Raw genomic sequence first — 72,089 nt, 5'->3', positions numbered from 1 at the left:
GTTCAGGCTGGCCTTGAACTCATAAATTTGCCTGCCCCTGCCTCTGCCTACCAAGAGCAGGGATAAAAGGTATGCACCACTACACTGTCTTCTTTTATTTATCATTCTGCTATTAACTTATTGTGTCTAGGTGGTTGTTTTCAATCTATTTTGTTTTATTTTATTTTATTTTATGAGGCATTTTCTTTATTTTCATTTCAAATCTTATCCCCTTCCCTGGTTTCCCCTCTGAAAACCCACTATGCCATCCCTCCTCTCAGTAATCAACAAAATACCCACTCCTACTTCCTAGTCCTGACATTCCCTTACACTGGGGTATAGAGCCTTCTCCTGAACAGGAGCTTCACCTCTCACTGGTGTCCAAATAGGCCATTCTCTGCTACATATGAAGCCGCAGCCATGGGCCCCGCCCTATGTGCTCTTTGGTTGGTCTTTTTTTAATTGTATATTTTCTTTATATACATTTCAAATGATGTCCGTTTTCAGTTTCCCACCCTTCCAGAAACCCTCTATCCCATCCCCTCCCCACTGCTTTAATGAGGGTCTTCCTCCATCTGGATACCCATTCCCACATCGCATTGTGGTGGCTAGCAAGGTTACCTCTCTGTCTCCTCATCATTCTACAGCATATTGGTGATCCTGTGGATGATGGGGAAAAGAACACTGGATTCTGACCATTGCAGAGTACCATCCAGTACATCAATCTCAAGCCACACGTGGGTACATCTTCCTCAAAAGTATCTTGTCCTGTTCATAGCAGCTAGTTGGCTATTTTGTGTACCTGGGCCAAGATTGAGGTGTCTGCTACCTGCACAAGCACTTCCCAATACACTTTGGGGATCATCTGTGCCAGGAAGTCAGGGTTGAACTCCACAGGGTTTTTGAGGATTTAAGTGGCCTGTAGGCTCAGACAGAACACTTGCATGCCCACACCCCACACATGTGAGTTTAGCAGGTTGTAGATTAGCAGTTTCACACTGTCACATTGGAGTTCTTGACAGGACTTATTTTTTTCATCATTAATTTAGTTATCTATTTACAATTTAAATGATAACTTCCTTCACAGTTTCCCATCAACAAGTCCCCATTCCAATCCCCCTCTCCTCCCTTCTTTTTTGAAAAAGATTAGTTTGTGTTATTCTTCCACATCACACTCCATCACTCAGTGAAATCAGGGCAGGAACCCATGTAGGATTATAGTAGGGTACATGGAGCAAGGTTGCTTATTGTCTTGTTTCTCAACACAGTTTTCTCAGCTTTTCTACTTACAAAATTTAAAAATGCCTTTTAAATTTTATTTTAATAACATATATGTATATATAAAAATGTTTTGTTTGCGTGAATGTCTGTGGGCCTTTTTTGTCCAGGGTTCACAGAGTCCATAAGAGCGAGCTTGGTCCCTTGATATTGGAGCTTAATGTGGCTGTGAGCTGCCACCTGAGTTCTGTGATTCAAATCCTGACCTTCTAAGAGAGCAGCCAGTTCTCTTAAACACTGAGCCATTTTTCAAACACTACCCTCAGGTTGCTTTCTTATATATTTTATCACCATCTTTGCAGAGATAGCACCTCTCAATGAGTACTGGATCCTCTCCCATCAACTGTTAATCAGCTGTCTCATGTGAGACTATGCCAGGGCCTAGCAAACACAGACATGGATACTCACAGTCAGCTATTATATGGATCACAGGGTTCCCAATGGAGGGGATAGAGAAAGTACACAAGAAGCTAAAGGAATCTGCAACCCTACAGATGGAACCACATTATTAACTTATCAGTACCCCGGAGCTCTGGACTCTAGCTACATTTGTATCAAAAGATGACCTAGTCAGCCATCACTGGAAAGAGAGGCCCATTGGACAACCAAACTTTATATGCCCCAGTACAGGGCAATGCTAGAGCCAAAAAATATATGGGAATTGGTGGGTAGGGAAGTGGGGAGGAGGGTATGGGGAACCTTTGGTGTAGCATTGGAAATGTAATTGAGGAAAACACGTAATAAAAATATTTTTTAAAAAAGAAGGACTGAAGTATCTAAAAAAAAAAGGGGGGGGGGAAATATCCAACAGTAAAATCAGACCCAGAACGACACAAATTGCATGTTTTCACCTATGTATGGAGTTAGCTTGTAAGGTTTATATATGTTTGTTTTTCATTTAGGGTAACAGAGATGAGCTATCTAGTAAGGAACCATAAAGAAGGAGGAGTTCTTCCAAGGAAGGGGAAGTAGAATATAGTGGTATAAAGGAATGAAGAAGACACTAAAATAGGAGGGTTAAATGTGGAGGGAAATATCAGGCCAAGCATCTGAGACTAGAAAGGTCATAAAACACTAAGTGAAAATCTGCCATCATAAATTTTGTTAAATAACCACAGCAGTAAAATGACTTCTCATGAATCCTAATGGCTCCACCCATATGTTAGTATATATGCCTCAGCCTTCATCAGAGGTGAGTTTCCTACAAAACTGGTAATAATCACAGAAGGACACAACTGGACAATGCACAGAGAGTGAGAGACTCAGAGAATTAAAGATTAAAGAGGATGCCTTTATCGAGCTCTCTCCTTCAAGAATCAGGAATCTATGCAAAGAAAAGTCAGAAAAATAATCCTGACCATAGGTAGAGATAATGGATAGTATCAATGAATTGTATCATGGGTATTCCATGTTTTTTTTTTTTTTTGCCTAATATACACTTAAGAATGAGTGCATATTATGTGTGTTCTTGTTTTTGGGTGATGTTCTATAAGTATCTGTTAAATTCATTTGGCCCATAACTTCTGTTAGTTTCACTGTGTCTCTGAGTTCGATGGTAGGAGGATAAACAGGGAGATGGATACTTTCAGGTCACATAAGATGGAAAATTTAAAGAAAATTTTCTAAGAAAACAAATAAACATGGCTATAGCCTCATCTAATGTAGACAGATCCAATTTGAGGTTCCCTCTTCCCAGGTGACTTTAGCTTCATGTCAAGAAGGCAAACACTAGCACACACAGGTTAACATAAAAGCATTTACAGCCATGTATAAAAACATCACACCAATGAACTAAGATATTATGTGGACGTTCCATGGCATAAACTTCAGAAAGACATAATTTTTTTACAGTTTATCTCAGCTTTAAAGTGTAAATCCTCAAAGGAGGGCCATGGTCCAGTGCTGTTCTCAATAGACAGCTCCTGATTTTCTAGACTCACCTCTTATATTAATCTGTGAAGTCACCTCACAATCTCACATTTCTTCTGCACAGCATTAGAGATGCCAATTAAAACTAGACTTTGGAAGTATATTAATAAGTTGGCCTTATCTTCATATTCCCTGCCCTTAATCATGGGAAACTCGCCCAGACTAGATGTCTCAGCCATTCTCACCGACAGTTTTCCTGGTAAATAGGTGGTTGAGAGAAAGAAATTATTTTAAGACCCAACCAGTTTAGTTTATCAGGATATTTGAAATGAAGCTGACATCATTTGGCACAAAAAATAAAGAGAGTCTCCTGTTTTGTGGAGAACTGAGAGAGAATTAGGGACTGGGGCCATGAGGGTAAGTGACTATCCTTAAGGAGAGTCAGTCCAGACCTAGAGGCTGGGTCTGACAGCATGCAGAGGAGTGCAGTTCAATTCCCTGCAGCTTCCTGGAAGGAGCACTGTTTCTCTTCAAATTGTGACAGGGATGGCACCCACAAGGGGGCAGAATGCAGTGGTGTTCTAGACTTCTTTTGAGCCATCATGGTACTGATTACCACTCTTTCACTTGCTATTACAGATGAGCAAACTCAATAGGGTGACAAGTATGATTTGCTGACTTCAGAATCTCTAATTGCAAAACCCTTACAGGGCATGCCATTTTCCCTCCATGCTTGGAATAAAAAGAAAGGATTGGGCTCACAGGACTAAGCATCCTCTGACTAGCTTTTAGAGAAGAGGCTGCACTGAAGTCCAAAATTGAGACTTTGGTGTTTACTGAGAGTTTAAAAGCTAAGAACCTGTAACATTTGCTCTGTGGTACTGAAAAATATTGTTCTGAAAAGTGTATGAGAACATAAAGATGAACATGTAGCTTAAGGAGCACCATTACTCTGATAGAACATCAGGCACCTGACATTCATTTAATACATTGAAATAACCACCAAATCCCAAAAAAAACCCTCCTCAAGTGTACATTACAAGTTTCTGCTCCGGCTTAAGATACAAGTCTTCAAGAAAACACAATATGGCACTAGTCAGAAAAAGAAGTCATTTATTGATCAAGTTGCCTTATTAACAAAAAATATCAGCAATGGGTTGACGTTGCTTAGCACCTACATAAATTTGGAATAAATGGAAATAAAATTTCAGTAACAGATCAGGAGTACAATAAAAACATTATAAAGTTACAGTAATATGGAGAGAAATAACTAGTGTTAAAGAATTCAAATCCCTGTCTAAGCTAGAGATGTGACTCGATGGTAGTGTTTGATTTGCATACATGTTAAACCCACCACCAGAAAAGAAAAACAAAACAGACACCAAAAAAAGAAGATACTCACAATTCAGTTTATCTGTTTGTTGTGAGTAAATCCACAGCAAATATGAATGGTTAACAACACAGGAAGGTATTATGCAAAGGAAGTCACACACACTCACCCTCATGCACACACACACACACACACACAAGGAAAAAGAACACAGAAGAAAAAAGAACAGTCCAGTCAGGAAGCTATTGAAGAGAGTCCTTTAAAACTTATGATAAAGAAGATAAAGTGTATTTCTTCACAATTGGTGGTTTCTGGTGGACAGTAATTAAGGATTCATTTTTATAGTTGGTGTTTGATATTTTCTAGGATCTTCTTTTTATAACCCCTAACGCTAGATAGGACAAAAATAAGGGTATATTAGAGAGAGGAATTAGAAAATCTCTGAATTTAATTTCTTTCCTTGTTCTTCTCCTTTAATTATGGCTACTAACAAACCACAACCAACTTGTGTAACCAACCACCAACCACCAGACTAAAAGTACAAGTTTTGACAATAAATCTTGTGCAAAGTTAATGCAGCAGGAGTTCTTCACTAATGGATGTTGTGAGTATGTAAATATAGTATTCCACCAAAGACTTACTATCTCTGATTTCTATACTTCTTGCAGTCAGCTGTTTACTATTTTAATATTAGTCATACCTGTTCTATGCAGTGCCATGTGTGTTGATGAAAATAATTTTCATCTCGGGAACACAAATGAAATGCAAATATTGTGTGTAAATCTCTGTTAGTGTTGCTTCATGAACATGATTTATCCATGGAGTTACAGTACTAATGGTCTGTGCATGCAGTATACTGTGTCTGTGATGATAAAGAGTCTCACCGGCGAGAACACACACACACAGGACACACTCAGATCCTTCTGCAGCATAGCTTTAATCCATCTCAAGAGAAAGATGATTAGCTTTTGGGCGAGAAGGCTTAGAACACAGGAAACTAGGTCCTTAAATAGACCACAAGAAGTGTTAGAGACATATTTCACCCTAAGGGCTGCTCACTATCAGCCCATATGACGCCACAGAACAGGAAGGGCACAAAGAATGGAAAAATACCCCAGCACATACACAGACTATTTCTTTACCAGTTAGAACAACGGATGTCAGCGCCATCTTGTAATGGAGATTGAAAGGGCAGCTCCTCACAGTATACATTCAGTGTACATAGCTAGATATTCCTATTTAGTATTTTATGATATACTATATATAACATACAGTGTATACTTAGAAGATGAATCCAGTACAGGATTAGGATTTTTAAAAAGTTGTGTGAGAGCTTTGTGATAATATATATATATATATATATATATATATTAATAGACTTGGCTGAGTTTCTGGAGCCATTTATGTGTTATTTTCCAATGAATCATAATTTCCTTTTATTCTGTGACTGGGAGAGACAGACTTATTATAAGAAAGAAAACCATTAGCCTGGGATCTCTCCTATTATAAGTATTCCTTGGGTCTGGGTGGTCAATTAGACAGAAACCATGTCTTGGTATACTGGTTGTAATCTGAGAAATTTGTTGCAACCAATCACCCCATCTCTGAGGACACTTGAGTAAATGTAACTTCCTAAAAGGTCTAAAAATTAGAAAGACACACACTAGGTACATGCACACCACACATTCTGACTCTGTCTCTGATTCTGAATCTCCCTTTGACTGTCCCTGTGACTCTGCCTGTCCTTCCTTTTCTCCTTCTTCATTCTCTATCTCAGCCTGTTTCTCAACCTCTGCATCTGTGTCTGCCTGTGTTTCTTCCTTTTCCTCTTCTTTTGCTTGTGCAGCTGCCTATTCATTAGTGCTGAGATATCATGCAGAATAATGTAGTTTTAGAACTGATCTACTGTGGAATTTGTTTTACATCAACACTAGGTGCCTGTCTACCTACTACTAAAACCATTTAATTGATTTTCAATCTTCAATATAATCAGAGATGTATCCAAATTCATAGGGCAACAATTGCTATGTAAATGTCTGATGCTCATCGGTCACTCCACTGTTTTGAACAAAGAGTTTTTTAGTCAGAAGTTTAAGCACAGGCAGATAACATTATTGCAAGCATACAGTCCTGTCTTGATTTCAATGAGATAAAAATTGGGACCCAAAACTACCAAATGATGTAATGGATTCTATCTGTTTTCAACTTTCAGGTTTTAAACTGTGTTATTTATAGAAGTCTGGACAACACCTTAATCAGAGCTGGTAAGTGGAGACAGGAACTGAAGCAAAGACTATGGAAGAACTCTGGCTTATTCTCCTCCAGGTCATTGGGATGTGGGGTCCTAGGTGGTGTAAAACAGAAAAGAATGAAAAAATAAGTATCAAATATATCAAAATTTTTGACCTACATCCACATTTTGAGGTCCTCTCCTAATAGTATGTGTGATCATTTGGAAATCAAGTTTTATATGGCAATTGGTAAACTGTAGAATTTTCATTATTTCTATTTTATGAATGTTTTACCTGAAGGGGTGTGTCTGCTGCCTGTGCACTAAACTGGACCGTGTAGAGATCAGAAGTTAGATAGTATCAGATCCACTGAAACAGCACTTACCTGTGGCTGTGACAAACAAGATGGGCCCTGGTAATTGAATCCTGTAACCTGTGCACAGGGGCCAATGATCTTATACTCTAAGCCATGTACCACCTCCCCATTTTCTCATGAGCGAAAAATGGTGTAGGAACACAATCTTTCTCAAAAGGTCCAAATTCATCTAAGAGTAAATTAATTCTTATAAGTCTTTCTTAAAAAATCACCACCACTACAACAAGAAAAAAATAGATAAAGAGAGAGAAATCTGAATAGGATGTTTGTGATCTGTGGTGAATTCTAACCAAGAGTAAGCTAATACACAATATAAAGCTGTACTGAGAAGCCTTAAGAAGGCAGGTATCTCACTCTGACCAGGGCTAAGGTTGTTTCGACTGTATTGGCTTTATTCTTCTGGAGATTCTTGTCAGGAATGGCGTCCTTTTACCAGACCACAACAGGAAACCTTCCATATGTCTCCTTTGGTGTCTGGGCATAGGATATGTGAGATGCATCAAGACTGATTAAAGGTCATGTTCCCTAGATGTGAAACTGTTTCCAGGAATACGATGGTATACACAAGGTCAACTCCAGAATACATAGCATCAGGTCTTTCTTGGCCAATTCAAAATTGGAGCCAAAATCTCAAGAGACAATGTATGTGTTGACAGACTTGCTGCTATCACACAGGTCGTGGCTTCAATTTCCAGCAATTACATTGTGACTGTTTCTCTGTCTCTCTATCTGTCTCTCTATCTGTCTCTCTGTCTCTCTGTCTCTCTGTCTCTCTGCCTCTCTCTCTTTCCTTCTAACTTCCCCACTCTCTGTATTGCTATCTCTCTGTATCTCAGTCTCAGTCTGTGTTTCTCTCTTTCCCTCTCACTCCCTGCCCCCCCTTTCTTTCTCATCCTCCCTGTAATTCCAGCAGCATATGCTGCTGTATCCTCTTCTGTCCTCTGATGTATTACATATAAGAAGTGTCCATGCAAACTGTAATGTTCACAAACAACCATATCTGCCTTCGCAGATTGAAAAAATAAATAAAAAAATAATGTCTAGATTAGGAGTCTCAATCATCTGTGAAAGGTAGGAGAGAGTGATCACTGTGTGTCACCTCATTTAGAAACAGAGTACCCAAGGAATAGAGCCTACTCCCCACACCCATGGAATGAACACCACATGCAAGAGGAGGGATTTTGGAAGAGGAACTCATTCCTGGTCTTTCCAAGAGGAGTGTTTTGGTGGGTGAGCACATCAACAGAACAGAGTTCTCACAGCATGTAATTGCCCCCTCCCACCAGAAACCAAAGTCACCTTGGTGGGACCAGGAGCAGTTCACCTGCCTCTTCAGGTTGCTTTTGTTTAACTGCCTTTGGAGACAGCAGTTGGAGCTGCTGCTACCTGCTGGAAAGTTGGCTTCTAATGGGACAATTCATTGGTCTGTAGAATTCAAACAATTTTGGACCCTATGAAAGTAATGGATTGTCCAAATGCTCCGGGACTGAGAATCTTGGGGAAGCTCTAGGTTTTTTCTTAATCTGCAATGTCATTTAGACATTAGAGCAAGCAGAGATGATTTGCTCCTTCTCTTAGGCAATCAGATTTTATCCTGGAAGACAACCGTTGTGAGCCTTGAGAGGGTTTGCTGGAGGAGAAGGGATATTGACAGTGCTCTACCCAACCTGCAAGGCACACAGCTAGACCTTGTTCCCTCTGATGCATAGAAGTGTCTGATGGTATTAGATGGGATTCTTGATGAGGACAGAATCTGAGGAAAGGTTCCTGGTAGAGAAATGAAGTGCAGTTATACAACCTAGAAAGTATATACCATTGATCATTGTGAGCCTGAAACAGAAAGCACCCAAGCATTGGACCTAATGTATGATTGGTGAGACAGATTGAAGAGATTTTGTTTGTTTTGAATTCTCTGTATAGGTATGGATACATTGTCTCATGGGAAGGGGGAGTGTGGATTCCCTGTGGTTACTAAAATAGAAGAAGTTGTAAACAGCCTATGGAAATGTGGCAAGTCCAAGTGTATGCTGTGCATGAGCTGCCAGTGTTCAGAAATGCTGAGCCATCACTTCAGATTCAATAAGATATTTAAAGAAGAAAACCAGAAGAAAAAACTTAAGGGGACTGTTGTGAATTTTAATGAGACATTTTTAATTATTTTTACTGATTTATATAACATATGCCAAATGGTGTGTCCAGTCTTTTAAACATGGCTTGATTGTTCCTTTCAAAGTATCTTGATTATTATTCCCAGAGACAGGATTTACAATCTGTACATTCAAATTCTTATTTGTACTTCCCAATTTCCCCTGTTTCTTTTGTTTTTCTTCTCTGGAACTGGATATTTCTGTATAGTCCTAGATTTCTGTGCTTTCCTGTGCAGATCAGCAGAGAATTCATCTCTACCTGGTTTTGATTCCCATATCCTGAGATTAAAGTCCTTTCTAAGCAGATCTCAACACCTTTTTTTTAAATTTTCTGTCTCACAGTTCTTGAAGAATAGATGGGGGAGCAGAGAAAATTTCACCCCAAAAAATTGGCAATTAGTGGCTGCAGGTGTGAGGGCCAGTTTTCTTCATAGATTTGGCTCCTCAGAGGCTGCCCATGTTCCAGTGGATGTGTTTCCCTAACCCCACATATGTAGTCAGCACTAAATTCACTCAGTGGTCTTTATTAAAATGTGCATGGAATTAAGGCTAAAAGTGATACAGGAGAAATGGAGAGCAATTCAAGGAGGAGATGGTGATGGATTTACTCAAACTCATTATGTTTATGTACAAAGTTCTTCAGCAAAACATTTAAAACTAAGTAAGTAAGTAAATAAGTAAATAAGTAAGCAATAAGCAAGCAAGCAAGTAAGTAAAAAATAAATATATGTGTAAATAGACAAATATATTTTTATGCAATCTCACGTGCAATAGGCATGAAAGTGTGTGTGTGTGTGTGTGTGTGTGTGTGTGTGTGTGTGTGTGTGTGTGTCTTTGTGTGTGTGTGCATACATGCATACAGGAGTGTTTGCAGGTATGTAGCAGTTTGATGATTAGAATATCCTTGGCCCATGGGAAGTGGCACTATTAGCAGATGTGGCCTTGATCATTGTGTAGGCTGGCTTTTATCTAGTGCTCAAACTCTGCCCAGTGATGAAGAGAGATGCTTTTCCTTGCTGCTTTGGCCACAAGCTTCCTCCTGTTTCCTTTCAGATTAAGATATAGAAAACTTCTTTCCTTCTACATCGCCCCTTCTACCTGGATGTTGCCATGCTTCCCACCATGATAATAATGTACTGACCTGACCCTCTAAAACTGTAAGACAACCTCTATTAAATTTTCCTTTATAAGAGTTGCCTGAGTCATGGTGTCTCTTCACAGCAATGAAACCCTATCAAACATAGGCAGAATCTTAGCCTGATTTTTAATGTTTTCAAGATGATTACAGCCAACATGCAAGCACAAAGTAAAGATGATGAAGGAGTCTTATTTTCAATTGTTTCTGATGATTGTTTCTTGAATGAAAGCTGGGGATTGGAAGAATTGGAGAGTGATGGAAAGGAGAAAGTAAGAATGCAAAGACCTGTTGGGCTCCTGCCACTTGCTTTTGCATTCAATATTTCAAATTTTAAAACAACAACCAACAACAATAACAAACAATGACAGGACGCCCATATAACAGACTCAGAGAGAAGAAACCAAAGGACATTACCTACTTGTACCTCACTTTCCAGCTAATGTCTGGTGTATTGAGCCGATGGATTTTGCTGTCAAACCCTGATGATTAATTCCTAGATTGGATCCACTAACACAATGATGAATGAAACTGTGGCCAATAGGGACAGACTATTGTTTTTTATCCTGTACAATCAAACCATTAGGGAAATAACAAGCACAACTCACATATATGTATATTTGTTTTTTCACACTTATAATTGGAATTGTTACTATATATCCCGGTTCTTTGCATTTTATCTCCATTAGTGTGTTGTTTTCACTCCTTACTTGCTACATAGAAAACTGCTTCTTTTACACTATGTTTCATTTAGGGTGCACAATGGAAGCTATAGACTAACTCCATCCATTACAAAGCAGGGCTCTCTGTCCTTTTTCCTGAATTGAAATGAAACTATTTTCAAAAAGTATTTTACACATGCCTGGTTCAGTTTCATTAAGATTGGGTGTGAAATTTTCCCACAGTCTCAGGTGTCTCAAACTAGTGGAACAGTCTAGCAAGTTTGTGGAACATTTGGGACTGTTCCCTAGCAGAAATAGGTTACTTTGGCATAATTGAGGGAGCTGGCTATTTCTGACCTAACTCTTGGCTGCTTATTCCACAAAAGTGTAAGAAGGCCCCATGCTGGCCCTCAATGAAACAGATCAACATTTTGTTTCCTGCCATGCTGTCCCAGTCATGACAGTTTGTCCCCGGTGAGTGTGTGCTCTAAATATCTCTTCTTGGACATTGATTGTATCAGGAGTTTTGACCCCTTGATATAAAAATAATTATTGTAATTGTAATCTCTGCTTGTGTGTTTTGTGACACATAGAAGGCTGTCAATTTTGCCTACATGAATTTTTACTGTGTGTTTTTTTTCTTTCATATTTAAAATTGTTCTCAATTTTCATAAGAGTTTCAGCACAACCTTCACATTTAGGGACACAATCTTCCAAATGGCTACTCCTCTGGATCTCAGTAAATGGGAATGTTCCATAGCTTCATGGCCTAAGTGAGAATTGTCAATTGTTTCTATTTCCATTTTTAGATCATGGATGGTTTTGTTCTGCTCCTTCACCTGTTTGATTGTGTTTTCCTGAATCTATTTAACAGATTTTTGTGTTTCCTCTTTAAGGACTTCTACATGTTTATCTGTGTTCTCCTGCATTTTGTTAAGAGAGTTACTAATGTCCTTCATAAAGTCCTTCATCATCACTATGAGAAGTGACTTTAGATCCATGTCTTACTTTTAGGGTGTGTTGGGTTATCCACTTGATATGGTGCAAGTGTTGGGTTCTGATTATTCCAAATAACTTTGGTTTCTCCTGCTTATTAACTTATCGTTGCCTCTCACCATCTGGATATCTCAAGTGCTACATGCCCTGGCTACATCAGACTGTCCTTCCTGTGATATTGGTTGTGTCATAACTCTTCAAAGTCTAGCTGTCTCTATGATCCTGTTATTACAGTATACTGTGATTATGAGATGCTGGGTGGGTCTGACATCCTGGGAGTCAAGCTGCCCTTGGAACCTTGAGATCCTGGTGTGACTAAGCTCCTAGGTTCCTGGGATCCTCTGACCCTGGCCATGTTAGATCTTCAGGTAGTGGAGCTTCCTCTGGGTGTTATGGGGCTGGCTGCTGAGTTTGCATCCAAGGACTGCTCAGGGCCCTGTCCCAGACAGAATGGATGCAATCCATACCACTGGTCTGGTGGAGTTCCTGCATGCCTGTGTCTTTCTGTTACCCTCTACTCAAGGTGTTGGGGAAAGATGTTGTGTCTTCCTCTTGTCTGATCATCGGATCCTATGAATGTTAGATGCCTGGCAGTGGAGTTGCCTCCGGGTGTTATAAGGCTAGCTACAGAGTTTGCATGCAAGGTCTACTCAAGGTTTTGGCTCCAGAAATAAAATATTTTTTAAATGATGTTTCTTGTAAACTTACCTGTCTCCAAAAGTACCTGAAATATTTTTACAGGGATTGATTTAATCTCATAAATTGATTAAGGAAATATGACATCTTGATGATTTTGATATATCCTAACAGGAAAAAAATAATGGACATCTCCCACTAAGTAAAAAATATTTCGGAAGCCAGGTGGTGGTGGCACACACCTTTTATCTCAGTTTTTGGAAGGCAGAGGTAGGCAAATCTCAGTTTGAGGACATTCTAGTCTACAAAGGAAGTTTCAGAATTGCCATATATATTAATAATAATAAAATAAATGAAAAACAGAGTATTGAAAAGGAATGATAATTTTAAATTATGTACATATGTGCCACATGTCCCTGTGTACATATGTGAATACACTTAAGTTTTTTTTTCAATTAGATGTTTTCTTCATTTAGATTTCAAATGCTATCCCAAAATTCCCCTGTATGTTCCCCCAACCCTTCCCCTTACCCACTCACTCTCCTGTCGTAGGCCTGGCATTCCCCTGTTCGAGAGCATCAATAATAATGGGAACAGAGAGAAGCGGCAGAGCCTGGAAACCAGAGAGGGGGCTAATCATGGCACTCAGTTTGCAGTTTAGTTTGTTTCAAGAAACAAATATACTTTCTATCAATGAGGTTTGTAAATGAAGAGGAAATATTTTCATCTCTCAGACTGGAAGGTGTTTATTTTATAGTGTTTATAGATATTTTGGGACTATTTTATTATAAGCAATTAAAGCCAGGTAAGTTTTTACATACCTGTAATGGTACTAGCATGGAATGCTGAACCTCAACACTCTAGACCTTCCTGGAGAATACAAAACATACTAACTGCCTATCTCAAAAATCAAATGAAATGAAATAAAATTAAACCAATGTACCTTTGGTATTTGTATATCATCCCTTTGGAAACTAATAAGATAATGAATCAAAAAAATAAACTTCAATTATTTTATTAGTCATAAACATAATTAGAAATGATAAGAAGGTTAAAAAATCAATACAGATAGGGGAAGGGAGAGACCTGGGTGGGAAATGGGACAAGAAGGAGAATAGAGGAATTTTATCAGGTACTGTGGTTGTGGGAAACAGGACTGAATTGATGAAGACCAGCGAAAAGAATGGAAACAGGCAACTTTGTGAAGGAGGAAATGAGAAAACGCTCTAGAGTAAACCAGAGACCTGGGATGTGAGAGACTCTAAGGAATTAAAAAAAAAAAACACATTAGATGAAATGCCCTCCAGTGGGGAGAGTGGAATTGTAGAGTTCTCCTCCCAGCAATCCTCTCCTGTATATGTGTTGGAGGCCTCATATCAGCAGGTGCATTCTGTCTCTTTGTTGGGCCACAATTTCAGACATCTTGGGGGAACACTTTAATTGAGACAGGGATCCTACCACAGGGATGCCCTCTTCTTTAATATCTTTGACCTCATTAATTCAACAACAGGGGTCAGATGCTTCAATCCATTGATTGGGTGAAAATATCTGCATCTGAATCATAAAGCTGCTATTTGGGTCACTAGGAATATTTCTTAAACTTGTTGCAGTGGGTATAATAGCTAATAAATAAAAAAAATCTCTAAAAATATATATTGTATATTGTAACAGAAATATAATGTTGGTTCTAAGGCCCCTGTTTGCATTCAGTTCAAGATACAGGCATTAATTTGTGTTTCTCTGTATTTCTTATAATGATTGTGGGTAACCACAATAAGCTAAACCAAACCAAACCAAAAGAAACAAACGCATCTATACATTGTCTCTTCTCCTGATTCACAAGTTGTTAAAGTCCATGCTCTTGGACGTAACTACAGTTTGGAATTGTCCTCCAACTACTCTGACTCAGAATAACAGTTTGTATGAGCTCAGATACCTTACTTTGTAATCTGAGTGCATGTGTGATTTAGATATTAGTTGATTGCTAAGAGAAAGCACAAACTGTGTAGGAAAGTGAATGAATGTTGCAGATGACATGCCAATATCATCTCCTTTGTAGGAGAGAATATAAGAGAATTTTTATTCATACTAAGTGTTAGAGGAATATATATATTGAGAGAGAGAGAGAGAGAGAGAGAGAGAGAGAGATTTCATCACATAGAATAGAATATTGTAGAGCACTGATATCAATTTTAGTACTTATATTATATATTGCTTTTGCAGAAGACCTGCTTGCAGTACACAGCCTCTGTATGTTTCTGAATTCAGATACTTGTAATATGAATGCTAGGATGACTGTACTTATGAAGAAATAATGAGCAGGTGAAACAGTCAGATGCATATGTATGCAAACAAACAATGGACAGAATCAGCAGAACCATTGGTTTAATTTGAGAAAGACTGAAGGAGGCTGACAGGACCAGTTGTCTCAAATGCTATGGACCTAGAATTCTCCCAAATGCTAGACAACCAAACAGGCAGCATATATGAACTATCAGAAGGTCTCTAAAACATACACAGAAAAAAATCTGCTTGATCTCTATTCAATCAGAAATGATGCACCAAATTCTCAACAAACTAGAGACATCAAGGTGTTTAGAGATCCGGTAGGATGGGGACTTTCCCTTGGAGAAAGGGGATGGGCAGTAGATATGGGATGTGGAACAGTAGGAAGGTGGACAATGAATGAACTAATTAATAAAAAATAATAGTGCCACATAATCAGGTCCCCTATACTCTAATTCTGCAATCGGAATCCAAGAAAACTCACATGAACCCATAATAACATACTCAAAAAAATTAAATATATATAACTGAAATGCATGATTTTCAACTTTATTTTACAAAGAAATTCACTGGAACAAAGATTTTCTTTGGTTGAACTCATTTACATGCATTTGCTCTCCTAGTGTACCGAAAATATAGGTTATTCTCAATATAAAAGGCCAAAAATATACTAACATAACTTTCATCTGGATACACTCCAAATTTATCTTTCATTAGAATGTAATCTGGATTCATTTGGACATAAATTAAATTTATATTTAAAATTCATTTAGTTGGTGTAAGGTGGAGGTAAGGTAAAATATCAGGGTCATGTTGGTTTTCATTTCTCTACTGATATGATCATTGATTTCAATAAACAATACCCTGCTGGGGGCTGGGAAGATGGCTCAGTGGAGTTCATGTATTCTCAGCACCTCTGTAAAATTCCAGGCATGTCTATTTATATCTGCAACATTGTGGGGTGGAGACAGGTAGATATCCCAATAGTGTATTGGCCAGTCAAACTAGTCAAAATGGTGAGAGGGTTTCACTCTAAGAGAGCAAGTGTTGAAGATATTCTACTCATTACTGAACATATGTGTATGTGTGACATCAGACTTGGGAACAGACACTGCACTCATATACAGACACTAATCACCCTACCATACCACCCATGAAACCTTGAGTTCCGCAGATCTATAACCCATGTGTCTCTATGAAATAGGAAGTTTTATATTCTCATTGTCTTGTTAATCCTGTTTTCTGTCAAATGCTAGAAGCTAAACCAATGTATTCTCAGACTCTGGATGGTACGTCATAACTTTTGGTCTTTCTGGAATAGCAACCAACTATCAGCAGAGACACTTTTCAATTTACCCTGGCTTACAGGTTCAGAAATTCAGTCCATTATCATCAAGGTAGGAATATGGCAGGATCCTGGCAGGCATGTGCATTTGGAGCTGACAGTTCTACATCTTCATCTGAAGGGTGCTAGGAAATGATTAGCTTTCAGGCAGCTAGGCAGAGGGCATTAAAGTCCATGTTCACAAAGATAAATTTCTTTCAACAAGGCCAAACTTACTTCAACAAGGTTATTAGCTCCCAGTAGTGCCACTCCCTATGCCAAGAATAGTCAAAATATCAAATGTGTTTTTGAATGTTTGTGTTTGTGTTAGTTTGGGTTTTTTTTGCCATGAAGAGTCTACAGGATCACAGTAACTCTTGAACACTTTGTAACTTGTTTTCAGAGGTTTACTCCATTATTATCATGACTGGAAATATGGAAGCATTCAGACAGACACAATGCTAGAGAAGGAGCTGAGAGTTTTACATCTTGATACACAGGTAGAAGATAGAGACTGTGTGTCACACTGGGGACAGCTTAAGCATAGCCGACCTCAAAGTCCACAAGCACAGTATTACATTTCCTCCAACAAGGCCACATCTACTCCAACAGGGTCACACATACTTCAACAAGGCCACACCTCCTAACAGTGCCACTCCTACTGGCACTATTTGTTCAGTATCTTTAATAGTATTCTTAAAACTTTTCAATGGACAAAAGGTAACTTTAATGAAATAAATACAGAACGATTGAAAAAATTAACTGGAATATGGAAGTCTTGGTTACTGTTCTAATGATGTGAGACATCATGACCACACCAAATTATAAGATGAAATATTTAATTGTGGTCTTAAAGTTTCAGAAGGCGACTCCAGGACATCATGGTAAACACCATGGCAACACTCAGGCACACATGTGTAGAGCAGTAGCTGAGAGCTCACAAGCAATACTACAGACAACAAACAGAGACAGAGAAAGACAGAGAATGAAAGAGAGAGAGAGAGAGAGACAGAGATAGAGACAGAGACAGAGACAAAGAGACAGAGACAGAGAGAGAATGAGGAGAGAATAAGAATGAGAGAGAGAGAGCCTGATGGATTTTTGATATTTCAAAGAATAGTGACAAATCTCCTTTAATAAAAATACAAATCCTAAATCTTTCTTAACATCTCACCACCTGGTAAACTAACACCTTTGAATATTTGAGTTTCTGTGGGCCACAATTTTTCAAACAACTAAAGTATGTAAAGGAAAATGAAATCTAGTAAGTGTCCATGTCACTTCGTAGTATATCTTATATCATTACTTGTCTTTTCTCAGAGGTAAGGGTTATTTGAATAACAAGAGACTAATCAGTCATCACTATCACATAAGCCAAACGCATCCTAACCCTGCCAGATTTCTACTTGAATAATCACATTGACATTACTTATTTGTACGGAAACATAGCCCTTCTCCCTGATTTAGTTAAAAGTGTGGGACCTGTTGATGTGCAATTAATTTTGTTCACAATGGGACAAAACAGAAGCCTACAGCATTGACTGTATTGTTCCTGAGAGCTGAAGATTTCACTTCCATTTAATACAATGTTATACATATGATTTTAACACAAGCCTAAAATCTCAAAAAAAGCTTTGTTTTCATATTTTCATTATTTACAGATCATTCTATGCTATATAAAGTAACATAGAGGAGGAAAGCTGTTTGGAGTTACTGACACACACACTTAACTGAGGTTTCCTTTGCACAGTAAGAAGATATACCCATCATCTATATCTTGGGAGTTTGCTCCAGGAACTATAATGATATAAAGTCCTCAGGTTTCTAGTCTAAAACAACACTGCTTTTGAACATAAGCTATGCAAAATAACCTCTTGCATATTTTAATCATATTTATGTGAGTCTGCATAGAGAACTGTACAGGTAAGTTCAGAGGCTAGGGAAGGGTATAGTGTGATCTACTCTTTTCCTCCATAACTTATCCCCTTGTGACTGGGTTTCTTGCTGAGCTGGTAGTGAGCCTGGCTTTCAGGAAGCCACAATCATCTTCCTGTCTCTGCCCCTCCCAAAATCTTAAGCACTGTTGTTGTAGGTGAATGTTTGAACACACTCCTGGCATTGTCTCTGGGCCATATCCCCTGATCCTTCTTTATTTTAAATAATCTCTGGATTACTTTTGCACTTAATGTAATGTAAGTGCTATAAAATGAGTTGCTATTTAGGAGATTGAAATATAAGTGGTCTGTATATGTTCAGTACAGACATTGTATATTAAGAACTACATTAATTAATTCCTTGAGAACTTCATACAATTTTTTTGATGGAATTCACTTTCCAATTCTCTTGATAACTCCTCCCAGACTAAAACCAGACCCATTCCCACCTTAATCCTCCTCCCAAGTTCAAGTCTACTTTTCTCCCCTTTGATACAACCCAATTCAAATCAATTGTGTTGCCCATAAACTCTTGGACATGGGGCTACTAGTAGAGCATGACAAACCTATCACATACAAAAGCCTTACCTTTGATGAAAACTGATTCTCTATCCTTCATCAATAGTCCATATATTCTCAGATGGGGATGATGGATGGTGATACCATACCACTTAGGGATGCAAGGCAGACTGGCCTGATTTTGTGCAGTAGAGACATACAGTGTCTCAGTGACCTCTCTGCCTTACAAGATTTCTACCATCTCTTCCGTGAGAGTTCCTAAGACAAAGCTCCTCTACTGCTTGCCTCTTTCTGTGAGTATGTGTGTATGTACAAATATGTCTATATTATACATGTCTCATTTTACATGTAAGTCAACACATAGTGTTGTTTGCAATCAACTGCTGGCACTATTTCACACTAGGCAATATGCCTTGAGGCAGACCTGGTGGACTCCATAACAGACAGAACCTAGAGATGGCTAGAAATCATCCCAATTAGTTGTAGTATAGGTGCAATTTACACTTTTGACCTACATTTCTGTGTTCACCCTATGGTTTTAAGATGCAGAGATGGGGGACAAAGACCCTTAAATTGCATTGCAATTTCGCTCTTCTTGAACTCACATTTATAAAAGCTCCTGGAGGTGCTGATGCTGTTTAACTGAACATTTTCCTTTTGGAACTGTTTGATAGAGATACCCTTAAAGAGACAGATAGATCCTATCACTTTGTGTAGCATAAAGAATGCTGTGGTGAAATGGGTTTGAAATGTCTGTCCTGGGTCTTTGATGAAGGTTTTGGTCCGAAGTACAATGTTCATAGGTAGAACAATATACTCAATCTGAAAAGTGATTGGACACTGAGGGCTTTAATCTATGCGTTGATTGATGGGTGTGCATGGAAGGGGTGAGAAACTTGTAAAGGAACATGGTCATTGGGAACATGTCTTGGAAGGTGTTTATTGTATTTGGTCGCTTCCTGTGTTGATGTTTACTGGCTGCCAATAAGTTGGACAATTGTGCTCATTCATGCCCCTTTCATACTCTTGTGACCATGGACCTGTTTTCCTTGTTGCTAGGCATCTTGTAACAGTGATGAAAATGATTGACATGAATATGACTCATTAGTGATACTGAACTCTCTGGTCCAGAGGAACCATGGCTTAATTCTTTAAGTTTTTTTTTTCTAGAAATTTCATGCTAACAGTAGACCCAAAGTTACCAAAAAGTTGTATCTGGAATATTTAGACAGTGTATCTGTTGTTTTAGAAATAAAAAACTTTGCAGCTTCCCACACTGATCCTCCCTCTGCCTTCAGTACTGTATTTTAATAGATTGCAATATCATATGAAGAAGCAGAAAATGAGGGGAAAATGGAATGGAGGTGAAAATGTGTTAGAATCATTAAATTATACACTTAAAGAAATCAATTGACTTTTTAGTATACAAAGGAAACTTCAAAAAAGCACTGAAAAGGCATGGCCAACTGTGCAGCTGCTCATGGGAGTTGGTATTTGTCATATCTCCTGTGATGTATTTATTAATAGTATTGGTTTTATTACAGATGAATAAGACATCAATATATGCATGAAGGGATAACACTGAGTTGCCCCAGGAGAAAGAAATAAGGTAAAATTCATTGGATCTATTGATGAGGAGATTTTTTTTTCTTATAGCTGAGTTGGCAGGAAATTGGACAGATTGGGTTGTACCCCAGTAAGTGTAACACACAGTAGAATGTGGGGGGTTGTGTGGCTATAGGACATATTCACATCATTTCACCTATTATTGAGTATCCATGCTGATGAAAGAAGTTATCCTTCACTTATGCCATGCATGGAAGTGGGTCTATGAAGGGGCAGAGAGGAGGAAATGCTGTTCAGTAATGTTTGGGTAGGTTGTGGAGTCAGTAAAATATTCCTGTAATGGGACTTTATTTTTTCCCAATCTTGACAATCAACGGATACCTGAGAAGAGAGAGCAATTGAAGATCTGTCTCTATTCACTTGGTTATTAGGTAAGTCTATAGGATATTTTCTTGGGTAATGATTGATGTGGGAGGGCCCACCACTGTGGCTAAGCTCAACAGTAGTCATTTTAATTGGGAGCCTTTTAGACTGTACTAAAATAATAAAAGCTGATCAAGCCATAGAAAATTGGTAGTTTGAATAAGAAAGTTCTCTATAGACACATATATATGAATACTTAGTCACTGGGAAGTGGCAGTGAGTTTAAAGATTAGAAGGAATAAGAGAAGGTGAGGCTTCATTGGAGGATGTGGGTGTGTCAACAAGGATGGGTTTGAGTTTTCAAGAAGACAAAGCAATGGCAGAATCTCTCTCTTTGCTTAAGGATCAATAGTTCTCTATTGCTCCAGTGATGGGATCCCTCCCTTGGTGAATGACCAAACTTCTGAATATGTAAGCAAGCCTCTAGTTAAATGTTTTGTTTTCTAATAGTTGCCTTATCCATGGTATCTCTTCACATCAATAAAAGAGTGACTAAGACAGTGGCAAGCCAATAAGCAGTTTTTTGCTGTTACTGATACAACTTCCTGTTTATTCTTCCTCGGTGATAGACTATAACCCTTCTATTTCCAAGTTATTTTTGATTGTAGTATTCTACATAGTGAAAAAGAAGCAAACTAGAACATTTACATTTCAGGTAGGTACACGAGTATATCTTACCTTTAAATAAAAATAAAATGTCTACACACTATTATTCGTGGTTTTAAGATAAGTGGCATTGGCACTGTTAGAAATTTTTCCGATGAAAGTCTTACTATGTTTATTGTTGTAAGGATCCACCATGTCCAAAGAGCAAATTCCATAGCAAAGGTTTTATTCAGCTTATACTTCCACATTGTTGTTAATTATCAAAGAAGTTGGGACAGAAACTGAAACAACAAAGGATCCTGGAGCCAGGAGCTTATTCAGAGGCTATGGTGTGGTGATGCTTATTGTCTTGCTCCTCTAGTCTTGCTTAGCTTGCTTTCTTAAAGAACCCAGGACTACTAATACAAGGATGTCAACACCCACAAAGGAGTGGGTGCTCTCCCACCAATTATGAAATTTCCTAACAGCTGGATCTTGTGGAGGCATCTTCTCAACTGAGGCTCCTCCTCTTTGAAGAAGCTAGATCTTGTCAATTGCTATGAAACCAGTGTGGCATTCTAAATGTATTATGTCTATGAGGATGTGTGGCCTTGTAGGAATAGGTCTGGCCTTGCTGGAGGAAGCATATCATTTTTTGGCTTTAAAGCTCTACCAGTGTGGAAGAGACCCTCCCTGCATACAGAATACATAGTTTTTCCTGGAAGCATTTGGATGAAGATGCATAATTCTAAACTTCCTCTCCACCACCATGTCTGCATAGACACAGCCATATTTTCTGCCTTGAGATTGTGGAGTAAATCTCTGAACGTGTAATGAAACGTAGAAAAGCCCTAATGAAATGTTGTCTCTTATGAGTGGCCTTTGACATGGTGTCTTTTCACAGCAACTAATCCCTAAGAGAATCAGTTACTGCAGAAACTCTCCCAGATATTAAAATTAATCAACAATAGAGATTATTATCAAATGTTGAAGCATACAAAATTATTCTAGAGAGGAAAATTGTAATGACTGAGTCCATGGCATTCCTGCCTCAAAAAAGAAAAAAAAAAAAAAAAACCTCTCAGAGTATAGATGGAACCCAGGCAGACCTCCATGAAGTACATGGGCTCCTCAGGAATTGACCCACAAAGTGGGCAAACTCATAACATTTGAAACCCATGACAACTGGCGTAGAAAAGAGGTCAGCATATATGCATTGGTTACACCTTCAGTGTTTTCTGAGAATGAGGTCACATATAAGTAAAAGACTAGAATTTCCAGGCTATAGACAGGCTGAAGTTATACATAGGTATGTAGGGGGTCATGTGTTTAGAGGAGAGCTAGGTGGAACAGGCCACTGTGGGGCTTTTTATGGTTATCTGAGGATCTCATTGGAGACCTGCAAAAGATCACAGGATTCATCACAGGGAAAGAGTGCTCACGGAAGGAACTCAGGATCCATTCCAACCCAAAATTATCTCACAGCATATTCATTTTCTGTTTTACTTTACTTTTGGAACTGATTACACAAAATGAAGGTTTCTGTGATGATTTAGGGAGTCTCATAAATATAAACATTCACTAGTCTAGTTTGCCTGTGTAAAAATGGACACACACGCACACTCACAAACACACACCCCCCCCACACACACACACACAAACACACCCATCTGTAATGACAGGCTGGCTATTTGTTAAGAAAACAAAGAAGCCAATGTGGATATGGCCCAAGTTTGACTATTTCCTTAAAATTTCTCTTCTTCCTGTGTCTCCAGCTTAACTTTTTGAGAACTCCAACTTAGAATTCATTTGTCTCTCAGTGTCCTCTACTCCTTGTGTGTCCCTTATTACTTTTAATGGTCACCATCAAATAGAACTTTCTTATCTTGAATCTGGTCTGTTTTATGCATGTGAATTTTGGATTTCTTAAAAAAGATATCTTTGTGGGATTAGAGAGATGAATCAATGGTAACAAGCACTTTTGCACCACAAGAAAAATGGATTTGGTTTCTTGATTTCATATCCAATGGCAAATAATCACCTTTAATGGCAGCTCCAGAGGACCTGACAACGCATGTCTCTGTGTTCACCTGTACTCAAAAGCACATGCCATATCCCCACCCACATAAGTAAAGATAATAAATCTTAAAATGTGAGACAGGTTTCTTTAAGTGTCATTATTCAAAGAAAACCTGATTTTCTCTGATTTCTGAGTCTATTTCAATCAGTTTTCTGGGTTTCACCTTGTGCAACAAGGCCACATTTCTTTTAAATCTCCCACTTTACCCAAATTTTTGTTTCTCCTTCAGTCTTCACATCAGAGGTTCTAACTATGTCCTGTCCTTCTCCCCTACTTCCTAAACATCCATCTTTTTCTGCCATCCCTGCTCCTCCAAGTTCCATCTCCAATTCCTTATTCTGCATGCAGACCAGAGAAGCTGTTCCTTTTAGCATGTATGATTTTAGGTGTATGTACTGTTCACCGCCTGAAATGAAACTTTCATCTTCATTTGATGTTCCTTCCACTGTAGGCCATCTCTTCCAGCAAATTGTTCACTTACAGCATGTCATGTCACACATTTACATTTTTAGAACAAAACACATTTTATTGGCAAAGATACTGGGATTGTCAAAGACCCTTATGTAGCTAACACAGTAAAAAAAAAACTTTTTTTTCTTCCAGTCCTATATGTTTACGTTTCTGTACTTTATGATTTTTCAACTTCAAGAATCTTTGGCACCATAGTATAGACATAGATATGGATGTCACCATGAAACTTGATAAAGTACATGGAAGGATTGGCTAGAAATTGGTAAACAACCTTTCCGAACTTTTTGGAACCATCTTTTCTGGTGTACTGCATCCAGTTACCTATCAACACATCACTGTCATCTCCTGATCTCTCCTCAGCCGGAGGAGTGTCTGGAATCATGTAGAGGTTACCTTCCTTGTAGTCATCCAGGAGCTGATAAGCATAGAGAGCTGGATCCTTCTTGTTGGTAATGTAAAACAAATCCTTCATGATTCACATGATCCTAAGACTCAGCTCCTCTACTTCTTGCCTCTTTCTGTGAGTATGTGTGTGTGTACAAGTCTGTCTATATTATAGATGTCTCCTTTTACATCCAAGTCAACACATAGTGGTTTTTGCAATAAACGGCTGGCATTATTTCACATTAGGCAATATGCCTTGATGTAGATGGTGGGACTAAATACCACACTGAAACTGGAGATGGCTAGAAATCATCACAGTTGTTTGTAGTATAGGTGAAATTTACACTTTTGACCTAAACTTCTGGGTCCACCCTATGGCATTAAGCTGGATGGATAGGGGATCAAGACCCTTAACTTGCATTGCATTTTCCTTCTTCTTGATCTCATATTAAAAAAAAAAAAAAGCTCATGGAGTTGATGATTCTGTTGGCCTGGACGTTCTGCTTTTGTAACTTCTAGACAGAGATACCCTTAAAGAGACAGATACATTCCATCACATTTTGTAACATAAAGAATTCTGTGGTGAAATGGGTTTGCAATGTCAGTCGTGGGTCTTTGATGAAGATTTTGTTCCGAAGTACAATGTTCAAAGGTAGAACAATATACACAATCTGAAAAGTGATTGGACCCTGAGGGCTTTAATCAATGAGTTAATTGATTGATGGGTGTGCATGGAAGGGGTGAGGCACTTGTAAAGGAACATGGTCATTGGGAACATGTCTTGGAAGGTATTTATTGTCTTTGGTCGCTTCCTGTGTTGATGCTTACTGGCTGCTAATAAGTTGGACAACTGTGCTCCTTGATGCCTCTTTCATACTCTTGTGACCATGGACCTGTTTTCCTTGCTGCTAAGGCACATTGTAACAGTAATGAAAATGATTTACATGAATGTTTTTCACTAGTGATACTGACTTGTCTGGTGCAGAGTAACCATGGTTTAATTCTTTAAGCTTTTTTCTGGAAGAATCATGCTAACATTAGACACAAAGTTACCAAGCAGTTGTACCTGGAAGATTCTGGCAGTGTATCTGTTGTCTGAGAAATAAAGAAATTTGCTGCTTCATACACTGGTCCTTTCACTGTATTCACTACTATATTTTAATAGATTGCAATATCATATGAAGTAGCAGAAAATGATGGGAAAATGGAACGGAGGTGAAAATGTGTTAAAATCATTAAATTACACACTTAAAAATAAAGGAATCAATGGATTTTTTAGTATAGAAAGGATACTTCAAAAAAGCTGCTGAAAAGGCTTGGCCAACTCATGGGAGATGGTATTTGTCATACCTCCTGTGATGTAGCTGTTAATAGTAGTGGGTTTATTACAGATGAATCAGACACTAATATAAGCATTAAGGGATAACTCTCATTTGCCTCAGGAGAAAGAAATCAGGTAAAATTCATTGGATTTCCTGATGAGGATTTTTTTTTGTCATAGCTTTGGTGGCAGGATATTGGACAGATTAGCAAGTCCCCCAATAAGTGTAACACACAGTAGAATGTGGGGGTTGTGAGGCTATAGGAAATATTCAGTTCATGGCACATATTATTGAGTATCCTTGCTGATGGAGGTAGTCACCCTTCACTTATGCCATACATGGAAAGTGTCTATGCAGGGGCAGAATGCAATAGATGGTGTTGAGTAATGTTTGTGTAGGTTATGGAGTAAGTTAAACATTACTGTGATGGAACATTATTTTTTTCCCAATCTTGACAATCTACAGTTACCTGAGAAGAGAGAACAATTGAACATCTGTCTCCAATCACTTAGTCATTAGGTAAGTCTATGGGTTATTTTCTAGTCTAATGATTGATGTGGGAGGGCCCATCACTGTGGCTAAGCTCATAAGTAGTCCTTAATAAATGGGAGCCCTTTAGGTTATATTTAAAAAAAAATAGCTGATCGAGCCATGTGAAAAGTGGTGGTTTGAATAATAAATCCCCTATAGACACATATATATGAATATTTCATTACCAGGAAGTGGCAGTGAGTTTAAAGATTAGAAGGAATACGAGAAGGTGTGGCTTCATTGGAGGATAGGTGTGTCAACAAGGATGAGTTTGAGTTTTCAAGAAGCCAATACAATGGCTTACTCTCTTTTTGCCTAAGGATCAATAGTTCTCTATTGCTCCAGTGATGGGGTACCTCACGTGATGATTGACCAATCTTCTGAAAATGTAACAAAGCCTCCAATTAAATGCTTTGTTTTCTAATAGTTGCCATAACAATGGTCAGGTGATTATGTTAGCCTCTATCAGCAGACCTCGGAGACTAGTTTTCTCCTGAGTTTCAGTGTTCAGAGTACTCTCTGCAGGCAAGATCTCCTCTTGCAGAGAAGGGTCCCAGATATCTGGTGTTCGAACCTTTCTCCTGGCAGATGTTGTAATCCACTCACTAGAGGTACTAAGATCCCATGGAGAGTCCTGTGGGGACCTTTGGGGTGTCCACAGACTCTGCCCCCAAGGTGCCCGGTGCTGTAATGGATTGGAAGGGACTTGTGACCCTGGTCAGGCCGGTTTATCTGCTTCCCTAATGAATGCAGTCTCAGGTCCTGCATGATAGGATTGGAGCAGAAGTGGTTTTCCATTCACAAAGGTCTTAAGATCTCGTGGATGTTTCTGTGAGGACCTTGGGGATGTCCTCAGACTCCGTCCAACAAGTTGCCCAGGTGCTGGCACAGACCAGAGGGACTTGTGACCATTGTCAGGCCAATTTTTCTGCTTCCCTAATTAATGCAGTCTCAGATCCTGTGAGATTGGATTGGAGCAGAGGTTGTGTTCCATTCACCAGAGGTATTATGATCCTATTGAGGGTTTTTGGGGACGTTAAGCATGTCTGCAGACTCAGAGCACAATATACCCTGGTGCTGGCTTGTCTCTCTCTCTCTTATGGTACACTTTCTCTGACTCCTTAAACAGATGTTGTAAAGATAATATTTTCGGACTCTCTAGACGCTGTAACCCTTTTCTAATGTCAGAAGGATACTGCCCAATTGAAGCCATGACACCTGTCACCTGCTGGCACGCCGAAGTAGGGTCAAAGGTAGTGTAACACCTCTATACCTTTCAGAGGTATTCTAAAAACACTGCTGGGGGCTCCTTTTTCTCTTGTAGGATCTCTCTTACCTTGGCCAAATTGGTGGGGCCCCTGCCAGCTCCTTTCAGTCCTATTATCAGAGCCCAGCAGAAAATTGTAAATTGCTCCATATGGTCAGTCCTGTCAGGACATGTCAGAGGGAAGGCTGCATCCATTTCATTTAGAAGTTTTATGGGTAGTCAATTGGCCCCCAGCATGCTCTTTCTTTCCTCTCAGAATCCTCTCCTTCTCTTCTGTGGTGAAAGAATCTGTAGCTGCTGACAGTCATCCCAAGTAGGCTGAAGAGAGAATATGAGAGATTCCATTAGATTAGGAGGCTAGAGGAGTTTTCAAAGAAGGGAGGTGTGATTTGCCTTCCAGTTATAGCGTTCAGAGGAGAAAAAGGGCCATTACTGAAGGGTCAGCAGTTGTCTGGGGCCTGCTGGAAGAGGGTCATAAGTACATAAATGCAGTGCAATGGTTGAATCTGGTCACTCTGGGCTTCGAGCTCGCTGGCCTTGGGCTTTAGCAACTGGTCCCTCCCCAAATATCTAGTGGCACCCTGTTGAGAGTTCTTGGAGGGGACCAGTAGGGAATATGGGGGTGGGGTGCTATGCCATTTTTGAGGTTCTTCTAACTCTGGATAGATCTTGGGAGAAACCGAGGGCTGCAGTTCAACCTGTGCCAGTTTTAACTTTTTTTTCACCTCTGGGTGGCAGAGGGCCAGGACTGGGGAGCCTGGATTATTCTTTTTAACCCAAGGCTTTAAACAGGATGGGAGAGGGGGGATCCTGTGCTAAATTTTTCTAGATGAGAATGTAGGGCACGTAATCTAGCTGAGACCCTGGTCCCCTCTGTAAAACAACTTTAAGAGCTGAAAACAGAACCAAACAAAGAGTGCCCTCTAGTGGCCAACTATCATCAAAGATGGCCATTCTGTAGATCAGAAAGTTCTCTAAAATCTATTTCAGACATACACAGAGAGAATGTGAGTGTTAGTCTTAATTTCAGTCGAGTGATCAAGGGTCAGTCCAAGGGGCATGTTAATAGTCGGTCCCATCATCAGAGTCACATACAGGGAAAAAAATATATACACAAAAAGATTACAATAACCAAGACCAGGCCCCAATAAGATGGCCGAGAGATCACACACTCACTTGGCACCCAGTAACAGAAACAGACAGCCGAGTGAGCACACTCTCACTTGGCACACTGATAGGAGATCTCCAGGTATCCCTGGAACTCCCTCAGAACTCCTGGGATGTCCCAAAGGGTGGCAGCCGGTTTCTCCTGACATGTCTGTCAGTAACCCTTTTCCATCTGAAAAAGGGAGTTCGTTGCTCTCACGAGCATTTACAACTGCAAACGGAGAATAGTGAATTCAAACAGAGCTGGCACAAAAAGATAGAGACAAAGATAGAGGAAAGTTATAGAAAAAGATAGAGACAAAGATACAGACAAAGATAGAATCCTACCTCCAAGCAGGGTCTCTGAGAATTGGGGTAGGCCACAAATCATGGTGGAGAAGCCCCCAAATGTAAGACCTCAGAAGCTGGGCCTCCTCTCAAGTCCTGGAATGAGCTGGCCAGCACCCCAATGACCCAAGAGAAAACCACAACTGACGCAAACTGCAAGAGTTTTTACTATTAGCTGGCTGAGGACAAAGTCACTCTGCCTAGCAGGGCAGGGGAGTTTGACACCGAGCTGTGACAGTAAGGGGCTTTTAACAGCTAGCTGAGGAATTGGGAGGAGTTGGGAGGAGAGTTGGGAGGAGTTGGGAAATGTTTGTAGGGGAGTTCCTCTCTTCCTAGTGTTCTTGTTGAAATTTACAAGGCAGGAGTGGGGCGTGAGTCCTTTCTAAATTTTTATCACCTTGTCCTTGGCACAGGAAGGCAGGCATCTCTGGTTGAAAAGTATAGAAACAAAAAGCCTTTTTGCTGGCTATAGAGAACAAAGAGCTTCTTCCTAGCTGTATTTTCAGAGATCAGGGAAAACAAGCTTGGGGAACGTCTAGGGGATTTACCTTCCTGCGAGATACACTTTAAGTTGGAGTCTCACCATAGGACATTTTTTCTACCACACACAAAACTTTACACAGAAAATTATTTTAATTATTTTTAATAAATATATAATATTTGGTTTGAATCAAATGTCATATCCATATACAATACATGGTAGAATTCCAAAAAAAAAACTTCTAATATTTACTTTAAACAATTCATACATTTACACCTCACAGCACTTCTTCATAACTGTACTACCATTGCTGAGATCCTTCTTCTTCGTAAATGGTCCTTCTCTTATTTTTATAATGGTTCTCTTTTTCTTTGTGTGTATATCTGGGAACATCTCATGCAGGTTGTTGTATTGTACTAGTTGCTATATTGTCGTGATCACAAGGTCTAAAGGACCACAATCTGGTCTTGAACTACACATATAAGAGCATCTGACCCTGAATTGCTCTTTTTCCTGAATCTACTTCTCCAGTTAAGGTTTCACAAACACTACTGTTGAAGTACTCTATCAAAATGGGAAAAAATGAAAATATTACACTGTATCTTCATCTGTTTCTACCTGAGGTGGTATATTCTCATCTTTGTCAAATGATGGGCTCTGTACTATATAGACAAAAAAATGGAAACATAATATGCTATATTAGTAAAAGTTGATAAAGTATTAATGATTTGAATTTCTCAGGAAATACTGCCCAGGTGAATTTTTGAAACAGCTTTTAGAAATGACATAATTACGTACATGAAATCCGGCATAGGTATAGATGAGAAGTAAGGTTTCCAAATTATAGGCCTATTGAATATTTTTACCAATATTATAGAAAAAAAAATTCCCTAACTTAAAGAAAGATATGCTCATGAATAAACAAGGAGACTACAGAACGCCAAATTATTTGGACCGGAAAAAAAATAATTTCTGCCATCATATAATAGTCAAAACACCAAATGCACAAAACAAAGAAAGAATATTAAAAGCAGTAAGGGAAAATTGTCAAGTAATATATAAAGCAAGATCTATCAGGATTACACATAACTTCTCCCCTGAGACTATGAAAGGAGAAAATCTAGGGCAGATGTCATACAGAATGTAAGAGAGCAGAAATGCCAGCCAAGACTACTATATGAAGCAAAACTCTTTTAACATAGCTTGGGAAAACAAGGTATTCTGTGACAAAACAATATTTACACAATATCTTCCAATGCATCCAGCACATCAAACGATAATAAAGGGACAATTTCAATATAAAGAGGGAAATTACACTCAAGAAAAAAGAAGAAATTAAAGTTGAAGGAAACCTAAAAGAAGATAGCTACATGAACAAAATTCCAACTCTAATAACAAAAATAACAGGAAGCAACAAGGACTTTTCTTAGTATCTCTTAATATCAGTGGACTCAGTTCACCAGTAAAAAGGCATAGAATAAAAAAATGGATGTGTAAGCAATATTCAGCATACCAAAAACAAACACCAAGGACAAAGTCAAACATTACCTCAGACTAAAAGGCTGGAAAAGAACTTTCCAAGCAAATGATCCGAAGAAATAAGGTGGAGCAGCCATTCTAATATCAAATAAAATTGACTTTCAACCAAAAGTTATTAAAATAGGCAAGGCGGGAAACGTCATATTCATTAAAGTTAATATTTACCAAGATGGACTCCCAAATCTAAACATTTATACTCCAAATGCAATGACATCCACATTCATAAAAGAAACTTTAGTAAAGCTCAAAACTCACATTGTACCACACACAATAATATTGGAAGACTTCAACACCCCTCCCTCATTAATGGACAGATCCTGGAAACTAAAACTAAAAAGATACACGGTGAAACTTGTAGAATTTATGAAGCAAATACGTTTAGTTGATATCTATAGAACATTTTATCCTAAAACAAACGAATGTCCCTTCTTCTCAAGACTTCACGATGCCTTCTCCAAAATTGACCATACACTCAGTCACACCACATGCCTCAACAGATATAAAATTATTGAAATAATTTCCTGCTTCCTATCAGATCACCACAGACTAACTTCAACAATAATATAAATAATTGAAAACCCACATACACGTGGAATGTGTACAACAATCTAGTCAGTGACAAAACAGTCAAGGAAGAAATATAGAACTAAATTAAAGACTTTTCAGAGTTTAATGAAAATGTAGCTACAACATACTGCAAGTTATGGAACACAATGAAAATAGCCCTAAGAGGGACACTCATAGCTCTCTCTGAATGCCTCTAAAAAAACCGGAGAGAGGATATAGGAGTAGGTTGACATCACACCTTAACACTATAGAACAAAAGGAAGCAAATTCACCCAAAAGGAGTTGAAGTCAGGAAATAATCAAACTCAGTGCTAAAATCATCCAAGTGGAAACAAAGGAACAATACAAAAATAATCAAACAAACTGGGAGCTTGTTCTTTGAGAAAATCAACAAGATAGATAAACCATTAGACAGACTAAATACAGAACACAAGAACAGTATCCAATTTAGCAAAATCAGAAATGAAAAGGGAGAAATAACACCAGAAATTTAGTAAATTTTAAATATCATCAGATCCTACTATTCAAGGCTGTACTCAACAAAACTTGAAAATCTGGATAAAATGGACACTTATTTAGACAGATATCAGGTACCAAATTCAAATCAGGATCAGAGAAACCCTGTAATTACTTCTACCACTGTGAGGAGCCGCCCTCACGGTCACCAATACAAGATGGCACTGACAACACCATTGTCACCATTGCTCATGGTGAGTACGCTCAGGCGTCAGGGTATATTTCCATTACCTGAGCCCTGCCTCTCCAATGGCGTCATCAGGCTGATGGTGGGCAGACAATTCCGGTGATTCACGTCTCCAACCGTATTTCTAACCATACTTTGCAACCTATATAAGGGAGGGGTTTTCTGCTCTCTGGGTCTCCTGTCTTGAAGCTGTTCATCTATCTCTGGAGATGTATTAAAGCTTTACTGCAGAAAGATCTGAGTGTCCTGCATGTTTTCTTGCTGGCGAGATGGTAGCGCAGGTCATCCGGTGCCATAAACCCAGGATCAACATCGCTGGCATTGAGGAGAACCCCTGGAGATGGGGTGGATTCAAAACTGCAGGGAAAAGGTAAGTTTGGAGTGGTATGTCTCATCGTGACCCTCTTATCCCTATTGATTTCGGTCTTAATCTAGATGCACCCTAGGAAGGGGCAGTAGAAGCTCTAGTCTTGGTTGCCCTGGCCCTCATTCTGTTTCTTATTCTGTCCATCGAGGCTGGTGCTGAAAAATGAGGTGTTGTCAGTCCGACGTAGATAAGTGGCAACACTGAGGTATCTTCTAAGCCTTCCGTAGATAAGGGAGCAGAGCACTGTGTTTACTTTCGCTTTGCTTAAGGAGTACTATAAATGGGGTGTAGATCAAGAGCAGGGACTCACTCTATCATGGCCTCCTCAAAGTCAGTGATCACTGCATTACAGGCAGGTTGCCTCCAGTACACTGCAGAACTTTGTTAAGGAAGTGGATCGCATTTCTCCCTGGTATTCTTGTTCGGGGTCTCTAACTGTAGCCTTATGTAGTAAGCTAGGAAGTGACCTTGACCTTAAGCATAAAGAGGGAGACTTACGCCTGGGCACCAAGGCATTTGCAAGCTAATATAAAACTGTCTAGAGGATGAAACCTGCCAAACAGCCAATGTGGAGGGACAGGGAATACTAGAAGAGGTTCAGGACAGTATGTCAGAAACCTAACAGAATGAGAGAATTGGAGCTTGAAAAAAGAAAGACATGTCTAAGAAAAAGGGCCCTCCCAGGGATTCAGAAGGAAGGGGAGAGAGAAAAGAGGGCAGTAAAACTGATCCCTCTACTAAGAAAAAGCCACACATGTAATTCAACATTGCCTTGAAGCTCGGGGACAAACCAAATTTCTTAGAACCGATAATGGACTGGCCTACACCTCTCAAAATTTTCAACAATTCTGTCTACAGAGGAATGTAACTTATTTAACTGGTTTGCCATACAGGGACAAGGCATTGTGGAACGTGCCCACCACACTGTTAAAACTTACCTTATCAAAAAGAAAGGGTGAGTCGATGAGGCTCTTACCCTTAACACTGAGAGTGGACATCTCCATGGTACTCTTTACTCTTAATTTTTTGAATATTAATGAGCAAGGCCACACTGCAACTGATCGTCACTGTTCAGAACCAAACAGATCTAGAGAAATTATCAAATGGAAAGTTGTCTTAACTGGAAAATGTAGAGGCCTGCATCCTATTTTAATAAGATCCAAAGGAGTTATTTGTGTCTTTCCACAGGAAGAAGACAATCCCCTTTGGGTTCCAGAATGCCTCATCTGAAGGATCTCCCCTTCAGAAGATGTGGACAAAAGAGGGAATTCTGGAAACAACGATGGATAATGACCCTTCTACTGGAGATCATGGTTCCTAGTATATCAGGGGAATTGTGTTGGGGTATTATGTCTAACATTCTGTTCATGCCTGTCATGCACAGTGCACAAGTTTTTCCACATTTCTTTACTACTGATAGGGACCTGGGACTTGCCTTTTTACCATTAGATGGACAAATTCAGGTTCTGATGGAAAATAGAACTTCTACCTCAAAGGAAGCCTGTGCTTTGTAATGATCTCTGACTTGAAAGACCAACGCCAGTGTATATCCTTATAAAATCAATCAGTGGCCTGGTTGAAAGCAGCTGCTTGGAGAACCCACTCTGAAATAATAGCCAATGCCTTGATAATTCAAGGCTGGAGGCCTAGTCATAAATCCAGGAAAGCACTGCCCCAGCAACCCAGAACGGCACCCTTTTGTAAAGGAAGATCCTCAGAGGACTCCATGCTTCCTTGGACTGGGTGCCAGGCCAGAAAAACCTTTTGGGTGGTTGAAGGATTTTTTTTCCTTTTCCCCACATGTAAGTGTAGAGATTAATGAAATCCTTGCTGGACATGATTTTAACTTCATGGATTCTGATCGGGCAGATGCTAACCCTTTTGATCAATGGTTACTTTGTGGGGTTAATGAGAGCTGTACCGATCTTTCACCTATGGCAACGATTGGAGGTGGATATAGTGAAAAGGTCCAAATGGGTTTTGAGTGGTAGGGCACTTTGAGTGCTGGTTTGGGGTCTTTCGATTGGTCCTCCTCTAATACTAAATATAAATCATTTAAAAGGGTGAATTATACTGTCACCCCGGTTTGTGTTTGACCCCCTTTCTGTGGGTTGTAAGTAATAAAAGTTTAAATAATAATCAATTAGAATTAGATTGCTTGCTTAATGAAAGTTTCTATACCCTGTGTTGGGATGCTACTAAGTATTGCTTTGCTTTGGTTACTCATGTGCCTAGATTTTTTCCAGTTCCTGTGGAAGCCTCTAGAATTTAAGCTTATTTAGAGAAAAGAGAGATTTTGGAATCTCTGCTATTATAGTTGGCTTGGTAGCAACAGCAGCAGTAGCTGCCTCTGTCACTGTTTCGGCCCTGGCCTTGTCTGCTACGGTTCAGACAACACAAACTATAAAATGACCTTTCGGCAAGAGTGACATTGGCCCTGAACAGCCAGGCAATGGCCAACTCCCAGATACAGAGAGGCCTCATGTTGGTAAACCAACGGATCGATCTGGTCCAAGAGCAGGTGTATATTCTTTGGCAAATGCCTCAGCTGGGTTGCAAACATAAGCTGCCTAGCGTCTGTATCACCTTACTACAATTTCAGAATTTTACAAGAGCAGCTAACCTGTAAAAGGCTTTGTCTTGTTATTTGTTACAGAATTGGACCATAGAATTTTAACAGACACTCCGGGAGCTGAGGATCACCATCTTATAAGTTGATTCGACATGTCTTGACCTTTCATTGATGGAAGGATTTTCTACCTGAATTTCTGCAGCATTCTCCTACTTCAAGCAATGGGTGGGGGTGGTTTGTTTGGAGTGGCTGTGTACAGTGGAGTACTGCTCCTACTATGGATGATCTGCAAACTTAAATCCCAAACAAGGAGGGACAGGATGGTAGTAACCCAGGCACTTGTTGCTTTGGAGCAGGGTGTTTCCCCCGATATATGAATATTGATGATGCTCAAGCAATAAGGTTGCTGGACATCCAGGTCCACAAAACCCTGAGGCGAGTCTTGCTGCATGGGTTGGAGCGGGTGTGCTTTAACAACCCAGGTGAGTTTTGTGGCTAAGCACTGCACTGGAATGGCGTTGTGGTGTAATTTGAGCTTCTTTCTGGGAGATATGTCATCTTTCAAGAAGGTTGAGTGTCCTAGTGTCCTTCCCTCCAGGAAAAACGACAGGGGAGCTGACCAAGACCCCTCTGGGTGACGAGCCTGGAAGGAGGTTTTGTGTAAGGCCCCTATGCTTGCACCGTGGGAATTTGACCTCTATCTCCACTCACCATACTGTGTGGCCTATTGCTTCTAACATAAAAGAAAAGGGTGAGATGTGAGGAGCCGTCCTCACGGCCACCATTACAAGATGGTGCTCACAACACCATTGTCACTATTGCTCGTGGTGAGTGTGCACAGGCATCGGGGTATCTTTCCATTACCTGAGCCCTGTCTCTCCAATGGCGTCATCAGGCTGATGGTGGGCAGACAATTCCGGTGGTGCACGTCTCCAACCATACTTCTAACTGTACTTCACAGCCTATATAAGGGAGGGGTTTTCTGCTCTCTGGGTCTCCTGTCCTGAAGCTGATCATCTATCTCTCGAGATGCATTAAAGCTTTACTGCAGAAGGATCCGAGTGTCCTGTGGGAATTCTTTCTGGCAAGACTGTAGTGTGGGTCATAACACCCCTAAAGAATTAGAAGCAATCGTTAATAGTCTCCCAACCAAAAATAAGCCCAGGGTCTGATGGGTTTAGTTCAGAATTCTATCAGATATTCATGGAGACCTAATACCAATACTCCTCAAACTATTATGCAAAATTAAAAGAGAAGGAACACTATTTAATATGTTCTATGAAGCAAGATTACAACTATACAAAACCTAATGAAGAAAGGAAACTTTATTCCAATTTCCATTATGAATATCGATGCAAAAATACTAAATAAAATCCTTTCAAAACGAGTCCGAGAATACATCAAAAGGATAATCCATCATGACCTAGTTGGCCTCCTTCTTATGATTCAGGGAGAGTTTAATATCGAAAACCATCAATTAAATCCATTATAGAAAAAAAAAGAAAACAAAAACAAAAACAAAAAAAAACTCAACTACAAAAACCACATGATTATTCGATTAGATGCATAGCAAATAGTTGGATAAATACAATGCCCATTCACAATAAGTCCAGGAAAGACCAGGAATTCAAGGCATACACCTAAAAAAAAAAATTAGAAGAAGAAGAAGAAGAAGAAGAAGAAGAAGAAGAAGAAGAAGAAGAAGAAGAAGAAGAAGAAGAAGAAGAAAAGAAAAGAAAAGAAAAGAAAAGAAAAGAAAAGAAAAGAAAAGAAAAGAAAAGAAAAGAAAAGAAAAGAAAAGAAAGCCCAGGATTTAACTTTAATCTAAATGGTCAGAAACCAGAAGGAGTCCCACTAAAATCTGGGACTGGACAAGGCTGCCCACTTTCTCCCTACCTATTCAATAGAGTACTTGAAATACTAGCCAGAGCAATTACACACATTTAAAAAAAAAAAAAAAAAACAAAAATCGAAAACAGATGAATACAAATTGGAAAGGAAGAAGTCAAAATTTCTCTATTTCCAGAAGATATGATAGCATGTATCTATGAGCCCAAAAATTACAACAGAGAAAAGCTAATCCTGAGACACATTTTCAGCTTACGAGCTGAATTTAGAATTAATTTGAACATAACAGTGGAATTTCTCTGCAGAAAAGACAAATAGTATGAGAAAGAAATTAGGGAAAAACATGCTTCATAGTAGTCACAAATAATATAAAATTCCTTGGTGTGACTCTGAGAAAGTGAAATATATGTATGATAAACACTTCAAGTTTCTTCAAGAAAGAAGTCAAAGAAGATCTCTGAAGATGGTAAAATCTCCCATGCTAATGATTTGGCAGGATTAATATAGTAAAAATGGCTATCTTTCAAAAAGCAATCTGATATGCATTGCAATCACCATCAAAACTCCAACTCATTTCTTCACTGAGTTAGAAAGGGCAATTTGCAAATTCATCTTGAAAAAAAAAAAACCTACTATATCCAAAACTATACTCAACAATAGAAGAATGTCTTTTGTAATCACCATGCCTGACCTCAAGCTGTACTACAGAACAATTATGATAAAAACTTCATGGTACAGGAATAGTGTTAGACAGGTAGATAAATGGAACAGAACTGAAGACAGAGAAATGAACCCAAACTCATGAGGTCACTTGATCTTTTACAAAGGAGATAAAACCACCCAGTGGAAAGAAAATGGCATTTTCAAAAAATGGTGCTCGCTCAACTGGCAGTTAGCATATTGAAGAAAGCAAATTGATTTGTTCTCATCTCATTGTACAATGCTCAAGTCTAATTGGATCAAGGAACTGCACATAAAACCAGAGACACTGAAACTTATAGAGGAGAAAGTGTGGAAGAGCCTCGAAGACAAGGTTAAATGGGGAATATTCCTGAACAAAACAGCAATGGCTGTTATTATAAGATTAAAAATAGACAAATGGGACCTCAAAAATTGCAAAACTTCTGTAAGGCAAGGGGCACTATCATTAGAACAAAACGGGGAAAAAGTCTTTATCAATGCTAAATCAGATAAGGGACTAATATTCAATATATACAAAGAAGTCAAGAAGCTGGATTCCAGAAAAATCAGATAACATTATTTTAAAAAATGGGGATGGTTCTAAACAAAGAATTCCAAATTAAGAAACACTGAATGGCTGAGAAGCACCTCATAAATGTTCAAAATCCTTAATCATCAGGGAACAGAAAGTCAAAATAACCCTAAGATTCCACCTCACAGAGACAGAATGGCTAAGATCTAAAACTCAGATGACAATAGTTGCTGGTGGGTATGTGGTGAAGTAGGAACACTCCTCCATTGCTTGTGGAATTGCAAGTTGGTACTACCACTCTGGAAAGCAGATGGGGTTTCCTCAGAAAAGTGGTAATAGTTCTACTGAAGATCCAGCAATAGTCCTCCTTGGCATATATCCAGAAGATATTCCAACTTGTAATAAGGATACATGCATCACTATGTTCATAGCATCCTTATTTATAATAGCAAGAAGCTGAAAATAAACCTGATGCCCGTCTTCAGAGGAATGAATACAGAAAATATAGTACATTTACATAATGAAATACTACATTACTATTAAAATCAATGAATTCATGAAATTCTTAGACAAATGGATGGATCTGGATGATATGTTCCTAAGTGAGATAACTCAATCACAAAAGAAAGCACATGATATATACTCACTGATAAGTGGATGTTATCCTTGAAGCTCAGAAAAAAACAAGGTAAAATTTGCAAAACCCATGAAACTCAACAAGAAGGAAGACCAAAGTGTGGATATGTCGTTCCTTCTTAGAATTGGTAACAAAAGATCCATGGAAAGAGTTACAGAGAAAAAGTTTGGAACTAAGACTGAAGGAATCCAGACACTGCTTCATTCTGTGATCCATACCATAAACAACCACCAAACCCAGATTCTGTTGAAGAGCCAAACAAGAGCTTAGGGACAGGAGACTGATATAGTTGTCTCCTGAGACGATCTGCCATTTCCTGACAAATACAGAAGTGGATGCTCAAAGAAATCCATTGGACTGAGCACAGGGTCCCTAATTATGGAGCTAGAGAAAGTACACAAGGAACATTCTATGAGGAAAAACAACTAACAAGTACTCCCAGAGTTCCCTGAGATTAAATCTCCAATCAAAGTAAACATAAGTTGTGACTTATGCCTACAGCTGCATATGTAGCAGAGGATGGACTAGTATGTCTTCAATGGGAGGAGAGACACTTGTTCTTGTAAAGTTCCTATGACCAAGTTTTGGGAATGCCTGGGCCAGGAATTGGGAGTAGGTGTGTTGGAAAGCAGGGATAGAGGGGAGAGGACTGGGATTTTTGGAGGGGAAAATAGAAAAGGGAATAACATTTGAAATGTAAAAAAAAAAAGAAAAAAAAAAGAAAAGAAATAATAAAAAAGGAATGAAATAAATTATTTGTAATGTTCTTGAAATAAATTCAGGTTTTGCAAACATATTATTGGAACAATGTTCAGGTATTTTCCGGTGGCAAAATCATAACAAGTTATTTTTTATCAACATATTGTGAATACAATGTCAAGAGTAGTTATATGTGTTGCTAAAACTCGGGTATAAGAATATATAGAGATAGATAGATAGGTAAAATTTCAAATAAACTATATAAAATCTCTGAGAAAAGACTTCTTCCGTTTCAGGTGACTAGGTAAAAGTCTAGTGAACTGCACAACACACAATTAATACCCAACACTGAATATGCAGTAACCTTCAGAAAGAGACTCCTCCGAAATATTTATGTCATCTTCTTCATCATCAAAGTCCAAAAGTAATAAGTAATCTTCCTTTGGAATCACCATCATTTTCTTAAGAGCCATTCTTCTCTTAAAAACTATAATGTCTTCTTAGTTAAAAAAAAAAATGGAAAAAAAGAGAAAAAAAAATATGATCTTCCTCCTTCATTTAACCCTCAGAAGCCGTAGGAAAAGGCAGATCGGGAGGTTTTTCCTCACATAGTGGCCTCTTGGGACTGAGATTTCTCTCCAGTCACACATCCTTTAACAGTCCAATAACCCTGATCAGAGCTGGTTATCTCTTCCAGGTCATTCAGAAGTGAACTCCTTCACAACCGCACCTTTCCTTGCTTGTCTGCTCAATGGGAAAAACAAACAAACAAACAAACAAACAAACAAAACAAAGCAAAACAAAGACAAAAACAAAAAAAAGCAAAACAAAAACAAAGCAAAACAAAAACCAAAAAAAAACAAAAAACAAAAATAAAACAAATAAAAAACAAAACAATAACAAAAATAAAAAACAAAACAAAATCAAACAAACAAACAAACAAATAAATAAAACGTTATCAGGAGAGACCCACATGTAGTACTCTGAGGACCCTTTGTGATGCCAGATGGAGAAAACAGGTCTCATCCAGGGATTTCACCCTTTGGCTGAATATACCCTGTGTATGCTGTCATGGAGTACCAGGCACCATTGATTAGAAGGGAGGTCTCAGGAGGTGGAAATGAGCTACCATCTTTAAGACAAATGATTTCCAGTTTCTAGGTTGATAAGCATTTGCAGACTTGAAAAAACATGAACAAATGTGTAACATGAAAGTACTGGAAATGGCACTACTAATTTCAACTGTAATATTTTTTGTTATTTATTTATGTGCATAAAAATTAAAATGTGTGTACTTTTTCTGTATGTACATACCCACAACAGAACAGTCCATGCTGTCCTAATAGATCAGAAGAGAACATCCAGATTCACTACAATCCCTGGTAAACTCCCACCTCCACCTTCCTAGTACTGAGCTTGATTACAAGAGTGTGCTAGGATGTGCAGGCCCTCTCTCCCTCACTTATGTGCTTGGATGCCCAGCCCCTTTTTCTCCCTTATGTGCTAGAGTGCTCAGGAACTCTCTCTCACCTATGTGCTATGCCCTCTCTCAATTCTGTGCTAGTCTGCTCATGCCCTCTCTCTCACTTATGCCTCTATAGCCTACAGAAGCTAAAAGAGAGCAGTGATTCTCTAAAACTGTAGCTGTGCATAAATTGTAAGCCACTATGTGGGTGCATTGTGCCCGGTCCTCTTCATAGAACAGGTGCTTTTTGTTTGTTTGTTTGCTTGTTTGTTTGTTTGTTTGTTTTTTGAGAGAGGGTTTCTCTGTGTAGACCTGGCTGTCTTGGAAATCACTCTGTATACCAAGCTGGTCTCAGACTCAGACATTCTTGGCCTCTGCCAACCAAGTGATGAGAATAAAGGCATAAAGCACCACTGCCCAAACAACAGTTGCTCTTATCAGCTAATTTTCCACTTTTCAACTAATCTAGTGTGTACTTCATGTATCTTTAGGGCATTTCTCCCATTTACTTTCAAGGTGGAGGGTGTTTCCACCAGAACAGGGACCCAAAGTGGGATCCGTGGCACCATGGCATGGGTGTTTATTGTTACATGCCAACATTGAGAAATCCATCAAGAATCATTGGAACAGACTTCAAATGAATCACTTGAAAGAATATAAACAAGAAAGGGGGGTAAACACAGACTGTGGGAGATGTATAAATAATCTGGTTTACCAAAGTTTTATTGAACCCAGTGATCTCTACTCTGATATTAGTATGTCCATAAGAGTCCTGGGAGGCATCATGTATTCCCCAGTGCTGAGCAAATCTTGAGATGCCAGTAAAAGAAGCCTTTACAACTGCTCCTCCCTGGATAAAAATCAAAGGATTGAAATCTGTACAATTGCCATTGACTCCCCAAAGCACCCACTTGTGAAAGGAATGCATTCTAAAGTCCTGGATGAAAAATCACTTTTTCATAAAAAATTCATTCTTTGGGTCATCTGTCATGTTGGAAGAAAAGGAAAAAGTTTTACTCTGATCTGCCCAACAAGTGATGGAGGATCGACAATCAGACCAAGGCAGGATCAGACCTTCATCTTCCAAGACACAATGAGGGGCTATTTTTGGTTGGTGGGGACATTCTTTGTCTGAAAAGTTAGGTGGTACAAATGTACCATTAACCCAAATTGCTTCCTGCCAAAAGGTCCGATTTGTAAAGGTTATATCTACATTAGAATTATCTTGGGTTGTGGTCACCCAACCTCCTTGGTGCTCATTAAACCTCCCTAAAGCTCAGGCTGGGAGGTTGATACAATGTCCTTGTCCATTAATTTGAAAACATAAAAAACCCTGTTCTAGTAAGGAGTGATTTTCTCCTAATGATAATAACGAGTTGGATCATAGGGTAAATATGGCAAATCCACTGTTTTATTATTAGTAAAGAATTTTGGAAATTTGGAAAATTTGGAAAACTATAGTATCATGGTGAACTGACATTGGTTTAGGGAAAGTCGAGAGTATAGCACATATCTGTTCACCCATTATACTAGGAACCTGAGACAAGTTCAGCATTGTCAGGATCAGGAACAGTCCTCAGGAGGTCAGCATTTTTGCACCATTCTTGATGAATATCCTGCGGGTGAGTCAATCCGGCAGCCAAAATGGGTTGTCTTCACTCTGTGGAAAAACACAAACAGCTCCCCGGGATCTGATTAAAATAGGATCCGGGCCTTTCCAGAGACCAGTTAAAACATCCTTCCGTTTGACCATTTCTTTTGGTCTATCAGGGTCTGAACTATGTCGCTCAGCTGCAGAACGTCCCTGCTCGTCAAGATTCAAAAAATTAAGTGTAAAGAGTGACATAGATACTGCTACTCTTGGCACTGAGGGCAGAGTCTCATCAACTCCCCCTTTTTGTTTTATAAGATAAGACTTGAGTGTGTGGTGGGCACATTCCACAATGCCTTGTCCTTGAGGATTATAAGGAAGGCCAGTCAAGTGAGTGACATCCATTTGATGACAACATTGCTGAAATTTAGTAGAAGTATATGCTACCCCATTATCCGTTTTAAGAATTGTGGCCTTGCCCCAGCACTCCACACTTCTAGGCAGTGCTGTATAACATGAGAGGTTTTTTCCCCTGTTAAAGGTGTGGCAAACATTACACCATTGCAGGTGTCAAAGGAAACATGTAAGTACTGATTTCTCCCAAAGGAGGAAATATGAGTGTCATCCATTTGCCAGACTTCTAATGGCCTGATGCCTCGAGGGTTTACCCCTACATGAGGTGTAGGCAAAAATTGACAACTACCTATGCACATAAGGCAGAGGTTCACTAGGACACTGAAGCCAACAATCCCGAGGCCGAGCAGCAAGCTGGCTTTCACCAGTCGTTGTTGGACTTTTTCTGCACTGAGTAGCTTGCATTTTATCTTGCAGGTACCTTTCTCCCTTATAATGAACTGCTTCCTCCTCCAAGTCCGTTTCTTCAGAGGAGCTAAGCCCTTCATCAGATTCTGAGCTACTAAGAGCTAGCTGCTTAAACTCATCTAGTGGCAGGTAGAGGCTCCTTTCCTTATGTGCCTCTCCAGCTGGATCTCGCTTCTTCTCTCCCTTTCCATCCCTTTTCTAATCTCTCCCAAGGCATTCTTTTCTTTTTATATCTTTTCCTCGGGATCAAGGCCCATGAAAAGGCCTAAATGACCCTAAGCAAGCATACCATGGTGCCACATTGTCTATCTCCCTGACAAATCCCTCTAAGGTATTAGTGGCACATTTTAGGCCACAGTGCTTCAGGACCGAGTGTAAGGCCACTATTATAGAATGCGAGATTCTCATACTGCCGCTGTACAGTCCTGACTGTGACTGAAAATGGACGCTGTCCAGGCACTGTCCAGTCCTGACCGTGACTGAAACTGGTCGCTGTCCAGGCGCTATCCAGGCCTGACCGTGACTAAGAACCAGTCAGCAGTGGAAGCAGTGGAAGAAAAACGAAACTGAAAGGAAAAGTGCAATCGCTGTGCAAACAATCAAAAGGGTGTCTAACTCTGGAGAAATTTCAAAACTGTATGTACCTTACAGAGCCTTTCATCCCGCAGTTCTGATTCCGCCCCGCGAACAAGGGATCTTCCTTGCACTGGTGTGATGGTATAAAGTTCCCGGGTTCCTCGGTGCCACTTATTGCATCCCACTCGACCGGCAAGAAAGAAGCAACAAACCGGAATCTTCTGTGGCAAAAGATTTATTGCTTACTTATCAGGAAGACCATGATCCGGGAAAATGGCGCTGCTTATATAGCCAACAGCATGACGTTTCAGCACCTGATGTGACGTGACAGCTCCTGATTCGTTGCTTGCCCATCACCCCACTATTATGCCCCGAGAATGGACAGTGACTAGGAGTGAGTTCACTCTTGCACCTGCGTACAAGGCTTGTTTACTAGTTAGGCACAGGGGAGGCCATCACCATCTTATAATGGCGAATGCTTGTGGCACGCACGGCTCTTCTCAGTGATTGCTTGCGGCATGCACGCGATTTCTCAGGGCATGGCACTACACAGCCGTCTATATAAAAATGAAAATGTAATTAAGGATAAAAGTGATACAGGAGAAATGGGTAACAATTCAAGGAGGAGAAGATAGGGATGAATTTGCTAAAACTCATTTATGTGTATGTAGAAAGTTCTTACCCAACAAATTTAAAACAAAGTAAGTAAGTAAGTAAGTAAGTAAGTAAGTAGGTAAGTAAGTAAATAAATAGACAAATATATATGTATGCATGTGCATATCCGATTGGTGTGTGTGTGTGTTCATATAAGCTTGTAGGTATGTCGCACCTGTGACTAGAGGAATGCAATCATGCAGTATCTTTCTTTATGTCCTATGACGCAGTGTGTTGATTAGAATATCTTTTGCCCATGGTATGTGGCATTATTACAAGGTGTTGGCTTGTTAGAGGAAGTGTATCATTGTGTAGGCTTGCTTATGTGTAGTGCTCAATCTCTGCTCAGAGACAAAAATCAATCCTCTTCCTTGCTACCTGTGGCCACAAGCTTCCTTCTGGTAGCCTTCAGACTAAGATATAGACCACTTAGTTCCTTCCCCAGCACCTCCTCTACCGGGGTGCTGCCATGCTTCCTACCAAGATAATAATGTACTGACCCTCTGAAACTGTAAGACAACCTCATTTAAATTTTCCTTATAAGAGTTGCCTGAGTCATGATGTCTCCTCACATCAATGAAACCCTATGGAACATAGGCAGTATGTTAGACTGATTTTTAATGCTTACAAGATAATTGCAACCAGCCTGCAAGCACAAAGTAAAGATGATGAATGAGTTGCTGTATTTTTTTTCTCCATCTACCCAAGGGACTTCAGACACTCCCAGATATGCTGGACTGCACCTGAATATTACTACATCACTAGAGGTGTCCCCATCATCTTTGAGATCTGAGCAAGGAACTGTGGGACCTTTCTCATCTAAAGCAACTAAATCTAAGGAAACAACTGTAGGGTTTTCTGCATCTGCTCAGGGTACTAGGGGGCATTCCTTATCTGCACAAGCCACAGTAGGAAAGCCAATGTCTGCAAAGCAGTCTGTGGGAACTTTGCCTCCCACTCCAGGACCTTTAGGGTCCACCCAAATCACTCGGATCTGATCAGAAGCCTCTGGGAATTTCTTCCTCTTCACCAGGAACTCTAGGCTCTTCTTCTTCCATAGAGCCTTCTGGACATTGCCTTTCTGACCAAGCGTCTTTAAATCTGTCCACAACTAGGCAAGGGAGTGTACAAACTGTGCCGTCTTCTCCAAAGACTGTGCAACATCCAACTTATTGCCAGAAATGTATGAGGTTTTCTCCGCTTTCTAAACCTTCTGGACAAAGATCCCCAGCTTCCTCAAGGGATATTGGGCCGTTACTACCTAGCCAGAAATCTCAAAAATCCATTTCATATTCACCAGCAGATGGGAATCACTCACCATCTGTACTAGGATCTCAGGAGCATCCTCTATCTAGTAAAGACTCTCAAGGATATGTGCTATCCTCTGAAAAGTGTAAGGACTTTTCCACAGCTGCAGAGGGGATTTTGCCTGTGCAAAGTTCTTTGTCATCCACACAAAGGAATCTAGAACCTTCCGTAGATTCCACAGGGATATTGCTCATGGGACAATGTAAACACACAGAGACTACCTCGGGTCCTTTGCCTCTAGTGAGGGAGAATACTGAATCTTCTAAATATGCTTTGCCTACCCTAGGACCTTTGCCACCATCACCTCGAGAACCTGGTACACATTCATATTTTACTCAAGGAGGTGCAGAAACATTCCCATCTAGTCCCGGGAACCTAGCACATTTGCAATCATCCCAGGGGCCTCTGACACATTCCATCTCAGCCCAGGCAATGACTCATATCTCTGGATCTGCTGAAGGGGCTCTACTGCATTCAGCTCCTTCCCCAGCAGTTTCAGAAACAAATGAATATTCTCCTTCTACCTGAGGGACTTCAGACACTTCCAGATGTGCTGAACTGCACCTGGATCATACTACATTATTACAGGTGTCACCATCATCTTTGAGATCTGAGCAAGGATCTCTGGGACCTTGCATACCTGAAGGGACTAAATCTAAGGAAACAACTGTAGGGTTTTATGCATCTGCTCAGGGCACTAGGGGTCATTCCTTATTGGCACAAGCCAAAACAGGAAAGTCCATGTCTGCAAGGTAGACAGTGGGAACTTTGCCTCCCACTCCAGGACCTTTAGGGTCCACCCAAATCACTCGGGTGGTCTCAGAGTCTTTTCCATCTGATCAGAAGCCTCTGGGAATTTCTTCCTCTTTACCAGGAACTCTAAGCTCTTCATCTTCCATAGAGGCTTCTGGAAATTCCCTTTCTGACCAAGGGTCTCTAAAACTGTCCACAACTAAGCAAGGGAGTGTAAAAACTGTGCCATTTTCTCCAAAGACTGTGCAACATCCAACTTATTGCCAGAAAGGTATGAGATTTTCTCCCCTTTCTGAACCTTCTAGACAAAGATCCCAACTTTCCTCAAGGGAATTTGGGCCATTCCTACCTAGCCAGAAATCTCAAAAATCCATTCCATATTCACCAGCATATGTAACACATTCATCATCTGTACTAGGTTCTCAGGAGCATCCTCTATCTAGTAAAGACTCTCAAGGATATGTGCTAACCTCTCAAAAGTGTAAGGACTTTTCCACAGCTGCAGAGGGGACTTTGCCTGTGCTAAGTTCTTTGTCATCCACCCGAAGGAATCTAGAACCTTCGGCAGATTCCTCAGGAATATTGGGCTTGGGGCAATGTAATCACACAGAGACTACCTCGGGCCCTTTGCCTCTAGTGAGGGAGAATTCTGAATCTTCTACATATGCTTTGTCTACTCTAGGACCTTTGCTACCATCACCTTGAGAACCTGGTACACATTCATCTTTTACTCAAGGAGGTGCAGAAACATTCCCATCTAGTCCTGGGACCCTAGCACATTTGCAATCAGCCCAGGGGCCTCTGACACTTTCAAGCTCAGCCCAGGCAATGACCCATATTCTGGATATGCTGAAGGGGCTCTACTGCATTCAACTCCTTCCCCAACAGTTTCAGAAACAAATGAATGTTCTCCATCTACCCAAGGGACTTCAGACACTTTCAGATGTGCTGAACTGCCCCTGGATCTTACTACATCACTACAGTTGTCACCATCATCTTTGAGATCTGAGCAAGGAACTCTAGGACCTTGTTCAACTGAAGAATGCCATCTAGAAGTGACTAAATCTAAAGAAACAACTCTAGGGTCTTCCACATCTGCTCAGGGCACTGAGGGGATTTTTTTATCTGCACAAGCCACAGTAGGAAAGTCCCTGTCTGCAAAGGAGACTGTGGGAGCTTTGCTTCCCACTCCAGGACATCTGGGGTCTACCCAAAATACTCAGGTGCGACCAGAATCTGTGTCATCTGAGCAGATGTCTCTGGGAATTTGTTTATCTTCACAAGGAACCCTAGGTTCTTCATCTTTCCAAGAGGCTTTCGGACATTTCTATTTTTCCCAAGGGTATCTAAAAGCCCAATTTTAAACAGGGGAATACACAAAGTGTTTCATTTGCTCAAGATACTTTGCATCCTCCAACTTCTTGTCAGACAGAAGTAGGATTTTCTCCAACTGCCCATCATTTTGCACAAAGATCCCCAGGTTTCCCAAGGGACACTCGAACTTTCCTACCTAGCCAGAAATCTCAAGAAACCTTTTATCCTACACCATCAGTACTGGGTGTTCAGGAACATCTTGTATCTACTCCAGAGGTTCTAGAAGCTTTGTCATCTTTTCAAAAGCACAAGAAATTTTCCAGGGCACAAGAGGGAACTTTGCTCATGCAAAGTTCATTTTTCCCCAAACAAAGAAATCAAGAAAATTCAACAGATGCCACAGGGATATTTGCACAATATGAAGAGTCACACAGTGCTTTAGGCCTTTTTTCACAAGTGAGGCAGGCTGTAGCATCTTCCCAGTCTACTTCAGCAAATCTAGGAACATTGCCACCATCATCGCCAACACCTGGTAGACATTCCTGTTCTGACCAAGGAGGTGCAAAGACTTTCCCATTTGGTCAAGGGTATCTAGCACCTTTGCAATCTGCCCCGGGGCCTCTGAAACTTTCTATCTCAGCCCAGGCAATGATGAATACATCACAATGCTATGAATGTTCTCATAATCCTCTGGGTCTTTCATCCTCAGAACAAAGGACTCCAGGATCTTCTGATTCTGCTCAAGGAGGTGTGAGTCCCAGTCTCTGCACAAGGGGACCATACATCTGTCCACATGTCCACAAAGGTCTACCCAACATTCTACATCTTCCATAAGGTTTTCAAGTCCTTCTTTACATACACAAGGTATAGGAACTCACTCCACATCTACACACTACACAGTAGCAGACTCACCATCTTTACCAGTGTGTCAGGGATATAACCACCCTGCTCAAAATACAGCAAGGATTTTGAGATCTGACCAGGGATCTCTGAGGATTTCAGCAAATACACAGGCTCTGTAGAAACATTGCTGCCTCCCCATGGGGGCTCTAGGATATTCATCATTTGCATGAGGAACACAAAAATTTTCAACAGCTACCCCAGGACATGTGATATCCAATGACTCACCTCTGGAACTTGCATTTTCTGCCCAACTTAGTTCCTCACTTTCTTCCCTAAGCCTTTTGGATCTTCCCTTTCCACAGAAGAGCCTTTTGACCTCTCTAAACCTACAGAGGGACCTTTAACTTCATTCCAGGGACCAAATGAGTCTTTGAATTCTCTACAAGGGGTTCAACAAACAGATCCATCTGCTTCAGATCCTTCAGGATCTATGCATTCTTCCAAAGGACCCATGGTAATTTCTTTATCTGATTGAGGAACACTAGGATCTATATCATCTGCCCTAGAGCCTTTGACATTGTCCCTATCTGCTCAAGGGAATCCAGGACATTTGTCATCTGTTCAAGAAGCTGGAGGCCCTTGGCTGTCTTTATAGGGGAACCTGGAAGTTTGTACCTGTACACATGGCAATCCAGGAATATCCAATGCTTCATCACGAGCTTTGGAAATTTCAGCATCTACCATAGTGAGTCTAGGACCTTCTCCATCTGTCCAATTGGATTTGAAAGAGTAACATTCTGTCTTAATGTCTTGGAGACCTTCCATGTCTGCCCAAGGTGTACTAGAAACATCAATATCTTCCCAAGGGCTTACAGAAACTTCCATGTTACCTCAAGAGCCTCCAGGACACTGGTTGGAAAAGGAGGCTTTAGGATATTTACCATCCAATCCTGAAGATCTTGGACTTTCTGATTCTTCCCAGGACACACTAGAAATATGGGCATGTATGCAAAATAGTACAGAAATACCATCTGTCACCCAAGAGGTCATAGAATCTTTGTCAACCACACAAGATTCTCCCAAATTACCAGCTCCTTCACCACTTAGCCCAGAGACAGAAGAACCTCTGACATATACACAATCCATTTCTAAGGGTTCAGAATCTGTGCCAGGGACTCCAGAAGCTTTGGCATCTGTGTTAGGGTCTCTGTGTCTTTTGAAACCCAATGAAGGTGCTCTGGGCCCTTTAGTATCTGAACAAGGGATCCTGAGAACACCAGCATTTCCCCAGGAAAGTCTAGAACTTTCTCAACCTGCCCAGGGGCCTCTAAAACCTGTGACATCTCACCAAGAAACCGTCGATACTTCCTCTTCAACAGAGTTTCAGGGACTGTCCCTTTGTGCAGAAGGGGACATTATTCCTACCCCTCCTCGTGAAGATGGATGGAGAAATTTCTCTTATCTCAAAAAGAACCCTAGACGTTTGAAATTTAACCAAAGGATATTGAAACATGTCCCAATTCCTGAAAGGGATATCAGATACTGCCTTTCAGAACTTGTTGCCTTAAAATGTATCTCTTCTGCCGTAAGTAGCCTCACATCTTCCAAGTATGCAGAAAAGGAATCCAGTCCTACCTCTACTCCTCAAAGCAGCATCTCCTCCTTAAAATCATCTCAATTGAGTTTCAGATCTAGTATTCTTTGTAAAAAAGTTCTCAGTCATTCTCCTCTTCCAGGAGATTGCCCCACACCTTCTAAATTGAGGAAAACAAGACCAAGCCCTTCCTCTGTAGATCAAGAGGGCCTGAAATATGTGCGCTCAAAACTTGCGGGCTGGAAACACTGCCATTCTTCCAAAATTTGGGTAAGAGTTTGCAAATTTAAGAAAGAGGTGTAAAGCTTAAAACTATGACTAACATAAACTTCACCACTTCTGATTCTGCTAAAGGAGCCTGCAGATGCTCACCATCTCATGAGGTGGGCCTCAGAAGTCCCCTACCAAGCCAAGGCATTCACAGACCATCTAAGTCTACTGAAACCCCATCAGAAAAAGCCCCTTCTGACCAATGGGACACCAAAGCTTCCAATTCAGAGCATGAGGTTGATAAGCCATCCTCCATCCTTACAGAAGTGTGCATGCGAACCACTCTTTCTCATGAAGACAGCCTCAGGCATCCCACCTTCCTCATGAGATTCCCAGACACGCTACTTCTACCAAGAGAAAACAGAGGAAAGCCTATGTTACCCAAGGAGCCCTGCAAGCTTCCCCTACAGATCAAGAATGCATTGAGTCATCTCCAGATGGAGACAGTCCCCATAGAGGTGTGCAACACTCATCATCACCCCAAGAGGATATCAGCCTTTCTTTTTCTACTAAGGAGGACTCAAAACATATTCCTAATGTCCAAGAGGGAGAGAAAACTTCCAGAAGTGCCAAACGGGAGCCCATAGCTTTTGTGCCTATCCTATGGGCATTCATACCTCCAAAAGGGAGTACCACATTCCCTTTTGGAACATTCCCTGTTATGCGAAGATATGACAAACATACAATATCTCAAGCAGAGGATGTGGTACCTGCTCTCTCCTGTTCTTGGAGAGACCCATCATTACAATATGAATTTGGGTTCCCCCTTTGTGACCTAGGAGGCCACAAATATACACATCATTTGAAAATCAATCTCAACAGGATCGCACTGCAAAAGGGGAGTTGTAGTTCTTTCCTCTTCCCTAAAGGAGGTGTCGGACCTTCTCAATCAGACCAATGTGGACTCAGACTTTCCAGTTCTCACCAAAGGGACACTGGCTTTGTGATCCCTGTTTCAGAAAGGCTCAGAATGCTTCAGGCTGAAATAGGTGGCCCCTCAAATGCTCCATCTAAGAAACTGGGCCTCACCGGTGCTTTTTATGACAAAAGAGATATCGAAAATGCTCTAGGAGGCTTACGACTTACTCCTTGCTTCTGACTTCCTCCTTCTGCCCAGGGACACACCAGAGCTCCCCAGCCTGCCAAACGGAACCTGTAAGGCAGTCCATTTCAAGAGGGTGGCCTGGGCCCTACTCTCTCTTACTCTGGCATTTTCAGTTCTTTTTTGATACAGAAGCTGCCCTCATATTTTCCCTTTCTATGCCCCTTATGAACAACATGAATTTAGAACTTTTTCTTTTCATCAACTGTATATCAAACTTACAATTTCCACTCCTAGCTGCCTCAGATGCACATTGAAGCCTCATCTATGCCCCTGTGACTAAAAGCAGGACAAGAATCCCCTTTCTGATTAAGATTAGCTCACAATTGTATCCAGAAGAATGTGCTATATAATTTTCACCTCATGGAGAGTATTATGTGATTCTCCTGAACATTGAGGACCTAGACCTACCTACTAGATCTGATCTAGTCCATGAAAAATCCACTCCCTTGATCTAAGGTGCACCAAGTGCTTCTTATTCTGATCCTCTGACCTAATTACCCCTGTCCAAGGATCAGGACCCGGGTTCCTGAAGTCTCAGAGCTTAAGAGTAGCCAGCACGTTAATGAACCCAGGACATAGACATTAAGCTGACCAGCAAAAATGAGAAAGCCTTGCCATTTTTAGAAGTAGGCAGCAGATTTATCAGGAGAACTAGCTGGGAAATGTCTCCTAGCACACTGGAGATTGATTAAGCTGTTGCATGGCCTGCATGATTTGTGTGTTCTAGCTTCCCAGGAAGTCTCAATCATGAAATATTCAGGCCTTCTCTCCTCTCCACATCGACCCTTGATCTTGTACAGATACAATAGTCTTTGGCATTTCTACTTTCCCCAACATGGTGTGAACCTTTCTGCCTCTAAAGGATGGCATCCTTTATAGATTGTTTGTGGATACATCAACATTATCACTCTGTCAATGGGTCCTCCAAGTCCTGTTTCTGACACACAAACCTCAGAATTATCCCTTCAGCACCAAGAAGACTCACACTGTCCCCCCATGCTTGAAGTGGAGCTTAAATCACTCTCAGTGGCTCAAGGAGTCATCAGGTACACTTTGTCTAAATTAGGAATTCAAAAACACTCCAGGCATTCTTCTCTGGTAAGGTTCAGACCTACAGCTTAAGAACCACAGATCTTCTAAACTACTGTATGGACCAAGGGAACTTCTGATATGCCCATTCTGAACCAGGGATCCTCAGATCATCCCCAATAGCCTAAGTGACCTTCATCTTACCTGTCTAGAACCAATGTGCTGGGGCTGGAGAGATGGCTCAGCAGTTAAAAGCACTGACTTCTCTTCCACAGGTCCTGAGTTCAATTCTCAGCAATCACTTGTTGTACCACAACCATCTGTCATGGGACCTGATGCCACCTTATGGTGTGTCTGAAGACAATGACAGTATACCCACATACATGAAATAGAACCTATGTGACTCACAACTTACACCAATAACTCAAGGGGGATTCAGATGTAACCCCCGAAATCAAATATGTTAGAAACTCCCCAGTATTGAAGGCAGCATTATCATATGAGAACCAGAAACCTCAGAATTTCGTTAATTTCCCTCAGAATTACCACTTCAGAACAAAGGTGTCACATAGGTCCTCAATAACTGAAGATGCCCTGATACATATGACATGATAAGCAAAGGACTTATCAACAGACCCCAACAACATTTTAAGAAAGCCACAGAGTTGGCTCTTTTACTATCAGCATGCAATAGCATTGATGAAGTTACAATGGGGACTCAGATGTACCCTTCTAGACCCAGGATAATTTATACCTCCAGCATAAATATCAACTCCATCACGTCAGGCCCCCTCAGATGTAAAGTATCCCATAACTTCAAGGGGGCTGACACCCAGTTGGTTTATCTTTTGAAGAGCACCTAAACCTTGCTTCCTCTAATCATAGTATCCCCTGACATTATGTGTGTGCCAAAGGGGTCAGCTGACCTTGAGTAAAACTCTTTATTCTTCCTCCTTCTGCACTGGAAGGGTCTGAGACATGCCTCTCTGATGAAGCAAGGTATAGAACTGACCTTGTGAGTGAGAAGTTTATCTCAAATATTCAGGCTCAGCTCTAGTGTGCTTCAGGCTGAATCTTTGGTACCAAGAATACACAAGAGTTTCAGTCTTTGTTCATGGTGGAATCAGGTCTACCACTCAACTAAGAGCTTCTCCCTCAGAACTTATTGTTTAGGGAATACACTTTTGACCACCAAAAACAAACAAACAAACAAAACAAACCTCACAGAACTCCAGAGTCAAGTCCCATGGCCAATGTATAAAAACCTCAGCCTGGATTCAAGGCTCTCTTTAAGCTGGTCATCAGAAAGGTAACTGTACACTACACCCACACCTGTGTGCTTTGTTGTAAGTTTAATAGACAACAAATCCAGGGACTTTGAGCCAACTTGTCAGAAGAAACCTCAGATTGCTGTCAAATCTTCATGGAGTCCTAAGAGATAAGAATTTTTTAGAGTTCTCTGAAGATGTGGAGGCCTGGAGTGCCTGGAACAAACTCCTCTACAGAAGGTGAACAGGGCAACTCCCCTACTGTCCAACAGGGTTGAGGGACTTTCTACTTTCCAAACCTATAGTATTTTCCTTCCTGTGATGATCAAGGTCATAAAATGTACACCTTTGATGCAATGGGCAATCATAAAAATCCCTTCCGTTCAGGAACCCATGGGATATTTTACCTCTGACCAAGGAGAATTGCTCCCTCTGCTCAAAGTTCACAGAAATCAAGAGGAGGAGGCAAATTCTGGAACCTTATGCCACTTTCTTGAGTATAGTCACATGACATTGTGTGAAATCATCATTATAACTCAGTTCTGGTTGGTTGAACATAATTCTTAGGAGGCAATCATGCTGAGGATACAATCCGAAGCTTTTCATGAATCATGGTATCTATATTTGGTGCCTTGCTAATTCAGCTAAGGATATGGATACCCCAGGCTGTGAAGAACTGTCAGAAGTTGTGGCAATGCTAGGACCTCATGAGCTAAGGTAAGCAATTTAATTTTTGCTCAAAATATTATGGGGAATTTTATACTCTGATCATCTCTCCTGTTACAAGGATATCAGCAACTCCTTTCTCCCCAGGGCTACTCATTCCTTCTACCTTTACTTAAGGAGGCATCACATATTCCCACTGAAGCAAAGGGAGCCTCAGATCATACCAGTTTGTCCAAAGCAGGCTTGGACATACATTTAGGTTGAGGAATCCCACAGAGCTTGCTGATATTATGGACTGAACCTTAGATGTTTTTCCTAATGTTTCTGAGACTTTTCCTTCAGTTCAAGGTAAACTCTAGATTCAAAAAGGTTTCAATGAAGAATCTTTGACATAGATACCCTGTCAAGGAAGAATCTTTGATTTTATCTTTGAATTAGGGAAATATAGACTCACCCTTAAATTTGACCGGGGATTAATACAAATTCTGCTGCTTATGGAGCCTACAGAAAAGCCACTGACATGAAAAACTCAAGCCAATGTTCTTTTTTATTTTTTTTCCTCAAGGAAACTTTAAATCAACTTCTCTTGACTATGCTTACCTCAGAAAATCCACTTTTATCCATAGAACCATGAGGTCTATTCCTCTAGGAGGTCCTAAAGTTTCCCTTCAGACCTGGATGGCCAGGCATGCTCAAATAAAAGAAGGGATGCCAAACACTCTGAAATGATGTCCTGGGACATGACAGTAATTATATGAATGCTAATCTAATTTTTAATTTTAAGCCTGTCACTTGAAATGGATCAATTCCATTTTGGTGCCTATGCCTGGGATGCTGCTGTACAGCTTATGGAGAACATAGAGCTAGAGTTTACCAAACAATTTGAAAGAAAACTGCTCTGATTGTTGGCAAGCAAAACTCAAAGTCTCAGAACACATGGGTATTCTGGACTATGAGGACATTTGCACTTGATAAGTTATTTTTGACATCTTCCAATTCCCAAGGTAAACTTTTGTCTGAGGGATTCTGTGACCTTCCTTCTCTTCCTTATCCACCCAACACGTTCTCTTTCTCAAAAATGTCATTCAAATATATGAAGTATATATGTGAATGTATACTTCAAAGTAGTTTTATACCTAGCTGGTCAGCCATATTTCCAAAAGTGACTCCTTCTGTAAACAATGTACCCTAGACCATTCTGGTTTGAGGTCCCATAGTCCAAGTTACAAATCAGAGCAAAGTACCTGTGCCATCTGCCTTTAGGCAAGTCAATAGAAATGTAATAACTTCATTAATTCTGCCTAGACCTGGATAGATGAACAAAGTCGAAGAAGTATACTAGCCAGCAACAGTCATTGAAAGCCTTTGGAAGAAAAAAAAATATGTTGCTGCCATGTCTCTTCTGAATGAACACAAACTATGAAAATACAAACTCTGAATAAGAATTGGAAACTTATGATCATGCCTGGAAACATTCTCCACTCTATAATGTACCAGAGACCATTACTTTTGACAGAGGTGTATATGGCAGTTTCACATTCTGCCTCAAGAGGAGTCTGCCCTCCTCTTTCAGTAGGGCCTTCGAGATTTCCTCTTTTACATGGGGCCCACATTTCCCCATGGTAACTCATTTTTTTCTCACTACACTGAATAGAATGTCAGAACTCTCCTAGGGCTAACATTGCCTTAGAACCTATTGGTCAAATGTCGCCTAAAACATGTATCATGCCTTATAAGGAATATTCCTAATCCTACCAAGTAGCTTTGAATCATTTTTCCTTAAAGGGATGTCAGACCATAAGAGACTTATACCACTCATTCTACATAAAAGAGAATCTAACATTCCCTGTCTTCCCAGTAGGAATCTGGGCCTATTGTCTACTTCAATTCACCAAGTGGATTTTAGAACTTCAGTTTCTACAAAGGGGGTCCTGGGAAATCAAAGACTATTGAAAGGGCTCTCAGAACTAGCTCCTGTGTCAAAGGGGTGTTTCATACATCTACTCTCTGTACTAGGACACTTCAGGTCCATCTGTGCAATTATTGAACCACCAGAGATTCTCTTCTGGCTGTGCCTCGCAAATACCCCTATTAACTAAGTTTGCTTTTAACATATCCATACAATACATACACGACCAATGACACCTCACATTTTCTATCCTTTTAGATCATAGGACAGAAAATAGAAATCTGAAATTGGCTCTCATATCCTGTGCTTCAAAAATGGTCATCAAAATGCACCATTCCTATCTCTTATTCACAGATGTGTGCAGCTGAACACAGCCTCGAGGAAACATCAATGCTTGCATAACTACTTATGCTGGGAGATTGTTGTGACCACTGACTGGACTCTCAAAGATGTTACACAGGGTATGCATATGGGGGAAATACTTGGAAGCTAGTGAGGCAGAGTCTGAACATTCCTCCAGTACCCAGTGAAGCCTAGAAACTTACCCTGTTGACCATGGGTGAACTGGATATTTCTGACCTGCAAAATATGACTGGGGACCTCTACTTTAGGAACTAAGACATTCACGATTTTTTCTCTGTTGAAGGTGGTCTTGGAACTTACCATTCTGAGAAGAGGTTCTCATAACTCCTATGTTCCCAGGATTCCTCTCACACTCCTTGTTTTTTGAAGTAGCCAAGAGAACTAACCTGGGTGAGGCTGAGTGAGGCTCAGTCTTTTCCTTCCCCCAAAATATGGCCTTGGATCTTGTCCATTTCTGCAAGGGAAGGGGGCATTAACCACTGTGTTTGACCAAAGGAAGGTCCCACTATTCTTTATTCCTAAAATGCTATTAGATATGCTCTTTTGAATAGTAGTGCATGATGCCTTGTATCCTCAAGCATTCACTTATGACTTTGAACTATATCAAATGTATATTCTCTAATTAAGTAAGATTCAAGCCTTTCCCTTTTATAAGGATGACAGGGGAAATATATTGTTTTTCTCTGGTTTGTGGTCCCAGGTCATTCATATATATATATAGAGAGAATTATTGAATGGATCCTATGTTATGCTTTGCAATCCAATTGAATTGTTGTTGCCTATATATGTACATATTAAGACAAACTGAAGGCGGCAACCTAGCCAGGGACAGACATCCAGGCTGCTTGAAAAGGCTTGGAATGTTCTCTGAACTCCCTCAGACTAAACACAGGATGTGAAACTTTTACCAACTAAGGAAGATTTGGAAGCTGAAGAGCAGTGGAGGGACTTCCTTTACTAATCAAGTTAAAAGGGACATTCATACATAACAGGATGTTGCATGGCACTTACCCCCTCTCCAAGGTTTTTCTAATGCATACCATTGTACCAACCAGGTCTCATTATTTTTCTTACTCCTAAGTGCCCAGTACTTCCTCTCTTCCCAAGTTACCTCAGTTCTTTGTTTTGTTTTGTTTTTCACTGAAGAGAATGTCAGACATTCCTCCTATGACTAAGCCTTCTGCAGACCTTCTCTGTTTGCCCAAGATTGTCTAAAGTACTCATTTAGTAGAAATACCCTCAAACTTTCAGTTTCGTTGAAAGTGGGACTCAGTCATATCTCTTGTGACAAAAGATGTCCCAAACCACTGCCTGCCAAATACAAAAGTGGATGCTCACAGTCATCCATTGGACAGAGCATAAGGTCCTCAATGAAGGAGCCAGAGAAATACCCAGGGACATGAAAGGGACTGAAGCCCCATAGAAGGAACATCAATATGAACTAACTAGTACCCCTCCCCCAGAGCTCCTTGGAACTATGCCACCAATCAAAGAAAACACATGGTGGAACTTGTGGCTCTAACCACAAGTGTAGCATAGGATGGCCTAGGAGGTCATCAATGGGAAGAGAGGGCCTTGGTCCTGTGAAGGCTCTATTCCCCATTATAGGCAAATGCCAGGGCCAGGAAGCAGGAGTAGGTAGGTTGGGGAGCGGGGTGAGGGAGAAGGCATAGGAGATTTTCAGAAGGCAATCTAGGAAAGTAGATAATATTTGAAATGTAATTAAAGAAAATATCTAATTAAAAAAAGATGCCCCAGACTAAGTAAGCTTTATGCCATTCCCACTGAAAAAGGTAGAATGATGTCCACTCACATGCAGTTCATTGTAGTACAAAAGGGGGCTATAATTACCTCCTTCAACCTCAAGGAACATAGACATCTAATTGCTTGCCAAGGGTGTATGTGTCATGGAGCAATGATGACAGAGACCTCAGGTTTGGATCCTATGGCCAAGAGGGTTTCATTTATTATACCTGTAGTCATAGGAGTTTCAGATATAGCCTCTTGGGATGCCCAAGAGTATTCTTTCCAAGGGCACCTTAAACTTGACTTAAACTCATATTACCTCAGTGCCACTCTCTATTAGAATGATTGCAAGGCAAACACAATTGCAACTTCACAGTGGGCTCTCACATGTTTCTGAGTGTAGGGCAGAGGGCAGAACATAGAAAGAAAACTAATATGCATGTGATCTTCCTAGAGTTAGATGTCAGAAATGGTGTGTTCCTGTCTCTCACTTATAGATAGGTACAGACAAATACAACCTCAGGTCAGACAGCCACTCTCCCTGTTGGAAGAGTGTGCTGATTGTTCCTTGTATTCTTCCCAACAGTATATACAATATATGGATAATGGAAGGTGGGGAGACTAGATGGAAGCAAACTATGCACTACCATTCTGTTCTCCCTCTACCCAAGATAAACTAGATTTTTCCCTTTTGCACAATGTGGTGACTTGACCCTGCTACTTGGTTAATCATGGCCTGAAACTAACTAACTTACTTTCTCTCTCTCTCTCTCTCTCTCTCTCTCTCTCTCTCTCTCTCTCTCTCTCTCTCTCTCTCTCTCTCTCTCTCTCTCTTTCTCCCTTCCTTCCTTCCTTTCTTTTTCTTTCGTTCTCTCTCTCTTTCTTACTTTCTTTCTTTCTTACTTTCTTCCCTCCCTCTTTCCTTCCTTCTTCCTTCCTTTCTTTCTTTCTTTCTTTCTTTCTTTCTTTCTTTCTTTCTTTCTTTCTTTCTTTCTTTCTTTCTTTCTTTCTTTCTTTCTTTCTTTCTTTCTTTCTCTTTCCTTCCTTCTTTCAATCTTTTTTTTTCTCTCTCTTGCTTTCTGTCTCTTTCTTTCTATCTCTCTCTCTTTCTCTCTCTCTCCCTCCTTCATTCTCTTCCTCTCCTTTCTTTCTCTTTCTTTCTTTCTTTCTCTCTTTCTTTCTTTCTTTCTTTCATTCTTTCTTTCTTCCTTCCTTCTTTCTTCCCTCCTAAATTTCTTTCTCTTCTTTCCTTCTTTCCTTCCTTCCTTCCATCCTTCCTTCATTCATTTGTTCCTTTCTTTTTTAAGTATTTAGTTATTTATTATATATACAGTGTTCTCTATGCATGTGTGCCTGCACATTAGAAGACGGCACTGGATACCATTACAGATGTTTGTGAACTCAGGAGCCCTGGGAGAGCCGTCAGTGTTCTTAACCACTGAATCATCTCTCCAGCCCCAGGTTCTTTCTTTTTAAGCAAAATGGGTCCGGAAGGTCATAGAAGTTGTAGGTATGAACACATGCTACTCAACCTGTTTTCAAGGTATCTCATACCATCACCTTTGGATGAAGGGTCATCAGAATTTCACTTGGGATAGGTGGCCTTCATGACCTACTGCTGTTACCAACAATACCCAAAACCTTCCATTTCTGCCCAAGGTCAGTTATAATTATGACTGGAGTTTACTATTGGAATCTCAGAATTTTCATTTTTCCCAAGGGTACCAAAATCCAGGTATCCTAAGAGCATCCTTACATACATATGAGCCTCAAATATAACACTCCAATCATGAGCTTTAGATCATTTCCCTCCAAGGATGGTCTCTAGGAAATTATACTTCACTTAATTCTGCCCTGCATTAACAGAGCCTGAAACTTAGGTCATCTATCCTTCGTACCATCCGTCATGAAAACACCCATATAAGCTTCAAGAGTGCTTAGAGACTTACAGTCATGCCTGGTGCATAATACTTGTATTGCTGCCAGGCTTACCAAGGTGTATGTGAAGATGGGAATCTTCTAAGTTGTGAAGCAGTCCTACCTCTCCTGCTTAAGGTAGGCTAGGTCACTTCCTTAACCCTAAAGAGGTTGGGGACATTAAGCAGACTCTAATTCTGCTTTAATCTTCTACATCAATACTTAGACCACTAATTTGTGTCCATTATATATCAAATGTACCCTCTGTATACATGAGGGTCCAATATCTGTCTTGTAAGCCTGACAGGCCTGAGATCATCTCTACCTGCCCCAGGCCCCAAACTTCACTTCCAGTCCAAAAGGTCTTCAATAATTACCCTCTCTGATCAGAAAGAATTCCAAACAATTCTCTATCTGATGGAGGGCAAAAATTTCCATTTAACTGTGTCTCACATCGAACTCCTCATTTGAAAGGGGCACCAGAATGACTCTTTTTGTTCCAGTGGTTCTCAAATTCACATCCTCTGTCGAAGAGGTCTATAAATGTCATCCAGTCATACCAGGGCTTCAGTGCCTCTCCCTCTCCCTATGGGAGCCTCAGACACACCACATCTAGTCATAAATATTTCCTCTTCTCCCTGTGTCTATTGGGCAACAAAGCCTTCTCGAATGCCCATATTGGACTGAAATATTTCCTTTTTTTTTCAGTGGTGGACACATACCTACCCTCTCTTGTAAAGTGTAAATAGATCTTGTCTTATTGACTATGTGTGCCTGCTATATTACAACTGTCTAAGATTACTTCCAAACTTCTTCCTGTTACAAATATTCGGAGACATTCCTTCATTCAAGAAAAGTGGCCTTGCTCTTATGTCATCTGACTAAAAGTTTCATAGACCAAAGATAACCATCCAACCTGTTGGAATACTGAAACAATTGCTGCCTGCTTTCCACACACTACATAAAATATGTGGATATCCTAAATTCTACAAAAAAGATTTGTAAGCAGATCAAGCAATACTGGGACTCCCTCTTCTCCAGAAGGTATTTGCATTTTCACCAATGTGAAATGGTATTTCTTATTTATTGAAAATAGCCAGAGATTTTACACTTCTTACAAGTAGGTTTAGAATTTCACACTTGCAAAGTGTCACAGAAATGCTGCTTATGACCAGAATGCTTCAACTTCCTTATTCTCATGAAGTTTGCCACATTACCTCTTTGATGAAGGGCACAACCATCCTACTTCTGTGCAAAACTGCCCAAGCTCCTCCCCTATCTTACTTTAGGAATATTTAGACATTCACAACAGAGAGTGCTCCAACCTCTGTGGAGCACAGTGTGTTTGAGGAAATCCCCCAGATTCTCCATCTTCCCAGTGTATGTCCTACGTATAACTTCTAATTTCCGTGGTCTGGGAAACACTGTTCTGACCTAAGAGATTTCTGAACACTCTGGACTGAAATCCCAAACAGAAGAGTATCAAGGTAAGGGTAAATCAGTTTACTATCTTTGTTTTGTTACCTTAGAGAGAGACATCCTGGCCTCCATGCAGAGGAATGTGTGGATGGACATATATTTAAGGAAGACACTAAACCAGAAAATACTACATTACACCCTCTTAAAAGACTTCTAAGATTGTTGTCATGCCTACCACTGACATTCAGATGATGTGTATTCTTGATTGTGATTTCATGTTTGGAGCTGATGAAGGAGTAAGTACCTGGAATGTCCTAGAATTCTCAAGGTATCAATCAGTGTTCAATTTCTGATCAATAGTGCTTCAGACATAGGAATAACAGGACAAAATTATTCTATACAATCCTATGAAGCTCCTATCACCATCCTCCTATTTTAGAGAATCTTAGATCTATCACCAATCCTGAGACGGGCAGAAACAATTCTTCTCCTGCACATAGGGATACTGCATATGTCTCTCCTTGCCCAAAGTATTCCAATTACTGTCTTTTTACTGAATTTGCTTTTAGACTATACCTGAAATATTCCACTTTTCACCAAAAGATATACCAGCCCTCCCTGTTCTAATAGAGAGCTACCGTCCACCAATATCCAAAGGGTTCTCAGACATTCTAAATATGCCCCTGTGGGAGTAAACTTACTAAGTCTATTTAATTGGGCTTCAGATCCTTCTGCTTTGACCAAAAAGATTTCAATCTACTGACTCTGAGTTACCAGGGGCCTCAGATCTCATTTTCCCCAAGTGGTCATCAAATATGCCTTTCTGACCAATAATGACCTTGCAATGTTCTCCTCTGATGGAGACACTTAGTCACCCCCTCCTCTAATTTTAACTCCCAAATGGACCTCCAGACCACCCAAGCTTAAATTACCTGAGCCGAACATTAAGAAGTACAGCCCAGAACAAAACCTCATTTCCTCAATGCAGAAACTAAAATGATGTATTCCTCACGATTCATACCTAGACCCAGGAGAAGAACATATGCCTGAGAAGAAGAACTAGTGTGGAATTGTCAGCCAGGTTTTTGGTGAGTGCTCAGACTGCTTCCTGATCCGGCACCACATTTACTACAGTGGACAGATGCTCTAGTCTCTGATGAGGAGTTGCTAGCTGTAAGGAAGTACCTGGAATGGGCTCCACTGCATGAGGTAGGCTGAGTCTTTGAGCTCATGTCAAGGAAAGAACATGCAAATTTAAACTCTACCCAACCAACATACTAGTTTACCTGTACAAAGGGGTTTTAGATTTCCAAATTCTCACAAAGATGCCCTCGTGTATTTCCCCTCTGACCATTGGGGTCCTATCTATTTTTCATGGCTCATAGGGTCTCATTTCTTCCCAATGTCCATTACCCACTCACCTCTGACCACTAGCCATACATCTCTGATTAGTGTTGGGGATGTTCTCGGTGTGACAATAAGGCCTACAGTAGTGCCTACATGCCATTTTTGAATAATTGGATCTTAAATTCCACCTCTGTCCAAGGGTACTTCAGAAAGACCTTTCTCATTACATGGGGTCTCTATAGTAGCATCTTTATTCAACAGGCCTCTGGTTGTACCTTCTGGCCAAGCAGGTCTTACACTTCACTTAAAGAGATGCCACATTTACACAATGTAGACAAAAAGGATTTGAGCATTCTCATACTCATCAATATAACATTCCTCCCCTCAGGTTTGAAGTCTCCAGAGGAGCAAGGAGAGTGGGGAGTAGAACTCATCATCTTTAGGTCACTCATCACCGATGGATTGTTCCCAACCTTAGTATACAGACATGGATGGTTGAACACAAACTTGTCAGGCTGACAACGCAATAGACATCTACTAAAGTCCTTGGAACCATGTTCAGAGTGCTGCACATCCTCCTAAAGATGCCACGGATGACATGGTTCCTTGTGATTGTTGTTCTCTTCTTGTTGTTGCTGTTTTCTTTTAACTTTTGAAGAGGATACATTATTAGTCTGTTGCTATGTTAGTCATCTCCTGGCATTAGAAACCAACATGCCACTGCTTAAATGTTTTACATTTCCTACTCTTTTTGGAAAACACAATGTATGCACATCATTTTTTCCTATTGTTTCAAAGACATACCACTATGTAATTCAACTTTACAATTGGAATCATTTTGACCAATATTCACATGAATATAAATTTTATGTGTAAACTTCTTCCTGTGCTGTGTTATTTTCCACCAGGTGACAGTTTCATTTCAGGTCATTTGGAAGATCGTTCCTTACTATGTGTCTTTAAAAGATATATTTTGGAGCTGAGGGGTATGACTGAATATCTTCAGCACAATAAATACCTTCTGTAACGTTACTATCTAGTGGATTATAAGTATCAGGTTGTACACGGTAGTAACTAAAATAATGGACAAGTTTGAGAAAGATTTTAGGGTGTAATCTCTCATAATATACACAAAAAAGAAAATCCTAGATATTAATCAAATCTATGCACACCAAATGAACATTGTGAGTTTTGTGGATTTGTTTTTATATGTCTTTGTAGTTCGAATGTCCAACCTTTATGTCTTAATTGAGGATTGTAAACAATGCTCAGGGTGTGTGTGTGTGAGTTAAAGGGCACCATGTCTTTAGTGTTTAGATTAATATCACATATCATTATCTGTCTATCCATCATCTATATATGTATGTATGTATGTATGTATGTATGTATGTATGTATGTATGTATGTATGTATGTATGAAGTAATGATTGAATGTATTTATATAGATATGTATGCAACTATTTCTCTATCATCTACCAATCACTCTTTCTCTTTCTATTTCTCTCACCCTCTTTCTCTGTTTATCTCTTATGCAGGAATATATGTATGCATGTAGCTAGGTAGGTGTGGTAGTTTTAATGTAATTGGTTCCCATCGGCCCATAGGCTGTATTCGGATGAGTAACCTTGTTGGACTAGGTGTTTCCTTGTTGGAGGAAGGGTGTCACTGGAAGAGGTGGGTGGTCTCATACATGTTCAAGTTAGGCCCAGTAGGGTTCTGTGTGTTTGCTGTCTGTTTGCCTTTCCAAGAGTAGCTGTGATAGAGTGTTCAATGATTCAAGGAGGGGATGTTGGTTAGATGGCATATAAAGCAGGCAAGACACATTTACATACATGGTAGAAGAAGCAAGCTTTAAGAAGCACAAACAATCACACACACACACACACACACACACACACACACACACACACACACACACATTTGTTGGACAGTGCAAAGCTTCAACCACTTTCCATATATACTCACATTTGGTGGATAGAACAAAGCACCAACTTTATTTTCCTCACACTGCTTATATATCTCTGCACAATCTTTCAATTAGTATAAAATTTATACTGGTTACTTTCTATTTTCTTCTAGTGAATAATTATGAGAATATATAAGGAAAAGCATCTTCTCACTATACTTTTATGATGAGCTATTTATAAATTATGTTTATAAATATCCAATATTATCCCCAAGAACCAACACACATTTCTAACTAAAAAACTTGTTATAGATTAACAACTTGTAAGCAAGTAAGGTATTTTTTTCAGCCAGTTTCTCTTACTGGTAGACTGAAATTTGCTGTTATACATAAAGGATTAGTTTTTATCTATCTCAAAAATTAATCCTTCAAAAATCTTAAAAGAATCACAAAACTAAACTTTTATGTAAAAACCTATCATCCCTTTCTACTTTGAATCCTCAGGGTGCACATCTGTACATTAACCATGTTTTTCTTATATCATATCAGGAATCAGATGGAGGAAATAGGTACAAAGAAATAATAATCATCTGAACACCAGCCTGAATTTTGAAAAAAAAAAAGGCATGCTTTTCGTAGTAATTCTTTCCAAGATCGTGGTTGAAGTATTAATCTTCATCAGCTGCAATCCTTGAGAAAGTTAGATCTAACTAACACTGTGGGTGGCAATGATATTGCCCAGTGAGGGGCTGGAACCCACCTTAAATTTTCATACAATCCATAGATTATGAGGGATGTGATTTGAGGGCAGCAAGTAGAGAGAAACTCTACAACAGCATGAGTGGTAACAGAGTGGTACCAGCTTTTAAGTGTTTAAGAGTGGTAAGAGCTTTTAAGTGGTTCACCTTACCAAGAATCCATGAAAGCCCAGTATTTTGGAGGTAAAATGTACATTCCTGGGAGCCCCTCTGCCATGCTTAATATTCTAGTAAAATTAAAAATAATATTAACTTCTCATTTAATAGACCCTGCTTACAGTCCCCCCAAATTTTACTCCCCACGGTTCTTTCACTACCTCCCATCCTCTCCAGTTCCTACACCTTTCGGTCATCATTCATCAAATACTTCTCTTTCAAATATCTCTTCCTGCATTTCCTTATTCAACCCCATCTCCCTCCCCTATGCCACCTGATCTTCTCTTTCTTGTCCACCTTTGTCCACTAATAAAATCCATTCTATATCCCCATACCATGGGCATCAATGTATGCACCCAAGTCCTTCCTCTATACCTAACTTCACTGGATCTACAGATTGTAGACAGGCCATCACATATGTAATGTAGAATGTGTTAATCTTTGTATTGCTGTCACCAAAAACTATAACCCAAGCACAAGTTGGGGAGGGTAGGACTTATTTGGTTTACACTTCTTCATTGCTATTCATCATCTGAAGACAGACAGAACAGGAACTGAAATGGGCCAGGTACCTAGAGGCAGGAGCTAATACAGAGACCATGGATGGGTACTGCTGCCACGCACACCAGTCGAGTCAGCTTGACAGGCCGAGAGGCCTGGAAGCACTCATGAGGCAAAGAGTTTCACGGAAGCTCACCTTCTGGAGTTTTGGCCTTCTCATTAACCCATATACTCATCCCCTATTCCCGCGTTAGTCTGGTGTATGGATCCACATGCTCTCTTTTAGTGTTATCTTATTATAAGTTCTTTTTAAGATTGAATTCTGATATAGCTAAGCTTTTGCCAGTGTTCCAATATCCTAGAAAGTCCTTGAGCTGACCATGGGCTTAGAATTCAGTAAGAATGTTGTCTATTCAGTGGCATTCAGAATTGCCTCTGGTATTATACTACCACTTTGAATAAAAGCTAAGTCACTGCCCTACACAAGAATTTATCATCATCTAGGAAGAAGGAAGTTTGAGACCTAAGGAGGAAGCAGAGTACATACTTAGAACTATAGATAGCTGAGTTCCACCCATACACACGTATTTACAATTGCCTAGGGGGAAGGTGGTCTATACAATAGACTAAAATAGGAACTATAGCAAGGGCACGAAGCCCTTGACCCTGACTTCTAAGATTATGTGGATATTTGGTGGAGCTCTTTTTGATCCCAGTTGTTAACAGTGAATTTTATCCCAGGTGTTTCCTGTGAGAACTTCTGAGTTTGTATTCCTCCGTTTTCTGTAAGAATCCAGTAACCTCTTTGTACCTTGCTTGTGTGTCACCCAACTTTCCTATTCTCTTCTGTATAAAAAGTTTGATGCTCAATTTGACACATTACATTCAGATTCTACACAACCTCTCCTCTGTGTATCTGTCTATCATTTCATCCAACGCTTTGCCCACCTGTGACTAGAGATCCGTTCCACGCAGACAAAGGGGCCCAGAGTGTCTGCAGCATTCTGCTTAGTGGTTAGTTCCCCATGGTTTCATGCTTTCTCATAGAGAACTCAGAACCACAAGCACATGGATGGCAGTATCAACAATTGGCAGAAATCCTACCCATCAATCATTAATAAAGAAACTGCCCTGCAGTCCTGCCTGCACAGACCAATCTTATGGAGACATTTTCTCAATTGAGATTCCCTACTCTCAGGGGACTTTACTTTGTGACAAGTTGACAAAAAACTATCCAGCCCAGTTAATATCAACATATAAATCAATACATAGCATATTTATCTTCCTGGGACTGGGATACGTTATTCAGGTTATGTTTTTGTTTTTAGTTTTGTTTTTTTTTTATTTTTTTCTGTTTCCATCCATTTCATAACAGCTGAGTAATGTTCCATTGTATAAATATAACATATATGTTATACATTCTTCAGTTTATGGACATGTAGGTTGTTTCCAGTTGCAGATAATTATGAATACAGCAGCAATTAATATGGTTGAGCAAGTGTGCTTCTAGGAGGAAGAAGCACTTTGCGAAACATTCTGACCTATCAGGTGTCTGTTGTTCTGTCCCCCCATTTAATATCTGATTTTGCTAATTTGGATATTATCTTTTTTATTTTAGTTAACTTGAATAATAGTTTGTTTATCTTAGTGATCTTGTCAAAGAACCAATATTTGTTTCAAAAATTTATTTGTATTTTTCTTTCTATTTTTTTTCCACCCTGAGTTTTACTATTTCCTGCCACCACATCTTTTGGGTGTCATTTCTTCTTTGTGTTTGAGATCTTTAAGATGTGCTGTTAACGTGCTAATATAAGGTTTTGCTAATATTTTTAACTCATTTTTTATTAGATATTTTTCTTCATTTACATTTCAAATGCTATCCTGAACGTTTCCTATACCTTCCCCTACCCTGCTTGCCAACTCACCCACTCCTGCTTCCTGGCCCTGGCATTCCCCTGTACTTGGGTATATAATCTTCACAAGACCAAGTGACTCTCCTCTCTTTGATGGCTGACTAGGCCATCCTCTGCCACATATGCAACTAGATACATAGTTCAGGGGGTTACTGGTTAGTCCATATTGTTGATCCTCCTTTAAGGTTGCAGACCCTTTAGCTCCTTGGGTACTTTCTCTAGATTCCACATTAAGGGCCTTGTGTACCATCCAATAGATGACTGTGAGTATCCAATTCTGTATTTGCCAGGAACTGGCATAGCCTCACAGGAGATAGCTATTCCAGTGTCCTGTCAAAAAATTTTGCTGGCATATGCAATATTGTCTGGGTTTGGTGGTTGTCTATGGGATGAATCACCAGGTGGAGCAGTCTCTGGATGGTCGTTTCTTTTTTCTCACCTCCAAAATGTCTCTGTAACTCCTTCCATGGGTATTTTGTTCCCATTATAAGAACCAATGAAGTATCCACACTTTGGTCTTCCTTCATCTCGAGTTTCATGCGTTTTGGAAATTGTATCTTGAGTAGTCTGTTTGGGGGCTAATATTGATTTATAAGTTAGTACATATCATATGTGTTCTTTTGTGATTGGATTACCATACTCAGGATGATATCCTCCAGATACATGCTTTTGCCTAAGAAATTCATAAGTTCATTGTTTTTAACTGCTGAATAGTACTCCATTGTTTAAATGTACCAGAATTTCTGTATCCATTCTGTATCATATATTCTTCTGTTGAGCAACATCTGAGTTCTTTCGAGCAAATGGCTATTATAAATAATGCTGGTGACTGCTTCCAATTCTAAGAAGGGGCAAAGTGTCCACAATTTGGTCTTCATTCTTCAGTTTCATGTGTTTTGCAAATTGTATCTTATATCTCGGGTATGCTAAGTTTCCGGGCTAATATCCACTTATCAGTGTGTAAATATCATTTGAGTTCTTTTGTGATTGTGTTACCTCACTCAGGATGATGCCCTCCACATCCATCCATTTGCCTAGGAATTTCATAAATTCATTTTTTAATAGCTAAGTAGTACTCCACTGTGTAAATGTACCACATTTTTTGTATCCATTCCAATGTTGAGGGGCATCTGAGTTATTTCCAGCCTCTGGCTATTATAAATAAGGCTGTTATGAACATAGTGGAGCAGGTTTCCTTCTTCCTGGTTGGGACATCTTCTGGATATATGCCCAGGAGAGGTATTGTGGGATCCTCTAGCAGTACCATGTCCAATTTTCTGAGGAACCGCCAGACTGTTACAGAGACAAAGTTTGGAGCTGAGACAAAAGGATGGACCATCTAGAGACTGCCATGTCCAGAGATCCATCCCATAATTAGCCTCCAAACGATGAAACCGTTGCATAAACTAGCAAGATTTTGCTGAAAAGACCCAGATATAGCTGTCTCTTGTGAGACAAGGCTGGGGCATAGCAAATACTTAAGTAGATGCTCAAAGTCAGCTATTGGATGGAGCACAGGATTCTCAATGGAAGAGCTAGAGAAAGTATCCAAGGAGCTAAAGAGATCTGCAACGTTGTAGGTCCAATAACATTATGAACTAACCAGTACCCCGGAATTCTTGACTGCATATGTATCAAAAGATGGCCTAGTAGGCCATCACTGGAAAGAGAGGCCCGTTGGATATGCAAACTTTATATGCCACAGTACAGGGGAATGCCAGAGACAAAAAATGGAAATGCGTGGTTAGGGAAGTGGGGGGTACGGTATGGGGGACTTTCTAAATGTACATTCTAAATGTAATTGAGGAAAATACGTAATAATAAAAAATATTAACAAAATAAATAAATAAGGCTGGTATGAACATCATAGAGAATGAATCCTTATTACACATCGGAACATCTTCTGAGTATTTGCCCAGGAGAAGTGTTGCTGGATCTTCTGGTAGTACTATGTCAATTTTCTGAAGAAGCACAAGACTGGTCCAGGTCCCTGCCAAGTGTATTCTGCAAAGGCCCCAGACATCCGGCCACTTTCCGAACCAGAGTAAAGGGGTTCTGCCTGGTGCAGAAGTGCTTTGCCTGAGCATCAGCAACAGACATCTTGGTTCTAGGACCCCACCGGGTGTATTCTGCACAGGTGAGAGTACGGAATACAGAAGCCAAAAGCTTCTGGGAGAGGTGGGAGCCACAGAGCTTCTAAGAAAGCCCACTTTTCGGGCCCAGACAACTGGCAAATGTCCAGGCCAGAGGAAAGGGGTCTGACCAGTGCGGGACTGCTTTGAGTGAGCATCGGCAGCAGATATCTTGGTTCCGGGATCCAGCCGAGAGTATTCTGCACAGGCTTCAGACATCTGGCCACTTTCCCAGCCAGAGGAAAGGGGTCTGCCCAGTGCAGGAGTGCTTTGCCTGAGCATCAGCTGCAGACATCTTGGTTCCAGGACTCCACAGAGTGTATTCTGGACGTGTGAGAGTGTAGAATACAGAAGCTAACACCTTCTGGGACAGGCCAAAGCAACTCAGCTTCAGGACAGGTCCTGTTTTGGGCCTTCTGCATCGGCCAGGAGGGAGGTCTTTAGGCCATATATCTGTGCACCTTTCCCGTGAGAGGAGAGCTTGCCTGCAGAGAGTGCTCTGACAACTGAAACTCAGAGGAGAGATGTAGTCTACCAGGTCTGCTGATAGAGGCTAACACAATCACCTGAGGAACAAGCTCTAACCAGAGAAAACTATAACAACTAGCTCCAGAGATTACCAGATGGCCAAAGGCAAATGTAAGAATTGTACTTACAGAAATCAAGAACACAGCACTCCCACTCCACCTAGTCATGTGCACCCCAACAAAACCGAAAAGCTAGACCCGGATTTAAAAGCATATCTCATGAAGATGGTAGAAGACATCAAGAAGGACTTTAATAATTCACTTAAAGAAATACAGGAGAACACTGCTAAAGTGTTACAAGTCCTTAAAGAAAAACAGGAAAACACAACCAAACAGGTAGAATTCCTTAAAGAAAAACAGGAAAACACATCCAAACAGGTGATGGAAATGAACAAAACCATACTAGACCTAAAAATGGAAGTAGACACAATAAAGAAAACCCAAAGTGAGGCAACGCTGGAGATAGAAACCCTAGGAAAGATATCTGGAACCATAGATGCAAGCATCAGTAACAGAATACAAGTGATGGAAGAGAGAATGTCAGGTGTAGAAGATTCCATAGAGAACATCAGCACAACAATCAAAGAAAATGCAAAATGCAAAAGGATCCTAACTCAAAACATCCAGGAAATACAGGACACAATGAGAAGACCAAACCTACAGATAATAGGAGTTGATGAGAATGAAGATTTTCAACTTAAAGGGGCAGCAAATATCTTCAAAATAATTATAGAAGAAAACTTTTCAAACCTAAAGAAAGAGATGCCCATGAACATAAAAAAAGCC

Source organism: Mus musculus, chromosome Y, assembly GCF_000001635.26.
Source record: "Mus musculus strain C57BL/6J chromosome Y, GRCm38.p6 C57BL/6J".
Lineage (NCBI taxonomy): Eukaryota > Metazoa > Chordata > Mammalia > Rodentia > Muridae > Mus > Mus musculus.
The sequence above is the reverse complement of the archived record's forward strand: the minus strand, read 5'-3'. Positions refer to the sequence as shown.